At 46.1% G+C, this 56236-nt stretch overlaps 1 protein-coding gene and 1 long non-coding RNA gene across 3 annotated transcripts; one reads left to right on the forward strand and one right to left on the reverse strand.

Moving 5' to 3' along the window:
- The first annotated feature begins 6174 nt into the window (after positions 1 to 6174).
- On the forward strand, positions 6175 to 34040 carry RBM17 (RNA binding motif protein 17). 2 transcript variants are annotated; one of them, XM_030321326.1, is made up of 12 exons: positions 6177 to 6288; positions 13226 to 13363; positions 18511 to 18627; positions 21619 to 21785; positions 23656 to 23753; positions 26493 to 26549; positions 27738 to 27879; positions 30018 to 30169; positions 31260 to 31333; positions 32157 to 32255; positions 33321 to 33393; positions 33521 to 34040. In XM_030321326.1, exons 2-12 carry the CDS (start codon positions 13241 to 13243, stop codon positions 33622 to 33624), a joined length of 1206 nt encoding a protein of 401 aa, XP_030177186.1. In that variant the 5' UTR covers positions 6177 to 6288; positions 13226 to 13240; the 3' UTR covers positions 33625 to 34040. The 2 variants fall into 2 exon arrangements, with proteins under 2 accessions (XP_030177188.1, XP_030177186.1); XM_030321328.1 differs by lacking the exon at positions 26493 to 26549 and having other exon boundaries at positions 6175 to 6288.
- Positions 34041 to 42767: 8727 nt separating this feature from the next.
- LOC115519026 lies at positions 42768 to 48848 on the reverse strand. The gene is made up of 3 exons (XR_003970374.1): positions 48409 to 48848; positions 47927 to 48047; positions 42768 to 43167 (listed from the first exon to the last, which is right to left on the reverse strand). It is a non-coding gene; the product is annotated as an uncharacterized LOC115519026 (long non-coding RNA).
- Between the last annotated feature and the right edge of the window lie 7388 nt (positions 48849 to 56236).

Genomic DNA, 56236 nt, shown 5'->3' on the forward strand with positions numbered 1-56236 from the left:
AGCCCAGCTAGCCCATGCTTCCTACTTCTCCCTCACCCCCTCACAAGGCAGCATCCAGAAGTTTTCAGAGCCCCCGAGAAGTGTGGTTCTTCTTTTACACCCTGTTAATGACTACATGTGTGTGTATCTCCAAAGTCACATGTTGAAGCCCGAACCCCCAATGGGATGGTATCAGGAGGTGGGGTCTTTGGGAGGCAATTAGGTTTGAGATATATATATATATATATATATATATATATATATATATATATATCACCTTCTTTAAAAAATTTTTAATGTTTACTTATTTTTGAGAGAAAGAAACAGAGCATTAGCAGAGGAGGGGCAGAGAGAGATGGGGACACAGATTCTGAAGTAGGTGCCAGGCTCTGAACTGTCAGCACAGAGCCTGACGTGGGGCTCAAACTCATGAGCCATGAGATCACGACCTGAGCTGAAGTCAGATGCTCAACCTACTGAGCCACTGAGGCGCCCCTATATACCACATCTTCTTAATCCATTCATCAGTCGATGGACATTTGGAGTCTTTCCATAATTTGGCTATTGTTGATGGCACTGCTATAAACATTGGGGTCAATGTACCCCTTCGAATCAGCATTTTTGTATCCTTTGCATAAATACTTAGTAGTGCAATTTCTGGGTCTTAAGGTAGTTCTATTTTTAACTTTTTAAAAATTTTTTTTTAACGTTTATTTATTTTTGAGACAGAGAGACAGAGCATGAACAGGGGAGGGCAGAGAGAGAGGGAGACACGGAATCTGAAACAGGCTCCAGGCTCTGAGCTGTCAGCACAAAGCCTGACACGGGGCTCGAACTCACAGACCGTGAGATCATGACCTGAGCCGAAGTCGGATGCTTAACCGATCAAGCCACCCAGGCGCCCCTGTATTTTTAACTTTTTGAGGAACCTCCATACTGTTTTCCAGAGTAGCTACACCAGTTTGCATTCCCACCAACAGTGCCAAAGCGTTCCCCTTTTTCTGCATCCTCGCCAACATGAGTTGTTAATCTTAGCCATTCTGACTGGAATAAGGTGGTATCTCATTGTGGTTTTGATTTGTATTTCCCTGATGATGAGTGATGTTGAGCATTTTTTCATGTGTCTGTTAGCCATCTGAATGTATTCTTTGGAAAAGTGTCTATTCATGTCTTCTGCCCATGTCTTCACTGGATTATTTGTTTTTTGGGTGCTGAGTTTGGTAAGTTCTTTATAGATTTTGGATACTAACCTTTTATCCGATATGTTATTTGCAAATATCTTCTCCCATTCTGCTGGTTGCCTTTCATTTTTGTTGATTGTTTCCTTTGCTGTGGAGAAGTTTTTTATCCTGATGAAGTCCCAACAGTTTATATTTGCTTTTGTTTTCCTTGCCTCCAGAGATATGTCTAGTAAGACATTGCTGTGGCCAAGGTCAAAGAGGTTGCTGCCTGTTTTCTCCTCTAGGATTTTTATAGTTTCTTGTCTTACATTTAGGTCTTTCATCCATTTTGAATTTATTTTTGTGTATGGTGTAAGAAAGTGGTCCAGGTTCATTCTTCTGCATGTCGTTGTCCAGTTGTCCCAATACCATTTGCTGAAGGGACTGTCTTTTTTATATTGGATTGTCTTTCCTGCTTTGTCAAAGATTAGTTGGCCACACATTTATGCATCCATTTCTGGGTTCTCTCTTCTGTTCCATTGATCTATGTGTCTGTTTTTGTGCCAGGACCATACTGTCTTGATGATTACAGCTTTGTAATGCAGCTTAAAATCTGGAATTGTGACATCTCTTGCTTTGGTTTTAGGAATTATTATCCTTATATGAAGAGAAAGAAACCAAGGCTCGCTCTCTCCATCATACAGCAAGATGGCGGCCACCTACAAGCCAGGAAGTGGGCCTTCTCACCAAGAACCGAATCTGCCAGCATTTTGATTTTAGACTTCCAGCCTCCAGAATCATGACCAAAAAAAAATCAATGTCTGTTGTTTAAGCCACTACGTCTGTGATATTTTGTGATAGCAACCTGAGCTGACTAAGACACTCTCATTGCTTTTTTCTCAAACAATCTTTATGGGGAATATCTGATGAATGTAATTCTGCACCATGTCACCTGAGGATTAAGGTGCAGTAATGTAAGTAGAATGCCAGTTGTTTAAGTAAATAATAAGTCCTACACAAGGAGGATTCTGGATCACGTACATATTTAGTACTTGCCAAAAAATCGAAAGAGTTGGCTAACCATAGCAGCCAAGAGAACGATCTGTTTCCTTGTAGAAATCTACCTCTCTTGGGACCTCTCTTGGGTTATGTGGATCCTTGCTTGGAGCCAGTTTTGTAAGATGCAGAATGGGAAGATTTGCCTTCTTCTTTCCAGGCTCTGAGCTGCTGGTCACTCCCATTCTCTGCTAATGGTCTGGCTTGGTTTTCACTTTGAGCCCTCAAAGTTATTTCAATGATACCAAATGATTTCTACAGGCCTTGTTGCTTCTAACATAGTCTGCAAAATACCAGGTGCTACAGACCGCATGTTTGTGTCCTCCCCAAGTTCATACATTGAATCCTAATCCCCAGTGATGGTATTAGGAGGTGGAGTCTTTGGGATGTGGCTAGGCCTTGAAAGTTGGAGCCCCCGTGAATGGGATTGGTGGTCTTACAAGAGACCCCGGAGAACGCTCTTGCCTCTTCTGACATGGTGAAAGATTAATACGTGAGGCAGTGCGGTCAGCTGGAACCTGCATGGTCCTGTAGTTGCATTCAAGTAAATAACAGACTGGCAAGTAAGAAAAGAAGAAGAAGACAAGAAATGCAGGGAGAATGGCTAGCTGGCTGGTGGGCTGCATTAATAGGTGCACAGACCATCATGGGCCCTGCTTGGGGTTTCTTCTCAAAAATTCACCCAGGCCCTGGATCAATACATTTGTTCACGTCTATTTCGTCTGTTCACCACGTCTGTGAACCTCAGGGATGAGTGCTATCTCCTGCGGTCTGGTCTACTCACTTCCTGCCACAGACTGGATGGAGAGAAAGCCCCGGGTCCACCTTGTCTCTCTCCAATGAGATCTTAATCTCCTGCTGGGTTGAGCCATTGCCTGCATGTCTGGAAGAAAGTTCCTTCCACTGAGAATTCCGTCTCGCCGCTTCCCAATCACTGCACACCCTCCTGCCCATGTGAAGGGCATGTTCCTTAGAGTTGTGCGCATCCTCGGTTCATGCCGTGACCATTGCTTCTTCCTAGTTATGTTACCTGCCTGTAGCAAATTCTTCAATATGTCTAGTCCTTTTTTCCTGCCCCTTTTCCTTCTGCTAGGCTGAAATACTACCCGGTTGGCCACAGGCTCCTAGAAGCGACAGGGCCCTTTGAGAAGCCTTGGGATTCCACAGCTGTGTGCATACGTATGACCTTGAATCTAAGCCTGATTCCATTTGAGCCAGCAATCTGGAGTAGGAATGACTCTCTAGCTTTGGAAATCCTCACCTCTGAAATGGAGCTGACCCCCACAGACCTAGGTGCCCAAGCCAACCCTGGAAACAAACCCTCCAAAGCTTGGACTCTAATTCAGTGAGCACTCCAGCCCTGAGCGTGTTTATCTTCCTGCCAGAATGTTCCTCTTCTCGCCAAGGGCTGATCCCACAGCACTGGGCAGGGCCTCGCCCTAGGACTGAGGATTTCTGTCCTAATACCATATCATATTTTATTTAGGATTTTTACTTTAACAGTCCTAGCAAAAATGACCGTAGCTTTCTTTGGGCTGTGTTTGTTAGGTATTGCTACTGTGCTGGCTCATCGTGGTCTATTTAAATTTTATAACTTGTCGGGGCGCCTGGGTGGCGCAGTCGGTTAAGCGTCCGACTTCAGCCAGGTCACGATCTCGCGGTCCATGAGTTCGAGCCCCGCGTCAGGCTCTGGGCTGATGGCTCGGAGCCTGGAGCCTGTTTCCGATTCTGTGTCTCCCTCTCTCTCTGCCCCTCCCCCGTTCATGCTCTGTCTCTCTCTGTCCCAAAAATAAATAAACGTTGAAAAAAAAATTTAAATTTTATAACTTGTCTAAGGCCCATTTTAAGAAACCATATTGTCCTACAAATTAACTCCTTGATCCAGATTTTCTGACTTATTTGATAAAACCAAACAAAGTCTTCTCTTAATATAACTTTACTTTCCTCTGTCTGGAGCTAATTGCTTTTATTCCATATTTTGTACATTTGTACTTTCTTCTTTTTTTCTTGTTTAGCTAATGGCTTACCTATTTACTTTCAAACAATCAGCTCCTGGATTTAGTTTTTAATTCTATATTTTTCTGTTTTATATCCCGCGATTTTAGGCTCTTATCTTTATCCATTACATCCTTCTTCTCAAAGGTATATTTTGTTCTAGTTCTAATTACTTTCATGGGTGCTTAATTCATTTAGTGTATCCTAACTCTTTAATTAATATGATCATTTAAAATCATGAGTGTTCCTCTGCGTAATATTTAGCTAAATCCCATGGTTCTGATATGTCATTTTCACTTTCATACTTTTTCAGGCATTTTCTATTTCATTTTTGTTTTCCTTTTTGAGCCGAATGTTATCTAAGCATTTAACATTTTCAAGTAATAGGAATGTTTTATTTTCTGTTTTGTCATTAATTTCTGGTTTTATAGAATTGTGATCATATAATGTCATCCATGTGGTTCTACTTACTGGGGTATTTTAAGATTTTGCCTGTGGCCTGACAAATGGCCAATTGTGAGTGTTCTAAGGACACTTGAAAAGATGTAATCTCTGTTTCAGGATCAGGACACAGACTTTGATATATTAGATCTACCATATCATTTCTATTTTTAGATCTTCTCTGTCCTCTCTTACCTCTTGTGCCCTTAGTCTGGCAAGAACTGCATCAATTATTTCTAACTATTCATTCTTTTTATATCTCCTATAGTGTTTGCTATTCACAATGAGATTATGTTATTCAGTGTGCAGATACTCCTATTTTTTCATTGTGACTTGTAACTCTTATCATTTTAGAATGTTCTTCTTAATCTCATTTAATGCTTTTTGCCCTGAAATCAGTAAGTTTGTGATCCCCAATACCCTTATGTTCGCGTATTCCTGTTATATCTTTTCCATTCTTGTGTTTTCAAGCTTTCTGAATGACTATTTTATGCATTTTCTTATATGTAACATAAAGCTGTGTTATGGTTAGGGCTTGAATATGAAGTTGTGTTTCTTAGATAAGCACGTTGAGTACATTTAACTTTTATTCACATAAGATGTTCCGTCTCAGTTCTAGTATATTATTTTGTTGTGCTTTCTGTTTTGTAACTTTCCAGACAATTCACTCTGTGATTTTGTTTCTAGTTGTGTGCATATGTTTTAATCAGTTGAAAGGTTTGCATGTTTGTTACTGTGATTATAATTACAATGTTACTTGATGTCTTTAATCATCTATCTCTTTAGATTGTCTGTTGACTCCCTACGGTATTTCTTTCTTTTTTCCCTTTTCCTAATCACCAGATTTTAGTTGATCATATTTTTTTGTTACTATGTTCCTTTGTACGAAGATGCATATTTTCAATCTCTATAATTTACCAGCTCGAAATATTTTTCCCCATCATTATGGAGGTGGAAATCATTTTTACACCAAATCCCACTTTCCCTTTCCTCCCTTTTGTTATATCCTTTTAAAATTGTGAGGCTTTGCAGCATTTACGTTCTCTTGCGTAACCCTAAACTCCTTTATTTATTGTCTCCTTAGTCGGACACTTAATTCAATGTATTCGTTTTGGAACAGCCTTCGCATTCACCTCGCCTGTGGTGACCTATTTTCAGCTTTGTGCTTGGACATGGATGGTTTTGAATGAATGACAACGAAGGGCTTGGGGGAATTCTGCGCCTCTGTCCTATTGGAACGCAATTGACTCCCAAGGACAGATCTTTGCAGCCTCGGACCATTTCTGCTCCTCACCATCTGGGGGCACTGCCAGTCTCTCCCGAGAGTCTGAAATGTCTCAAAGTCGGGCTGCTGCGACTCCTCTCGGCGCTGGAGAAGGACGCCGGCGGAGGGGAGGTGCAGTGCGGTCCTCCCGCCGGAAGAGGGCGCCGCGGCGAGGCGGCCCTAGGCGCAGGCGCCGGCGTGCCCCTCTCCCGGCCGCACGCGCTCCTTGACCCCGCGCCGCCGCGCGCCCTGCGGACTCGGCGTAGGGGTTGGCGCCGGTTCGGGTCCGGCCGTCGCGGGCTTACGCCGAGTGCGCCCTGCCCGCCCTCTCCGCGGCGCCCCGGCCCCCGTGCGCCGCCGCGGCCCATGGGGAGAGTCGGCCGGGCAGGCCGGGTAAGTGGCGCCCGAGGCGGCGTCGGGGCGCGCGGCCTGGCGGGGAGCCGGGGCCGGAGCGCCTCCCCGGGCGGCGCCGCACGCGAGGCCGCGGCTGTAGGCCGCGCCGCGAGGGGACGAGAGGTCCCAGAGCGGCCCTCCGAGCGGCCGGCGTCCCGGCGGGCCCCCGGCCCCGGCGGCGGGCGACCCGCCGAGTTTGCCCTCGCGCCCGCCGCCGCTTTCCTTTATTTGCCTCGGGGCACCGGGCCCTCGAGCTCCTCCTGTCTTCCTGTTCTCCCCTTTCCCGTCCGTGCCCTTCCGTCCCTGGGACCCGCGGACGTTGTGGGTTTTTTCCGCGTTTTGAAAAAGTTGCTCGGTCCCTAGACCCTAGTGGCCAGGCTTGTGTCACCTGTGGCCCAGCACCCTTGGCCCCTCCAGGGCCTCGGGCAGCGGAGAGGAGGGAAGCCGCTTCCTTCCCCGGCCGCAGAACGGGCAGCTCCGGATGCTGACGCTTCTCAAAGGCCGCGGTGCACCTAGCCACCGATGGAAGACCTGGCTTCGGCATCCCCTCGGTCCTCGTGCTTGAGAAGCGGGATTTCAGCTCCAATGTGCGGTCACCAAGCGTTGTCTTTGAGCGTTTCTCCGTGCCCAGACCATGCGTCCTGAACAGCAGGTGCAAGATAGATGAGAGTCGGCCCCTCCTCGCAGGGAGTTTGGTCTCCAGGGGAACGAGCCTCAAAACCCAAGCCTGGGTTGATCCAGGGGACTGGAGTGGGGACGAGAGGGAACGAGGCTTATAACGGAGCCTTGGGGGTGTTGTGTTCGATGCGCAAGGTCGGGGAAAGGTTCCTGCAGAGGAAGTAAGTGTACCAGGTAGCACAGGTGAAGCCGCATAGTGCGTTCTGGAAATTGCAGGTAAGGTAGAGTTTGGAGGAGTGGGTAGTCAGGCGAGATGGAGAACGTTCTCTGAGAAGTCGGTAACGGAGAGGCGTGGAAGGTACTTCTTGTAGAGGCAAGCATATGGATCGAAAATAGAGTGTTCTGGATAAGGGCAAAGCTCTGCGTGTACTCGGATGAGGACTGTGTCTCCTGGCAACAGGTGGAGTTTGTAGAGTGCAGCTCAGTTTCCCCATTTCTAGGTCATAAAGACCACAGCTGTTTTGACTGTATTGGGGATATTTAGGGCATAGGGAGTAGTGAATTAGTAACTTAAGCAGAGGGTGTGTTTTAGAATTTTGCTAAGAAACGTGCTGCATACAGCGCGGCTTAGAGCAAGTGGGTTGTGAGGTGGACGAGAAAGAACGAGGCGTAATAGAAGTGTCATCGGCGAAAAGCCATGCTGGTTGTGGAGTTCTGTGATGACTAAGGGCCACCTCCATGGGAAATAAGAGTTTGGGGAGAACTGTCGCTGTGTTCCCAAATGTAACCGTATAAAGCGGGTTTCTTTTTACCTGGTTTAAAACTACCCTCAGGGAACAGATGATCCAGGGGCTAGTGATCCCTCAAGTCTTTTGTAATAGTAAACAGTGAAGGCTGTTGGGCCAGACACGCAAATTGTAGATGACGCTCGGGGACTCTGTTGCAGTCCACCCCAGCCTAAGACTGGATGTGACGGGGGGGGGGGGGGGGCTGAAAAAAGTGTTTTAATTCTTCAAAAAGGCTCTGTTAATTTTATACGAGGCAGATGCCTCTTAGTACTTATTTCCGGTCATTTTGGTGGACGTCAACGTGCCCGGCCCCTCCTCTGTTCCCCTCTTTTTCCTTCTGCCTGTATGTACTTCCTGTCTTGTTCAGGCTTCAGCTTTGCTGTGTGATAGCTGAGTATCTATCTAATGATTGAAAAGAAGAAAGCCTCTTGCCATGCTGCTGCTTTAGGGGCTCAGAACTCAGACCTTGCCTCGTGGTTAGTTGTGTGGTGGTGGTAGTGTTCCTCCCGTTGCGATGGCGACGATTTAAAATTCACCTTAGTTCTGTCCAGCACCACTTACTGTAAGACGTGGCCTTAAAAGGCAGGTCTGCAGATCTTGTCTCACCATGTGATTCAAGTAGGGGCACTGCCGTTTTCCACCCGTTCGCTTCATGCTTAAGACATTTAGAGGGTATTTGTGAAGTGCTTACAGCGTTCAAAGCGTGGTGCTCAGCTGGAGATACAAAGATGAAGACGAAAACAGACCTTCCGCCTTTAAGGGGCGTGTAAAAGAGGAAGAGACAGGAGTGTCAGCCAGGAGGCAGCGTAACATGTACAAGTTGCTCCGACGTGAGTGTGTTCGGGGAAACAAATTGGGGGTGGGTGGTTTTGTGTGGGGGTAGCTGTCACTAAAGGCTTCAGAGATGCACTGGAGAGAGGAGTTAGGTGGGCTGCTACTGAGCAGCCTCCTTCCACGTTCTTTCTGTACTAGTGGTACATGTAAAAAATACTTTGCCAGCTTGGGTAGGATTTTAAAAAGTCACCGTTCTTATGGCAGAACCACGTTTACCGTGTTTGTTCTCAAGGAAGAAAAACGGAGCGTGTAGGAAAGCGTGGCGATCAGAGTGTGGTGTTGCGGTAAAAAAGAGATAGCAGGTATTTTAAAGAAGTTCTAAAAGTGATGTGTTTGTGCCTGTATTTGACCCTGGCTTAAAGCGTACCCAGATGTTAGAAAGCACTAGTTTTTACTACGTGGCAGGAGGCTTCATACGGTAAATGTGTTCTGTCGTCCGAGGAACATCTCAGCCGTGTTAGGTTAAGTTCAGGTCCTGGCGGAGTCCAGTCAATGCCGGTTACCTCTTCAGTGATGGCAGTGGGAGGGTGAAGGAATCAGCTGTGGTATGTTACGGTAGGAGTGCTTACAACGGCTGAAATGATGTGCACACCTTTTAAGGAGTAAGTGCCGTAAACTTACGCAAATCGTGTTGCATAAAAGGAGGTGGTGAGGGATTGATGGGAATGGGGTTCAGGGTCCTGCCCGCCCCTGGGCTGGGGACATCACTTGGATGGGATGGGGGGACCTTCCGGGTCGAATGTGGTTTCTCGTCCAGATTCTGACTCTCGTTCTACGGGGTAAATTCGCTGGTGCTTGTAGTGTTACAGTAACGACAAGCGGGCCATACGTGTGTGGTGTGTGGATGGGTAATGAGTGTGTCGTTGCTGCGATGAATCCAGTTCTGTGAAGTTGAAGTTCCGTCCCAGTGAGAAAAGCAAAGGAGCTCTTCTGGGTGCGATCCGTACGCTGTGTGTTACAGAAAACTAGCAGGTGCTGCCAAGATGACGTCAGCTTCTCGTCTTTAAAGTGTGTTTGCGAAGGTTTTGAGAACAGATACGAGGAAGTTTAAATGTCATTTTTGAAGCTTACAGAGTGAGGCACATCAGATGGAGTGGTCCGCAGGCCATCTTCAGTTTGGAAAGGGATCAGAGGAAGCATGGTCCCACAGGACCTCATTAATTCAGCCCCGAAATCGTTGTTAAATACTGGATTCTTGGATGGAAGCACTCGGTTGGAAGAAGAGATCTTCTATACTGTTTGACTTTTTTTAACCCCCAAATTTGGGGAAATACTTCTGTTAGAGTTTACTCTTCCTGGTAGGGAGATGTCCTAGAGTTAATTAGACGGCAGCCTGGTACCTCATCCTCACTTTCCCAGGGCTGCTCCCTCCCGCCCTGTTACCTAGACTTCTGTTTGCTTTTAATTGTGGTGAGTGTACGTAACACAGAGCTTAGGGTTGTGACCGTTTTTAAGGGCGCAGTACCGTGTCGGTAGGTACACACGCGTACAACCGTCACGAGTGTCTGTCTCCAGAACCTTTTGCCTGCCTTTCGCTTCCTGGTGGAACCTGTGGCATTGTGCAGTTTCAGTGTTGATGCATGTGGCTAAGCAGACTTTCTTTAATTAGGAATATCTCAGCAAGTGTTTATTTGTTAAATTCCTACCCTGTGCCAGAAATTGGAGATGCAAAAATGGATAAGCTGATCTTTTCCCTTGTAGTTCAGTGGGCATCTGGTTAACCTGTTTCCATTGGCACAAATATATTCGTAAATACTATCTTTTTTCTAATCTTTATTTATTTTTGAGAGAGAGAGAGAGACAGAGTGCAAGCGGGGAGGGGCAGAGAGAGGGAGACACAGCATCCGAAGCAGCTCCAGGCTCTGAGCTGTCAGCACAGAGCCCGACGTGGGGCTCGAACTCACAAACCGCGAGATCATGGCCTGAGCCGAAGTCGGATGCTTAATCAACTGAGCCACCCAGGTCCCTCACGTAAATACTATTTTTGATGAGGTTGTTAAGTTTCTTAGGAGGAGTTACTGGGAGAAGTGGAGTTTGGGTTGCAAGCAAATTTTGTTGATCTTTGTTTACAATTTCCTAGAAAGCTTCATTGTGTCTGTTTGTTTCCCAGAATGTGTTAGTCTTCCCTTGCCTTTATGAGAATAAAGAAAGGTAAAACAAACGAACCCTGGTTTAACGAGGCTTCCGTCTGGTGTCTGGTTGAAGGAAGAGAGCCCAGACAGGTCAGCCAGGCGCCATGAAAGATGCCTGGTCGTTTGGAAGTAGTTTGAGAACCACGGGACTAAGCTGGACATGCGGCGTTGTTTCTCTTTGCTGTTGCTCTGAGTTTTTCGGATTAGCTGTAAAGTTTATGTATTTAGATAAGAACGATTGTTTTGAATACCACTAGGCTGTGAGGGAAGTGCACAAAAGCCTCTGATCTGGGTGCCTCAGTGTTCCTTCTGGGGCCGTCGTCGTTGGCCAGAGATTTCAGAAAGGGTGGCTTGGGTGCGGTTTGCAAACGGTACTCACTGTGCTGTCGGCCTGACTTCTGTTCAGCTGTGGGTCAGGCGGGAGCTCAGTCTGCGGCTAGTGCGGTGAGCGGGGCAGGCTGGGTCTGGGTTTTCACGGCGTTTCCCGACAGTGTGGATTGAAGTGGACGCCGGGGGCGGCGGGGTGGGTTCCTTACTTCTCCTTTATCGCCTCAGTGACTCAAGCTCAACGCGACAAGGGGTTGCCAAGTTCCTGAATTAAACGTTCACTTTGTCTGGCACTGCAGGCAGTGCGCATTCGTTTCCCTGTCGGATATGCTGTCTAGGAAACTCTTTGTTCGCACTATCAGCCGAGCTGGTGAGTTGTCACAGAAGCCTTACCCAGGAGAACGTGCTAGCATTCCTCCATTTTTGGGTGATTCATTAGAGCAAGTCAGGCACCGGTACCCTGGGCTCTGCTTTTATTCTCCCTGCTTCTGTACTACCTTGGGGGCCTTTCATTCAGAAATCAAACCTGAGAGCTTTTATGGGAGCTGAGGGCTCGAATATTAAGGACTAGAAGAGACTGAACAGCAGCATCAGTTGAGTGGGCACTGACTTCCAGGCTGAGAGCAGCTCCGCCCAGCCCCAGAGCAGCTCCTCTGGGGGGATCCTGTCGGTCCCCACCGCATGCAGAGTGGAACCGAGGACAGCCAGCAGCTTGCGGTGGCAGGGTCTTAGAGTCCCAGCCGTAGAAGCGAGGAGACGTAAGCGTAGACCAGAGAGGTTTTGCCCTGAGTCAGACATAACCGGGGGGAAAACTAAATATTTTCCTTCTCGTCTGTATTGCCTTCCCTTCCTGAGAGACAGACACAGGCGAAACAGGGATTTGTTTAACACGGTTTCTATGGCAAAATGCTGTCTGGACCTGGGAACTGACAGATTTTTGGAACGTGCCCATAAATCAGAAAATACCTGTGCTATTTATTTGCAGTTTGGGGATTTCAGTCAATTTTTTTTTCTCTTTCCCTTTGTGAGAAAGAGATTGATTTCTTATTTTGAGAAGTGGGCTGTGTTGTGGTTTCACCCAGAACGTTGAGGTTGTATTTAAATTTAAAGGTGGCCGTAGGGATTTAGTGGCAAGGGCTGTGTTCACGTGACTAGGTTTGGAGTGGGTCTTCTCACCTTGACCTTGGGCGGATTTATCTCCCAAAGTCCCAGGTCTGTACCAGGTTAGGCTTGAACAGCAGATAACTGCATTTAATACCACCCTGGCTTGGTAAGACTTAATATGTGTGAAATGCTGCTTGTTTTTGTTGTTATTTTGTATTCCTCCATTCTGCAAGGATATTATGTATTGACCATTTACATGTGGATTATTGATTTTCTCTTTGCGATCAGTGTTATTAGAGATTACAAATTTAAACTAACTCGACTCTTCAACATTCAGTCATAGTTTGTGAAAATACAGCTTCTGCGAGATCATTTCTGTTCTTTTTTTTTCCTTATTTCTAGGCATATGTTTAGATTTCTTCTCCATCAAAGGTAGCTAATAGTGCTAAATCAACCTGGTAATGCACTGTTGTAAAGTTTGTACTTTTTGTTGTTGAGACAAAGAATTTTTAAAAATCGGATACATATATAAATAAACGTTGAAAAAAAAAATTAAAAAAAGGGGCGCCTGGGTGGCGCAGTCGGTTGAGCGTCCGACTTCAGCCAGGTCACGATCTCGCGGTCCGGGAGTTCGAGCCCCGCGTCGGGCTCTGGGCTGATGGCTCAGAGCCTGGAGCCTGTTTCCGATTCTGTGTCTCCCTCTCTCTCTGCCCCTCCCCCGTTCATGCTCTGTCTCTCTCTGTCCCAAAAATAAATAAACGTTGAAAAAAAAAAATTAAAAAAAAAAAATCGGATACATATAGTTGACAATATGTAATTACTAATAATCACTAAGTACAATAGAACAGAATGATTTCACTCAAGAATTACTTGACCACATGATCTTGTAAGTGGGAAAATTAATTCTGCAAATTTATTTGTAAAATAATACGTGGCTATCCTTTTGCGTATCAGGACGCTGATTGGTGGTATCGGTCATCGTGGCTTCTTTTGCTCAGGGTTCCTGGACTAGACCATCTCCTCGAGTACCTTTTACTTCTAAACTTCTGTGATACTGAGTTATTTTAACATGAAAAGATGTGAGATCTTTACTGGAGTTTGCATTCTTTCAACCCCATACCCCTTGCCTTTCAGCATTAAACTGGAAAGATGTCCCTGTATGATGACCTGGGAGTAGAGACCAGTGATTCAAAAACAGAAGGCTGGTCCAAAAACTTCAAACTTCTGCAGTCCCAGCTTCAGGTGAAGAAGGCGGCCCTCACACAAGCCAAGGTGAGATAAGCCCCGTGTGAGCGCAGAAGTGTGCAAAGCAGGGGCTCCTTAGGATTGACACAATTTGGTTTTAGTTTGTTCTTCTACCTTCTTATCAGGTTTGTAGGGGGAGAGGCCCTGGGTGCAGAGAGAGAGGAGTTCAGAGTCATTGTGCTTCCCCGGACTCGCGGGAAATTGGAGTGAAGAAAAGCAGGAGCCTCCCTTTCCAGCAACGACACTGGTTTTTCAGACTTCCTGAGCAGGGGCCCGGGAGTCTGCATTTTTAGGTGGCTCTCCTGCTGTTTGTGGTAGGTGGTTTGGAAGCAGCACTTAGAGGACGAGGCTCTGCAGGAACTAATAATTTGTGTGCGTTAGTGAGGGCTCACGTTGATTTAGTTAAAATTTTTTTAATGTTTATTCATTTTTGAGAGACAGAGAGACAGAGCACAAGTGGGGGAGGGGCAGAGAGAGAGGGAGACACAGAATCCGAAGCAGGCTCCAGGCTTTGAGCTGTCGGCACTGAGCCCGACTCGGGGCTCGAACCCACGAACCGTGAGATCAAGACCTGAGCCGAAGTCAGACGCTCAACTGACTGAGCCACCCAGGCGCCCCTGAGGGCTCACATTGGTTCTGAATGTGTCAGGCATGTGTGGTCTTGGGGCACTTGGTTTTGTTCACATCGTGTGCATGTTGGGCACTGGCGACATCTTTGAAATTGAACACCACATAAGACATTAAGACCATACTTGTCCACTGAATGAATATTTGATCTAAAATGTTGTTTAGCAATTAGAATGGTATAATGGTTTGCTTATTGTTCTAAGGGGCCTTGCATTGTAGAGTGTATCACCCAGTGAAAGTTCTGTCCCCCAAATGGGCGAATATGGCCGTAATGCACAAAAAGTTTGCTCTTTTTATGTGCAGAGCACAGATGCACATAAAGTACAGAAACCCAGTATACCTGTGGGGTGAAAATTGTATGGGCAGGAAAAAATGTATTAAAAGGTGCCTTGAGGGGGAAGCAGTAATGACAGAAGAAGTTAAGAAAACCTGCCTTAGAGATCTATTGAAATACTTACCAATAAAATGTTTGAGTTTAAGGAATTTGCTTTAAAATAATCCATTATGGGGAAGGGGAGGTATGGACACACACGAAACAATTGCCCACGAGCTCATAGCCGTTGAAACTTGTCCTAGACATTTAGGGACTCGTTCCTGTTTGTTTTCTTTCATTTTGTGTTTGAAATTTTACATAATAAATGTTATTTTAAAGTTGGAATTATTTTTCTTTTACTGCCTATTCAATAGGTAGTTATATTGGAAGTGCTTACATTTGATTGCTCAGCATTGTAAAAAGGTGTTTAGGATTAGGATACCCACAGGTAAAGCAATATGGTCTGAAAATCTTAATTTGTTTTGTCAGTTCTATCGATCAGGGTTTTTGTCTTTTTCAGATTCATCATAACCAGATTAAAATTTTTATGCCAATATATTTTCTTTAATGTTTATTTAGTTTTGAGAGAGAGACAGAGCAAGAGTGGATGAGGGGCAGAAAGAGGGAGACAGAGAATCCGAAGCAGGCTCCAGGCTCTGAGCAGTCAGCACAGAGCCCAACGTGGGGCTTGAACTCATGAACCATGAGATCATGACCTGAGCCGAAGTCGCACGCTTAACTGAGTGAGCCACCCAGGTGCCCCTTTATACCAGTGTTTTTAGAGAGACAGAATTTTGTTTTTTAAAACAAGCTTTCATCCCACAAGAAAGGAAGATTAGCAAAACAAGTCTTGTTTTTCCTTTAAATTTTTTTAAATTGGTTAAGTTTTTAAATCTCTCTGAGTTTCATACGACTTTTGCTTTGCACATAAGATCTAGAAATAAGATTTTATTTTCCAGTGCTACAACTGTTTCACGCATTATTCTTGAGGGCCTCATAGTCCCTTTTGTACAATGGCTCTGGCTCTAAGGAGCGGTCTCATACTTCAAAACATAAATTCAATTAGACTTCAAATGGACATAATTAGCGGACAATCTTAGGCAGTGAGAGGTAACAAAATAGAAGAGCAGAAGTCAAAATATACAGATTAAAAACTGGGCTAATTCTTTAATTACCAGTGTAATAGTGTCAGCTTTGTGGATTACTTTTAGCCAAATTTTAAAAATCCTAGCTAATTTGTTTCTTCCTGCCCTGGGTAACTTCAGGGTCACTTTCTGTTTCCAGTCAGTGCATATTTATACACTACAGGTTAAAAATTGGCTTATATAAAATACTATTGAGAAAATAGATCCTTTAAAAAAATAAATATATAGGGGCGCCCGGGTGGCTCAGTCAGTTCAGCGACCGACTTCAGCTCAGGTCATGATCTCACAGTTCATGAGTTTGAGCCCCACATCGGGCTCTGTGCCATCAGCTCGAAGCCTGGATTCTGTGTCTCCCTGTCTCTCGGCCCCTCCCCTGCTCATGCTCTGTCTCTCTCTGTCTCAAAAATAAATTAAAAAAAAAACAAACATTAAAAAGGGGGGTGGGGGGGCGCTTGGGTGGCTCAGTCGGTTGGGTGTCCGATTTCAGCTCAGGTCGTGATCTCATGGTTTGTGAGTTCAAGCCCCACATCGGGCTCTGTGCTGACAGCTCGGAGCCTGGAGCCTGCTTCAGAGTCTGTGTCTCCCTCTCTCTGCCCTTCCCCCACTCACATTCTGTCTCTCTCTCAAAAATAAATAAAAAACATTTAAAAAATTAAAAAATAAATATATTAGGAAATTTATTCATCACATACTGATTTTTCTGTACCCTTACTTTACTCACATTAAAAGTAAAGAGTGAGATGAAGTCTAGACTCTTGGAAATCCTCTTGTCTGCCTCAGTCTGTTTAATTTCTGCTTATCAGGTTTTTACTTCTCCAATACAGTAATTTCAGGTACTAGGAAATCTGAGATTTCAGGAAGATTTTCAAAAGAGAGGTCAAAATAAACGGTAGCCTGTGGAATCGTTTCTGCTAACTTTCTAGTATCTTTTGAGATTGCTGTGTACAGTTAGTAGTATGTTGCTCTTGAAGGAAAGTGAAGATACCACTTCACTCACTTCTCTTAGGTTTAATTCACTAATTAATTCCTCAGCACTAGGTTGGCCTAACCAAATCTTTAAGGGTGTTACCTACAACTGAAAGATGGGGCTGGGGTTTCATCTGTGTCTCCACAGATGAAATAAATCCACTTGAAAACCACACATTGAATGGAAACAATAATGGAAAGAGAGGATTCTGGTCATCTCCCCCGTTGCCCTTTGAACTTTGGTATTCACGTAGTGCATTGTGTATTTAATGATTCGATCAGATTTGTTTGCTTAAGATGATAAGCACCGTTAAATTCAAGAGAGATGGTGGTTTCTTTTGAGCCTTTTGTGGTAATAACACTGAAAACATAGAACACTTTTCAGTTGCCAAGGGGGCATTAAACCTTTGTGACCACAGGACCAGATGGTCACCGCCATGGCCATGTGATGTTATCACCACTGACAGCCTGCAGGGCGGGTGCCAGGGAGGCACATCCCCTCACCTGTGAAGTGTTCCGCTGTCAGGAGCTACAGGGCAGAGAGAAGTGTGGAGCACCAGGAAGCTCTCAGACGCGTCCAGAATGTGCAGCATTTGACCAGAGTGTCGGGAAAAAGAGGAGGAGACGAAGACACTGCTGCTTGTGATGATGACGACAGCAGGGAACGGAGTCTGTTCTAAATTGAGAGATTAAAAATTTATTCTGAACCAGGTCTGATCCTGATTCAGGATAAAATCAGCTCTTTATTTATTAGAGAGCGAGCGAGCGAGCAGGGGAGAGGGACAGAGGAGGAGGGCGAGAGAGCATGTGAGTGGGGGAGAGAGAATCTCAAGCAGGCTCCATGCTCAGCTGAGAGCCCTACTCGGGGCTCGATACCACAACCTTGGGATCATGACCTGAATTGAAATCAAGACTCGGATGCTTGGATGCTTGGGGCGCCTGGGTGGTTCAGTTGGTTAAGTTGTCCGACTTTGGCTCAGGTCATGATCTCCCTGTTTGTTAGTTTGAGCCCCACTTCAGGCTCTCTCCTGTCGGCATGGAGCCTGCTTCAGATCCTCTGTGCCCCTCTCCCGCTCCCTCTCTCTCTCAAAAATAAATAAACGTTAAAAAAAATGAGTTCGATGCTCAATTGACTAAGCCACCCACGCACTCCTAAAATCACCTATTTAAAAGTTATTTTAGGGGACAGCTTGGAAAATCTGGATGTGAATTGGATAGGCAATGATACGGGGGATTGTTGATTTTTTTCGGTGTGGTGTTAGTACTGTGCTCGTGTAAGAGAATGTCCATAATTTTAGGAGATTAAGGGGAAATGTCGCGGAGCTCCAACTTCCTTTCAGATGGTTGAGCACAAAAGACAGGTGTACAGTAAAGAAAATAAGGTAACATAGTAACAGTGGTTGATGATACATGAGTGAGTATTGTTCTCTTTTAAAAATTTTTTTTCTGTCCGGGCGCCTGCGTGACTCGGTTGAGCAAGACTCAGTTGGTTGAGCGTCCGACTTCGGCTCAGCTCATGATCTCATGGCCTGTGGGATCAAGCTCCGCATTGGGCTCTGTGCTGACAGCTCAGAGCCTGGTGCCTGCCTCGGATTCTGTGTCTCCCTCTCTCTCTTCTCCTCTCCTGCTTGTGTTCTGTCTACTGAAAATAAATAAACATTAAAAAAATTTTTAATTTTTTTCTATGGGTTTATAATAAAAGAGGCAGGATTTAGGTTCTACTGGGAGGGAAAAGCCCCTAATCCACAGTTCCTTTTGCTCAGGCTATAAAAGCATACCTTTTCCTTGTGAGAGAGTCACACGAGGCATGAGTGTGATATGCTGTTACACATTTGCCCTCCTGTGGTCAGTGGAGCTTTTTGCATCTATTAATTCACGTGCAGATTTAGATAAGAGACCAAGTTTACCGTAAACCTTTTATGAAAATGGAATTTGTGTTTTTTGAAAAAAAGACTGCAGAAAGTATATGGTAATAGTGATAATTGAATTAAAAGGCTGTTGTTTTAAGATCGTTTTTCTCCTATCTGAAAGGTTTGTTCCAGAGACCGAAAAGCTTTGTTATAAATAGTATGAATTTTCATTTGAAGCTTCCGTGCGCTTCTTTTGTTTTTCGATGATTTTAGAGCCAGAGAACAAAACAGAGTACTGTCCTCGCCCCGGTGATCGACCTAAAGCGTGGTGGCTCTTCAGACGACCGGCAGATCGTGGACACCCCCCCGCACGTGGCGGCTGGCCTGAAGGTGAGCCGCCCCCCTGACCCCTGCTGTCCGCATCCTCAGAGCCCAGGCTCCTCTGGGGGTCCTTACAGGCTCGCCCGCGTCGTTTTCAACTGAACTGTGAACATGATCTGAAATAAAGATAGTACATTATAGAAGAACCAGAAACCGGAGGTAGGCAGGAAAAAAACCAAGTGACTTCAGTCCTAGCCTCCAGAAGTTAAAAACTTTATGTTTTAGAATAGCTTTCCATTCTCTGCCTCCTGACGTGCTTTTCTCATGTTATATATTGTGACTGTCTATCTGTGTTAGAAAGCGTAGGAGTACATGATCATTTCTGTGGCTTCCCCGTGTTTCCTCAGATGGGCGTCCTGTAGTTTATTTAGCTTATGTAATGCTGGATGCGTGCGTTGTTTCTAACTTCTGCTGTCATGAGGAATGTTAGTGCTTATTGTCTTACTGTGGATTAAAATAGAGAAAAGGACTAAATGTACCACCCTTTGATTATCACAGTGATTTCATATAATCTTAGAAACAAAAAAAAAACCAGATATGGTCACCTCTGTAAATGGGTTAGTGAGGATGAGGAAGATCTGAAAAAGGATCATTCAGAGTCATAGTTCAAATTGTACAAAACGAAAGGTAAACGAATTCAGCGTAAACTATAGTCAAAATTCCACCCACTCTTGGGGAGCCTGGGTGGCTCAGTCAGTTGAGTATCTGTCTCTTGATTTCAGCTCAGGTCATGATCTCATGGTCACAGGATTGAGCCCCATGTTGGGCTCCATGCTAAGCGTGGAGCCTGCTCAGGACTCTGTCTCCCTCTCTTTCTGCTCCTCCCCTGTTTGCTTGCTCTCTCTCTTGCTTGCTGTCTCTCGCTCGCTCGCTCTCAATAAATAAACTTAAAAAGAAATTACAATTGCTCTTTAACATTTATCCTACAGATGGCAGTCCAGTAGTATGACTGCAGTAGTTTAAACAGCACCATGCACACAAATTGTTTGAGGAAGAATGACCAAAAGAGGTTAATAAACAGAATACGTGATTATTGCTATTTCGTAGCAAGGCTCCTGCCCACCTCCCACACCCACACCTGTTAGAACCCAAATCAAGCTGACACAGTCCCAACTGCCCATCCCCTCTCTTAGTTTCAGTCAAAACTGTCTTGGGTTGGTATCTCCCCTAATTTGCTTTTGTTCTGAGATTTCTTGGCCAGAAGAACTGATGTTGGTCCTGCGGGCTGATAGTCTGTCAAGGAGGAAAAGTATCCCCCATGGAGGTGTTTCTGGAGATTCTTAGTCATTTAACATTTTTTGCTCACAAATTATCCACCTAATTTTTCCTCGCTACATCTAATAAAGTCGTTCATTATCTTCTGTTACTGTGTATTGAGTCTGCAGCGTCACCTACAGTATGTGAGTGTTTTAGTTTTTCCCACCCTCACCAGCATTAAGGTATTAACATTTTAATTTTTAAAAATGGAACAGACTGCTTTATTCTTACAGCGTTTAGAGAATGATGGCTCCTTGTTCAACTTAGCAGGATTTATACAGGAAAAGTTTGCTTTCAGATTTTGAAACGACGAAGAATTAACCTTGTTGTTGACAATTTGTTCTGTCCAAAACTTTGTGGTTATAATGTTCTATAAGTTGAGTAGCTGATTGTTGGTTTCTCTCAGGTCTCAATAATAACTGAGACGAAGTCTTGTGCACATGCCTTTGTGTTTTTAAACTGTCTTTTATATGAATACAAGTCATAACTACCCTTTGTGAACCTTGCCTTAAATAGATTTGTGTAAACTTTCCAGTGATCAGGCCTGGGAGCTGATTATACCTGTTTTTTCTGACTTCTTATATCCAATGGATCATAATGTTTCCTGATTCTTAGTTGTAGGGAAGCACTGAAATGTTTGTTTTATGATGCAGAACATCAGACTGAATGGTGTAATACAGGATTGTCAGATTCAGATCCATTGATAGTGAACACACAGTCTCTGTATCACATCAATTTTGTGTTCGGATACAAAATATGTTTCACAAACAAGCGTCCTGCCTTTGCTAGTGTGGGGCAGTGTACTTCCTGAAGGAGGTGCGGAGTGGGCCTCAGAGACACCTGTGCTTGCTCGGGGTCTCTGGAGACCAGTGAAGGCACCTGATTGTTACAGATACTAAGGAAGAGTTAAGCTCAGACAGCTAACAGGACAGTGCGGTGCTTAGGGAGGCTAGAGCACTCAGAACATCAGGACCGCCAGCCTCTGGTGAAGCCCTGTTTGTCCTCACGTGTCTCCAGGTCAGCTGTGTGCTGGCCGCCTTTTGTTTCTCGGATTTCTTTAAGGCTGCCTCTTTTCTCTCAAAGGGTAGCCCCAGTTTCTAAACGTACAGAAGAGAAATGCAAAGTGTTAACCATCAGACCCTGGTCTTAGCGGACCTTAAAAGAACTAATGATGTGGTGGGTCGTGCCATCCACCTGTGCCAGACCCGGTTCCTGGCGCGCTGCCTACCTGGGAAGGGTTGCATATTCCAGGGGGTTTCAGAAAGTCCAAGAGGATGCTTTCTGCCTTTTTTGTGAAGTCTCAGTATAGCATGTTTCCATGGTACAGAATCTAAAGTTTATTAATTGACCACAAGAATGATTGTTATCCACGGATCGTTTTTTTCAGGTTTTCGTAGAGACGTTTTAAAACAGGAGTATTCATTGTGTATTACAGTCAAATCTATTGCTTGAAATTGTAGGCGGCGCAGCTTGTCTAGGAATTCCAGGAAAACACCATAGGTCGTTCTGGAGTTGGTAGTAAACTGAGAGGTGAGCCTCTTCTCTGCTGCTACACAGCTAGGCCTGCGGCTGCACCAACTCACTAACCCTCCTTGGGCACCTGTTTCCTCGTCACTAAAACCAACGAGGCAGATGGGTGGTCGGCAAAGCCCCTCTGGTGCTCATGTTTTTTGACCTTAACTCTACGTGTGAAATTCTAAGACAAGAGGATGATGCATAGTTTGGCATTTTTACCTTCCTCAGGATCCTGTTCCCAGTGGATTTTCTGCAGGAGAAGTTTTGATTCCTTTAGCTGATGAATATGATCCTATGTTTCCTAATGATTACGAGAAAGTGGTAAAGCGCCAAAGAGAAGAACGGCAGAGACAGCGGGAGCTGGAAAGACAAAAAGAAATAGAAGAGAGAGAAAAGTAAGGCTTTGTTTGGATTCGAGGATATTTTACATTTGAAACATTCATTGGGATTCGAATGAATGAACCCTAGTGCTAGTTTTCATGGTTGGTCTGAGCAGTCATCAGAAGGAATCCATTTGTTTGTCAGAATTTGTCCAGGCATACGGTGGCAGATGCAGTGTTTTTTGTTTTTTTTTTTTTTTTTTTTTTTTTTTTTACAGATTAGAGGTTTTTGTGGCAGCTCTGTGTCGAGCGAGTCCATCACACCATTTTTCTCGCAGCATCTGCTCTCATGTCTCTGTGTTCTTGGTAATTCTCCCAGGCTTTCAGGCTTCTTCATTATTATATCTGTGATCAGTGACTATGACTCACTGGAAGCTCAGAGGATGGTTAGCATTTTTTAGCAATAAGGTATTTTTAATTAAGATATGTACATTTTCTTTTTAGGCATAATGCTGTTGTATGCTTACTAGCCACAATGTAGCGTGAACGTAACTTTTTCTATGCACTGGGAAACCAAAAACATCTTTTGGTTCCCTTTGTTGCAATATTTGCTTTATTGCGGTGGTCTGGAACCAAACCCACAGTATCTGCGAGGTATGCCTGTAGTTGTTGTGAACAAACGCTAGAAAAAATTTCCTGTCTAGATGCAGAAAACTTGAAGTCTACATTTTGTGTGAGTTAGAAAAGTAACTTAAAAGCCTGATGTTGAATAATAGAGTTTTTTTCCTGTGCTAAGACGGTTCTAGGATCTTAACCATTTAAAATACTTGAAATGTTTGGGGCATGTGACTGGGCTTGGTAAGTAGATTCTGCGACTCTTGATCTCGGGGTCATGAGTTCAAGCCCCACCTTTGGTAGTAGAGCTTGCTTTAAAAAATAAAATACTTAAAATGTTACTCTTAATTTTAACTAATTTTGAGCCAGATGGAATTATGACATCTTTTATTTATATTTTGTAAAGGTATGGGTAAAAGATTTATTTGTGTTTCTTTTTTTTTTTAAATGTTTATATTTGAGAGAGAGAGAGCGCGCACGCACGTGTGTGCACGCAAGTAGGGGAGAGGCAGAGAGAGGGAGACACAGAATCCAAAGCAGGCTCCAGGCTCTGAGCTGTCAGCACAGACGACAACGTGGGGCTCGAACTCATGAACTGTGAGATCGTGACCTGAGCTGAAGTTGGATGCTTCACCGACTGAGCCACCCAGGCACCCCTCTTTGTATTTCTTGTTTTGAAAATACTCAATGTTGATTGTTCAATAGTCATATATGATTAATATACTTTTTCTCAGTATTTATTGAATCATTTCATGAAGTGAAAGTATGTTCTAGAGAATCCAAATTCTTAAAGTATTATCTATGTTGATAATGCTTTAAAAGTGAAAGAGGTAAACATCAAGGAAACTTTTTCCTTCCTGCTTATTGTATTCGTGTGCCTGTTAAATTTGTTCAATTTATCTTTTGATTTTTCTCACTTCACTTTTGCTACTTTAGTCTTGAAGCAGTTATTTGTACATGTGCTCCCCTCCCCCAAACTAATAGTTCAGTGGGGAAGAGAGGATTTGAATATTTTCTAGACAACAGCAAGTCAAGGTGACATCCTTGGGCTCCATATCTCTAAACTGGTTTGTCTGGGGGCGCCTGGGTGGCTCAGATCCTTTCTTGACTTCAGCTCAGGTCGTGTTCTCACAGTTCATGAGATGGGGCCCCACACTGGGCTTTGTGCTGACAGCGTGGAGGCTGCTTGGGATTCTCTCTCCCTCTCTTCCTGCCCCTACCCCGCTTGTGCATGCACATGCGCCCTCTCAAAATAGACAAGTATATTTTTAAAAACTGAAAAATACATTGGTTTATCTGTGATGAATATTTGGTTCCTTTGTTGTCACAGGAGGCGTAAGGACAGACATGAAGCTAGTGGGTTTTCGAGGCGACCAGATCCAGATTCTGATGAAGACGAAGATTATGAGCGAGAGAGGAGGAAAAGAAGTGAGTCATGAAATGTTCCGTTTCAAACTTGGTGAAATTCTGTTTGCTTTTCGTGTTCAGTTTGATAGTTGAATTGACGTTGATTTGGGTAAGTTTCTCTCTGGAATCCGAGCACCCGTGTTTGCATAACAGTTTTAACCTGCATCCTGTTTTCACATATGTTCTCCTGTGAGCTTCTCGGTTGCCTCCCGACATTTGTTGATGGGGTGCTTGGGCCACACCTCCAGTATACACACGGCGTCCTCACCTGTAGCACGTCTGCGAAGCACCAGACAGAGTCCAGGCGCTGGTTTCCAGAACGTTTGCAACTAACATGCATGAATTTGAGGAAGTCCCGTAGCTTCCCTGGACATGGGTTTCTTTCAGTGTCATATGGAGAGCAGGGAGACGAGAATTCGAACCAGGTACTTTGTGAGGCCCCTTCCGTGGCTGAGGTTTCACAAGCAGATTTGCACTTGTGTTACCGCTGCATTCTGAGTGATCGCTCGATGAGTAGTGTTCATTCTTGAGAGAATAGGGTGCTTTGTCATGTTGTGATTGCTGGCATTTCCTTGGTTTGGTTGATTAGTTTGGTTGACAAGTTGAGATTTTTTTTTTTTAAGCGAGAAATTTAAATCTTCTACTTGTCTGCCAGACACTAGGTACTCTTGTAAGCACTTTTCATAGGTTATCTGCTTTACATCACGCAGCTCGATTATCCCCATTTTAAAGGTGAGGAATCTGAGGCACGGAGGGAATGAGTCCTTATATAACAGGTCCACTGTTCACCATATCCAAGATCTTCATTTGCCCGAAACCTCCATTATGATATGGTCATCTTTAACATGAGACCTGAGAATACTGTTATCACAAAGCCGCAGTATTTTTCCCGGTGCATGAACTCAGTTTTATGACCAGAAGTTTGGCAAGCGTGGTCTTCCCCAGTGTACAGCTGAGGTTACTTTAGGGTTTAATTCAAACTTTAAAACACTAATGGAGTTGGAAAGGAACAAGTCTGTAATAATTTAGAATTCTTAATCTTTCAATGCAGATATGAATTAAATGTATTTATAGGATGCTTACTAGGCAACAACGAAAATCCAAGTTCATAGAGAGCAGATGGGTGGTTGGGGGGGGAGCGAAATGGATGAAAGGGTCAAAAGATACGGACTTCCAGTTATAAAGAAGTCCTGGGGCTGCCATGCGCCACATAGCTGCAGTTAGTAAAGTTATATTGCATATTTTAGAGTTGCTGAGAGAGTAGATCTGAAGTCCTCCTTACGAGAAAGCACGTGTAACTGTGTGATGGATGTGAAGTAGACTCACTGTGGTGGTCACTTCACAGAGCGCCCAGGTGCCGAGGCAGTCCCATGATGTCCCGTGTCAGTTACACCTCAGTTTAAAACAAGTAACTGCGTGCCCAACACTGTCAGGCACTGCGTTGTTTTTCTAGTGGGGGTAGAGTTAACATCTGTGTATGCCCTATACGTCAGGAGTTGTGGTAAACATTCCGTATCCATGACCTGACTCAGTAACGAATATTTGGTTTTCGTTAAACTTGTTTAGAATCAGCGTATAGGTTGAATATTTATCGGTCTCATCTTTCCAGCTTACACGTTGGCTGCCCGTCAGATAAGGAGCTGTACTTCTGTGTTAAGGACACTATTTTTTGAACATTAACAAGAGCTATACAATCTAGTATTAGGAAAATGCTGGCGTCATATCCACTCTTCACACTGCTGTTAACAGATTGACGTTCATGTTTTAACCAGATTAGTAACAGATTTCCAGTAATCACCCTGAATTTTTCATACTGAACTCACAGCTGGTTTTTTCAGAATCCCTCAGTAATCACTTAGGTCTTGGTGATGAGATTAAAAAAAAAAAAAAAAAAAGATAATGGGTGTTTCAGAAGAAACGACAAAGTTTTATTCAGGTTCGTGTTTCTCCAGGAGTATTTTGTGTAGCCCAGACATGTTAATTGTGATGCATGTACAGTAGCCATAGAGGAATTTCTTTTGTGAAACATTACATGCTGGTGCAACGTGTTTTGTAATCAGTTTTTAATTCTCGTTTTACTGTTTTGATCATTTCATTGGCAATTAAATTATAACACATCTATTAGGGCTTATAGCGAATGAAAATTCCTTATGTCTTCCGTTCGTGTTCTCTCTCTGGTTGCTGGAGAGCATATGGAGTCTGTTTTTGGTTCGTCGTGTCCGTCATTGTCCGGGACACAGGAGCGGGAATGGCCAAGTGCCCACATTTCCAAGTAGGTGTCTGGCCCCAGTGGTTGGCACCCTGGAGGGCACGGGGCCGCGTTGTGGGGGAGTGTCGGCGCCACGGGAGCTGGGTGTTCTGTCTCTGCCCATTAACTCCTCTGACCCTTTTCTCATCTGCCAAGTGGAAGCAGTGATTCCTCCTTCCGCGGTTGGTTGAACCTAAATGAGGTAACGTGTGAAAATGCCTCGTGGCACCAGACTCTCGGTAGAGCTGTGTTTCTGTTTTGTAAGTAACTGCTAGTTCTCTGGGCCGTGTCCTTCACCTTAAAATTCATTTGTTAACTGCATTTTAGGGTTCTCGATTGCCTGCTGTGAAAAAGATGATTTTGTCTGTCTGGGTTTCGCCCAGGTGATTTTTTTGGTCCTAGATGTCCTTCTTCCCTCCCCTGTAGAAGGAGCGCAGGACAGCGCGTGGCATGTCGCAAGCCGGGCGTCTGCGGTGCTCCCCTCGTTTAACCAGTGGGTTCGTGTCTTGCAGGTATGGGCGGAGCGGCCATTGCACCACCCACTTCTCTTGTAGAGAAGGACAAAGAGTGTACGTATCCGTTTCTTGCCCTCTTATTCCGATCCTGGCCTCGGGCCCCATCGGGGGAGTCTTAGCTTGAGTCGGCCGGGTATTCGGAGTGTCAGGGGAAGTGGCCTGAAAACCCGTCCTCTGGCTCCTCCGCCCGCCCTTCTGCTCCTGCCTCGGGCTTTCATGCCGGGCCAAGGCTTGCGTTCTGTGCAGCGAGATGCTTTGCTCTCCTTTTAAGTAATTTGTTATGTTTTCTCTTCACGTTTCATAGTTGGGGTTAGGTTAAAATACATGTAGCTCAGTCTATAGTTTCCATACTCTGTGGTCTAGAGGCCAGTAAATTCGTGACCTTCCACAAGATGGCAGTGCCTTCCTTAATTAGATTTTTCTGCAATTATTTTCTGTTTCCTTACACATGTTATGCATATTTACTTAGATTGCCAAAACATGCCCACTCACTATTTTTGCTCCTGGTGCTCTGTTCTAGAATATTTGGGTTGGAATTGGACTTTGATACGGCATCTAGATCACGTTCCTCCCCACTGGGTTGGACCGGACCTAAACCATCCCAAGAAAAATATAGTCATCCTAGTGCTTTTTAATACACTATGTTATTTTTTTAAAGAAGAGAATTCAGAAAATATTGTTGAACATCTTTTATGTGAAAATACCTGACAGACCATAAGCCCTACTTGAAACTAGTCTCCGGGAGTGGGGCCCAAGCATCTAGATCTTTTCAAAGCTTCCTTGTTGGTTCTTACGTGTAACTAGGATCAAGAAATCACTGGTCTGATGTATAGGCTCAAGTCGCAAAGACATTTATTATTTGCTAGGTTAACGAGGTAGTAATACTGATTAGAGCCTTAAGACAGGTACACAAAATGCTATGGGAATTAGAGAAAGCTCAAGTGGGTCTACCTGGAACACACAGAAAATCTTAAAGTTTCAGACACAAATTGTCATTTAAGAGCACGTTAAAGGCTGAATAATGTTTCAGTAGGATGTAAAAAAGACATTTGAGGAGGTAGAAACAAAAGGAGCAAAGCTGGAATCTAGAAAATAGTTTCCTGCCTCTGATTTTGAAGAGTCATGTAGCGACTAGAGAGTGATTTGGCTTTTCTTACTTCTTATAGGTAACTGATCTATGTAAGTGCACTTCAGAATTTTTTGGTGTCATTTTGGTAAACCTGCTTTATTTTTATTCAATAGTACCCCGAGATTTCCCTTACGAAGAGGACTCAAGACCTCGCTCCCAGTCTTCCAAAGCTGCTATCCCTCCCCCGGTATACGAGGAACAAGACAGACCCAGATCTCCGACTGGACCTGGCAATTCCTTCCTTGCCAACATGGGGTAACGGTTCCAAGTGCTCTTGTCCCAGCAGGTGTGGGAAGGACAAGACTCAGGGTGAAGTGCGTCCACGCTTTCAGTAGGTGCAGCTCTTGGTGGAAGACGAGGGCTCTCGGGTGTTTGGGGAAGACGTCACATAGCGTCCTTCTTCAGAGTCCGTGCTGGAGTCCTGCGGAGGGCGTCCCAGCACGACACCGTTGGGTCTCACACCACACACGAATCCCTTTCATGTGGGTTTTGGATGATTGCCATACTGGACGCCATGTTCTCTAGGTGGGGACACTTCTGATAGTTATTTGCATTGGTTTTCAGAACATTTGCAAACGGAATAGCTCCTGTGCGTTAGAGTTGACTTCTGCTGTGTCCACAGGGTGAATTGCAATTTTTTCTTGATAAAACGACCATTTGCTTGAAGGTTGTGGTTCTATACTTTTGGCTTAAAGCATTTATTCTAACTATAATTAGAAATTTGTCTACTGACATATAAAATTCAGTTTTAAGGTTGACTTTCAGGAGGGCGTGGATTTTTTTTTTTTTTTAATGTTTATTTCTGAGAGAGAGACTGAGCGGGGGAGGGGCAGAGAGAGAGGGAGACACAGAATCCGTAGCAGGCTCCAGGGTCCCAGCTGTCAGCACAGAGCCCGACGTAGGAGTCAAACCCACGAACTGTGAGATCATGACCTGAGTCGAAGTCGGAGGCTTAACTGACTAAGCCACCCAGGTGCCCCTGGATTTGTTTTTTAACCCACCCTGGGCTTGGCAGGCATGTTGTTCGCCCGGTGTCTCCTGTGAGGAACGGTCACGTGAGGCAGCCCTCCACTAAGGCCTTGTCGTGTGTTTTGGAAGGGACGGCAGCTGTGACGGTGGTCATCACCCCCGTATGACCTCACCTGCGCGCGTGCGCTTTGATTCTGAGCCTGTGGAGAGGTGACTGGCAGGTGGCGGAGAGGCCGCGGTTCATGCCCCGTGTGAGACTTTTCAGTTTCTGACTGAGGGATCCATCTCCTTGACTGGTGCTATGTTCTGTGGTCTAATCGATGGCTATGAAATTGGAGACAGATACAGTTTACAGTGCAGCTCTTTGGTCACGGGGGTCTCCTCTCCGGGGCTCAGCACAGGGCAGTGTAGATGGTTCATGTCTCCACTCGTGTGGGAGGCTCTGTCGGGCTGCCCCAGAGCGTGTGCTGGAGGGGGACACGCGTGAAACTGGGATTTATTCTGCTAGTGAGAGAAGTGGACTTTTCGCTGAATTCCCCCTTGAGCGCGGATGAGGTGTTCACCTTGTGCCCGGGGGAGGGAGAGCGTGGCACGGCTCGGCAGCCTTCCTCCCTCCGGCTCCGAGCAGCTCACTCAGATGGGATTTGTGGGGGGCGATGTAGGTGCGCCCTTACTTGGCACACGGTGTCGTGATGCAAGCCCCGAATAGCAGAGGGCGCTGGGGGGACCTCCTCGAGACCCCCCGAGGTACCTCCAAGTGCAGTGTGAAAGCAGAGTACTAGAGAGAGCGAGCTCCGGCCCGGGACTCGAGAACTGTAGGTTCCAGTTTGACTTCACCATTAACACCGACGGGAGAATTTCTGGACTCAGTGTCTTGCTTTGCTCCTCATCAGCCTTAAGCTGGTCGGCCAGTATGAGCCTCAGAGTCTTTATGTTCTCATCTGCTGAGTGGATGATCTCTAAGAGGTCTTTCGTTTATGGACTCTCATTGGAAACTCCGTTGTACTATTTAGAAAAATGTGGTCATCGTCGTCGTGGGAAATTTATCCTTGTTTTTTGACAGGCACACTTTTAACTAAACCATGGCCGTAAACTGTGTAGCAATGCAGAGTCTGAAGCACATGAGACATGTAGTGTTTTCTAATAGGGATGCTGGGAGAATATCGCAGGAAACGGGTGTTTCCCTTACCTCATAGATAATCTCAGGATGTCCAGGATTTCAGCACTAGTTTTTCCGTGTCTTTCAGCCTGAACATCTCACAGCTTCCACTGAATGGCCTGTCGGTAGTTACAGGTGGCCACGTCGAAGCCATGTGGAATGTACACTTTTCTCTTTTTAGGAGGCGACAGCTGTGATATAAAATCGGTTTGTGCTATAGCAGGTGACTCAGTCCAAGAGATCCTTGTCTTTTCCTTCCTCCCAGTGGCACGGTAGCACATAAAATCATGCAGAAGTACGGCTTCCGGGAAGGCCAGGGTCTCGGCAAGCACGAGCAAGGGCTGAGCACCGCACTGTCGGTGGAGAAGACCAGCAAGCGAGGAGGCAAGATCATTGTGGGCGACGCCACAGAGAAAGGTGGGTCTCCTCCACGAGAGGGGCCTCCAGGGTGGGAGCGGCGGGCGTGTGGTCCTGTGTGACAGGGCTGGTCCTCGCCGGAAAGGAGACTTTCTGATTGTGCTGCATCCCAGTTTGGTGTTGTGTAGACGGAGACCCTGGGGGCTCATCTTTATTTGTTCAGAACAAAACTAGCGGTAGGAAGGTCCGTGGGAGAAAAGGTGAGAGAGATTCTGGCAGAAAATAAACTATACTCGAAGAAATGGTTTCATGCCTATTTCTAGCAGGCGAAGACCTTGTTAAATTGGTTAAAATCATAGTTAGGTTTTTAGAGCATGAAAGACTGAGTCATACACAGTATGTCAATGATCATATCGGTGATTTCCATCCTGAAAGAGTTCTCTCTTTTTTTCTTTTTCCTGCTCTTTCATTGTAAGTGCGATTTCTAATTTTCTTACAGATTGATTGCTCTGTGAGATCTAATGTCATTTCAGTCTGTTGGTAGATGATGTCTAGTCGGTGTCTTATCTTCATTTGATTATTACAGTCTGTTCTGTGCTGAGGGCACATTGGAATGAGGCAAACATCTTTGCATTTTAAGCAGAATCGAGTTCATTTTGAGTATCTTAGTTTAGCTCCCTTTCCTAAAGAAAGAGGATGCCTTTTCCGGCAGCCAGTCGGCCTAACGGGCCCGTGCCCAACCCCGCAGTCGCCCTGACCGGTGGGGTGTGTGGCACTCGTCAGCCGGCTGACAGACTGCTTGTTCCATCGGGCCGCTGACCTTTGGCCACACTGCCCTGGCCAGTCCTCTCACCTGTGAGGGCTGTGGTCCGAGTGCTCTGTGCAGCTGCCTGAACTGAGGAGGTGAGCTAACAAAAGTTGCAGGTAAATAAGGAAGCCAAAAACTTGGAGGAATTGCAGTAAAAGCTTAGACCAAAGCGAAACAGAGATTCTCATCACAGATAAGGCTGCATTTTTGCTCAGACACTGATTGCATAAATGCTCCTAGATGACTCCGAGGACATGAATAGCGAGAAGTACTCTTGAAATTAGTCATCGTAACTCGGACTCAGTGCTTTAACACGCTTACATCTTAAATGTTTTGCTACAGACGCATCCAAGAAGTCGGATTCCAATCCATTAACTGAAATACTTAAGTGTCCTACCAAAGTGGTCCTCCTACGGGTAAGAAGCAGCATTGAAGAAACCTGTTTTCCTACCTTGATTTTTGTGTGTCATCCACCCTGATCTATCTTTGCACACCTTCAACCCTACTGATAGAGTGCAAAAAATAATTTTTTTGCAAATGATCCTTCTGGATAGACTCCATCTAAAACTGAGGTTTTAAATTCCTTTTTCATGATTATTTATTTATTTATTGCTAGATACAGTGTTTAAGACTGCAGTGAGCAATTGCTCTAAAATATTTGAAATTGTTAGAAGTTCAGCTTAATGTATGTATTCTGCTTGTATAGGTGCTCTTGTGACTGAAGCTTAATGTGTGTGGGAGTATGTGTTTCCATTTCGTATTTCTCAAAAGCTGTATTTATTTCTCCTGTTATTCTTACAACATGAATGTATTCATGTACTTATGCTCATTATTCACACCTGAAAAACTTCTTTTTGCCTCATTGGTGGGTAAGCCATGTTTAACTTGGGCATCTGTCCAAGTAGAGCACTCTTTTTCAACTTAACAGTCAAAGTAGGACATAAGCTCCAAGAACTATTTTTCAGTTAAATGAGTAAACAGAGTAAGAGTGTACATCTGTACTCTGTTAAGTGCCATGAGCTCGTAATTTGCTTTCATTCAATGTGTTTAAAAAAACCATAAATACATGTTTTTATTTTTGTAAGAAGTACCAACTTTGGGTACTACAAGGGTGAACATTTTCATTGTGTCATTTGGGGTTGAGAACATTTGCCATCATGAAAGAAACTTACTTGTTCATCTCATTTATATATTTGTAAATTATACTTGATGCCTGAATTTATTTGTTTTTGTTTATAGAACATGGTTGGTGCGGGAGAGGTAGATGAAGACTTGGAAGCTGAAACCAAGGAAGAGTGTGAAAAATATGGCAAAGTTGGGAAATGTGTGATATTTGAAGTAAGAGGGTTTTTTGATGTTTATAACGCAGGTTATAACTGATAGATCATCAAATATTTTCTGCCTCTAAATAGAGATCAGATGTGCAGTGAGAAACATACCGTGTTGTTACTCCCGAAGGTGACAGATGTTGGTTAGGTGCACTTCTTTTACTTGGTTATAACCATTTTAACCATAAAGATAAGAAGGGCTTCAAATTTTATTTGGTGAAGAAATAAAATGTTTCATTTTATGATTGAGGTTTAGTTTGGTGATTATAGATTGCTGTATGCTCCATAGTTCAGTTAGTTGGACATGCCTTTGGTTTCATTCATTTGGCAAGTGTGTATTTAGTGCCTCCCACATACATTTGGGAGACAGGAAACCTGTTCCCCACTCAGTGATATGTTCAGTTGAAGAAACAACAAAACAAGCCCGTGTAAAAATCGAGAACATTCAGTTGCTGGACTCTGGAGTAGTCACTGTGAACACAGGAGTCAAGAAAGGGATTCGATCACAAAACATAAGAGCAAGCTTTATGAACGACATCAGTGTGGGCTGAGCTTGAGAAGGTTCCAGCGTGGACCGGCTGGTTGGCGGTGCTGGGAATTAACGGGGGGGGGGGGGGGGGGGGTGCTGCTTCCCCGGGTGGAGCGGGGCCATGTTATGCGGGGCTCGGAGAGTCCGACAGGAATTTAGCCGACGTGAAAGGCACTTAGAGTAGGGATCTGTTCGTCTGTTTCTGCTCTCACTGCTGGGTCGCGTTGGGTCTTCTGGGTCGCGTTGTGTTTGTTGACTGCTTGATGATTTGTGTAGGCGTCAGCCGGCATAGGACCTCTTCAGGGTCAACAACTGCCCGGCTTAGTTAGCTGTGTGTTTTCTGCACTTGCCAAGGTGCCTCTCATAAGGAGACATTGGATGGATTTTGGTGATGAACAAATCATACTTATTTCCTTGGTACTTGACTTCTCCATTTAAGATGGTAATTGCAACACTTACTCTGACAAAGATCAGTTAAGGAAGAAAACTTATATACAACTGTATCTCTTGATAACTTTACTTATCATACTTTCATTTCTTTTCCAGATTCCTGGTGCCCCTGATGATGAAGCAGTACGAATATTTTTAGAATTTGAGAGGGTTGAATCAGCAATTAAAGGTAAGTTGTATAGCCCGCTGTAAAGAAGAAAAACGAATTTGTGATCTTAATCCTTCAAATGAAAACATGTTCTTGTGGTGTCTCAGGATACCTGTATTAACGGACTGTCTTTCTGTTTGTCTTTTAGCTGTTGTTGATCTGAATGGGAGGTATTTTGGTGGACGGGTGGTAAAAGCATGTTTCTACAATTTGGATAAGTTCAGGGTCTTGGATTTGGCGGAACAAGTTTGATTTTAAGAACTACAGCACGAGTTATCTTCGATGGCCCTTACATGAGCTGCCGGCTGAGCGGAGAAGAAACGGGCGACAGACAGCCAGCCTGTGTGGCTGCTGGGTACAGAGACTCTTGGAAGGACTTCTGAGATATATGTTGATTGATCCCTTTTTTATTTTGTGGTTTTTTAAATATAGTATAAAAATCCTTTAAAAAAAAAACACAATCTGTGTGCCTCTCTGGTTGTTTCTCTTTTTACCACTTCTAAGGTGATTACATTTTTTTGCTAGGATTTCATGATAATTCTCAAGTGCTTCAGTGAGACAGCATTTCTTGCACTAAAAATATCTAGAACGTTTTGGGATATGGGGTTGTATTGTTACCCTTTTCTTTCTTTTTTGATTCATTTTAATAAAACCTGCAAGTTCCTAAACTGTAGCTTCATAAATTCTATAATAAAGTGTCATCTTGGCAGTCTGCCAAAGGTGGAAACGTTTGCTTTCTCTAACAGAGAAGTTCTTACTGACTCCAGTCATGGAGAACTCTGTGACGGGAGCCAAGGTGGAAGCATTGCCAGGCTGCCGTGACCGTTGGACAAACCGTTTCCGGTGAAGTCATACTGTGGGATCTGCGGCGAGTGTGGGGGTAGGTGGGCGCAGAAACCGTGGATCCAGCAGTGGTCTTCAGAGACTCTTGTCTAGTCTCCGTGCAGGTCAGACTCGACATGTTGATTCCAGAATTCACAGGTGCACTGTAAATGTGTGTCCAGTTATATTTTGGAAACGGTGGCTCCTTAGGGGCCACGTTTCTACTGGCAAAATTCGCAATAGTATTAGTTCTCACGTAATTTTTATATTTATAAAATGCAGCCTCATAGGCCACTTAAACTGTACTGCCAATGGATGGAGTTCTAGAATTGTGAAAAGTTGTGCCATCGGAGTGTGGTGGTATTAAGTGGGTTAAAGATGTAGCGGGACCACAAAAAAGAAAGCAGCTAATGATACTTGGCACTGAGGTTCATTGCCAGAGCAGGAAGTGTTTCCAGAATATACTGTGCCTGTGTTCTGTTCCTTGCTTGCCCAAATACTGCATGTGACCTTTCTGCAGCGGCAGTTGGCGGGGGCGTGTACCTGTGCTGTCTCCAGGTGATTACCACGTGGAAGTGTGTTGTGACCCTTCTTGGGGGAAGAAAGCACTCAACAGTTCCTTGCATCCATGGTTTGGAGACATAAGGAATATTCTAACCCTTTTTAAAAAAGGATTTTCTCATGTTTTTATTTAACATAAATAAAAAAATAACATCTTCTCTTTTGTGGTATCATTTTACTGAGTAAAACTGAATTGAGACTTGGTTTCTGTGATAAAAGCATACGTATTCTATAAAGTTGGGTCAAAGAATATAAAGGAATTATATAATTGAATATTTTGTAGAAATAAAAATCAACAGCAGCCCTGAGACTTGAACCTGTGGACCTGAACACCTGGACCGGATACTAACTATGGGCCTATAGGTACCTAAATGTGCTTGTAATGGGTTATATGCCAATAAACCCGCCATAAGTTGAAGATCCGTTTAATACACCGAATTTACATAGCCTAGCCAGGCCTACTAAACGTGCCCACGACACTCCCGTCAGCCTCCAGGCGGGCAAAATGATCTCGCACAAAGCCTATCTGATAACAAGGTGTTGACTGTCTCCTGCCATGCACTGAGGACTGACCTGAAATTGATGGGCACAATGGTTGTCGGTGGATCTGTCTGCCCTCGTGAACACTGGCTGCCTGGGGGCGGTGGCTCACTGCCCAGCATCCCAGAGGGCGTCTGACCGCACGTCACTAACCTGGGACAAGACCCACGTTCACATTCAAAATTCCAAGTACAATTTCAGCTGAATGTGTATCACTTTTGCACTATTATAAAGTCAAAAAAATTTTAAGTTGAGACTGTCGGTATTTATTATGACAGCTAAATTTGTATAATCTCTGATGTTCTTAAAGTAGAAGTTCCAGAATGCCTCTAATACCTGCACTATTGTTCTGCTTTATAACAGAATGGTTTGTTTGCATCGAGGTGGCTTTTTCCAATGTTCTCATGATCAACGATGCGAGAAATGCAGGTGCCTTACACTACTTTGATTTTTTTTTAATTTTTTTTTTTTTCAATGTTTATTTATTTTTGGGACAGAGAGAGACAGAGCATGAACGGGGGAGGGGCAGAGAGAGAGGGAGACACAGAATCGGAAACAGGCTCCAGGCTCAGAGCCTGACGCGGGGCTCGAACTCCCGGACCGTGAGATCGTGACCTGGCTGAAGTTGGACGCTTAACCGACTGCGCCACCCAGGCGCCCCACACTACTTTGATTTTTATTAGCACGGGCACATCTTAGTAAGTACTTCTCTCCGATTATTACTTGTTAAATTATCCATGACTGCATTAATCGTTTAGTACGTTATTGGAAATGAATTTCTGATCTAATTCTGCAAGATAGGGCTTGAGAAATTTAAATTAATGTCCAATATTAACTTCAGCGTAAAAATGTTGACATAAATTATATCCGTGAAGCCACAGTGTAACTAGGAGGGTTCAGTGTAATAGACGCTTGTCACTCCTGGCCCACCCACCTCCCTCCCTAAGGTGAAGACGCTTGCTTTCCTGGCCTGTCTTGCAGCTAAGGCAGGGGCCCAGCCCTGGTCTTCCCATGACCGGTGCCAACTCGGAGGCCATGCTCGCACTGGCGAGGGCAGGCACGGTGCTGGCCAGCCTGTGGGTCAGCGGGGGCAGAGACGTCATGTTGTAGTGGCGTGTGTTGTGGGGCCAGTTGTGTGGCAGGCAAGCTTCGGAGCAGTGTTGAGGTGTGGTCTGTCAGTGCTCTGCTCTGTTTGAACCTCCCAAGTGTGACTAGGGCCAGTCTGGAGATTCTCGTTTGCTGCCCGGTTGTGTTTTTGTGTGAATTCCTTTTCTTAAGCCGTTCGCAACTAAGAACACCTGACCGATAAGTCGGTATCTGGAATTGCAAATGACAGATCTTAAAAGATGGACAAGATGGGACAGGATTGAGGAGGGCTCACTATGCTCAGTTAGTTGGTGAAAAATTGGTGAACCTAGTTATTTGGTGGCAAAACATTTTGCCCGACTGTTACTGTGCTTTGGCCTAGAGGCCAGACTGGTCTTAAGGGAAGTGAGAGGGAAACCACAGAGTGTTCCCATGTCCTGGTCATTTTTTAGACAGCTGTGGCTTTGGTGCCAGACTGCGTGGGTTCAAACCCTGGTACTGCTTAACTGCTGTGTGACCAGGTGCCTTGGCTGAAAATGGAAATGATCACCGTACCTACTTCAGATTGTTAGGAAGATGAAGTAAATCATACGTGGGAAAAACAGATCCCGGGAGTGTTGAGTACATGCAGGCTGCAAAGTCCTGCAGAAGAACGAGAAAGCCTGACCGAGGGGCTCCGCTTTGAAAGGCGAGCTCAGGAGAGGACCCGGCCCCGCTAAGGGAAGCCGCCTGTGCTGCGGCCTGCGTCTCGGTTGATGGGGAGTCTGAGTCCGAGCCCGCTGGTGTGAGGGACCCGCCATCGCTGAAGCTCAGCCAAGGGCCCCCACAGCCTTAGCCGGAATTCAGATCGGAGATTGTAGACTCCACCAGTGGAGTTACCGGGCGGCTTTCCCACTGGAAAGGATGGTTTTGAACTGCCCGAGACCACAGCCTTACTTCTTCAGTACGGGGGAGGCGACTGGCCGGAACCCTGGACACCAGCTGCCACGAGACAGTGCTCAGCTGAAAGACCCTTTAGGTGAGGCCGTCGTGTTCACTCGGCCTTGGCACGCTCAGCCGTCCTGGTCCTGTCCTGCCTCTGTACGCCCAGTCCCATGCTCAGGGCAGGGGACCCGGCCTTTCAGCTGTAGACGTGTGCCAAGTAGGGACACCTTTCACCCCCAAGATTCTGGGCTGGAATCAATAACTGGAAGATACCTGGACTCGTCTCTAGGTCAAGGGTGAACCTAGGGGAAGAACAATGGATGTTCTGGGGGGAGCCGGGGAGGTCAGCCGGCAGACACGGCATGTGCCAACATCGATTCCCGAACTCCTTGCTTTCTTCTGTGTCTCTTCAGAGGCTGGAAGAATGAATTAAATTCTTATGTGGAGCTAGGGACGGCCATGGGACCTTTCTGGCCAGTGAGCTGCAAATGGGGATGTCGTGCACATTTAGGTAGTTTCGGAAATGCCTTCTGCTAGCCATTTAGTCCAGGTGATGAGCCCACACGCCAGGCCAGGGAGCGAGGAAAGGCCCGGTCACATCAGTGATAGGCAGCTTTCCAGCTTTTCTGCACGGGAAGAACGGAGCTGCCGTATGGTTTTCTCTTCTGCTTGAAGGTGAAGTCATCTCTTGCCGGTACATTCTGTTCCCACAATGAGTGTGATTTGTTTAAAAGCTGGGGCGGGGGGAGGGGGCGGTGTGGATTTTTTGGCAGGTCATTAAAATCACCTACCAGTGTAAAGCCTTGCAGACTTCTCAGTTTGCTTTTCCTAGAAGCAAGCCCCACCTAAACCGAAGGAGAATTTAGTTCTTCGTTTTCTTTCAGCAAGCATTCTGTCCATCGCCGTGTGCAGCTATCGTACTTAGCCCTGGGAATGAAGAACTGAGTAAGGCAGCGGTCCTTGCTTTCACAGAGCTCGTAGTTTATTTCAGGGAGAGACGCACACACACAAAAGCGAACACAGGGCAAGGTGAACCGTGCCGAGATCAGATCTGTCACTCGACTGAATTCTTCGGGGCTCGTGACGTTGTTCTCTCTAGTCCCAGCATCTAGCACGTATCTGGTAAACAATAAATTGGCAGTAAATTTGCTGACTCTGAAGTCACAGATCACAGATGACTGAGCAGGTGTGTTAGGAGTGGTAACGTCTGATTTGTGCTGTTGGTCTTGAAGGAAGAGTAGGGATTTGCCAGCTGGAAACGAAGTTCAGAGGAGGGCTTCCCAGATGGAGCTGCAAGGGAGGGACAAGGAGGTCGTGGCACCGCCCCCGCCTGCCTGTCATGGCTGCCTTGCAGCCTTCTGCCCCTTGGGCTGGTAATGATTTGATCCCCAGCTCTATTAGCTAGTCCTCTCCCTTTTTTGTTTGTTTTTCAACAGACTTCTTACTTTAGATTTACAGAATTATTGTGACTGTAGTACAGAGTTCCCTTTACACTCCTAATCTCTCCTATTACCTATCTTAACATTAGTATGGGACATTGTCACAATTAACGAACCCATATTGACAGGTCGTTATTATATTCTTCATAGGATATACGTTATTATATGTTACTAATATATTACATAGTTTATTCAGATTTCTTTAGTTTCCAGGGCGTCTGGGTGGCTCAGTCGGTTGAGCATCTGACTTCTGCTCAGGTCATGATCTCATGGTCTGTGAGTTCGAGCCCCGCGTCGGCTCCGTGCTGACAGCTCGGAGCCTGGAACCTGCTTCGGATTCTGTGTCTCCCTCTCTCTCTGCCCCTCCCCTGCTCACGCTCTGTCTCTCTCTCTCTCTCTCTCAAAAATAAATAAACATTTGAAAAAAAAATAGATTTCTTTAGTTTCCGCCTACAATCCTTTTTCTGTGTTAGGGTCCCATTCAGGATCCTACTCTTATCCTCTTAGGCTTCCCTTGGCTGTGGTAGTTACTCAGACTTTCCTTGTTTTTGATGACTGTGACAATTGACCACCGGTCAAGTATTTTGTAAAACTGTCATCGGTTGAGGTTTGTCTGATGTTTTTCTCTGGTGAGACTGGGGTCATTGGGGGTGGTGAGGAAGACCACAGAGCGTTAATGCCTTTTGCATTGCGTATCAAGGTACATACTATGAACACGACTTACCACTACTGATGTGTATCTCAGTCACCTTGACCGGGTTACTGTCAGGTTTCCCACCCGAAACTACTCTTTGCTCCCTCGCCCGCACCCTACTCTGGAAGTCAGGAAGCCACCCCACGACCCGCTCTTAAGGAATGGGAGGCGTGTTCCACTTCCTTAGGGTGGAGTAGCTACATAAATATTTGGAATTCTGCGTGGAAGTTTGGCTGCTTTTCCACCATCTGTACACTTATTTTACCATTTATGTCAATATGAACTTACAGATATTTATTTTGTACTTGGGGTTTTAAGCCAGTATTCATTTTTTGACTCAAATTCTTCCAGCTTTGGCTGTTGGAAGCTTTCTCAGTGGTCACCTGTATCCCTTTGGCCTTTGATATCCCCATCACTGCGGGGTGTTTTATTGTGTGTTTATAACACTTCCTTTACTTTCTGGGACGGCAAGGTGCCCCAGCTTCAGCTCGCCCATTTTCTGCCTGAGTCCTAGAACTGGCCCCTTCTCCAGGGAGCTCTGGTTCCTTTTACTGGAGGATGGTATTAGGAACCAAGATCTGGGCATAGGTGTGCTCATGGCTGTTGGGGTGTCATTGCTTCTAGGCCCCCTCAGCTAACAGAGCAAGGAAATATATGTTATGGAATTACCCGTGTACATGTAGCCATCTGTGTGTACATTAAGGTACACATGAATTTATACTGATGCCTCCCAACTCTGATCCCTTGCCCCATGGATCATTCTAGCCTCCTCCCCTTGCTTATGGGTAATCTCCTCCTCCCAACAGTGAGAAGCATGACTGCTGCCTTCTGCCATCCACTTAAACTTAATTGTTTCAATTCCAGTATACATTTATAGAACTTACAGAATTTTTAATGCAAAGCCTCGTTGGGAAACGACTTTTATCAACTAGAGTACCATGCTTATGTACAGTTTATCTCACTTTCAGTCTTAAAGACTTCACTCGTTTCCGGTTACTTGGGTCAACACTTTATCCCCCCACCCTAACCTTCAGTATGGTGGTTTTTAGGTTTGTAACATGTTTAGATTTATCTGTCACAATACGCATTTCGCCCTGGGATCTCCCAGTCTTCCAAGCGAGTTTTTAAAAATTTTATATACATTAAGATATACTTGGGCTCTAAAGTTTTAACAGGTTTTGACAACTGCTTTACAGTCTTAAGTTCACCATTACTGTGTCATACAAAATGATTTCATTGTCCTAAAAAACATCCCTGTGCTGCACCTATTTTTTTTTTTAATGCTTATTTATTTTGAAAGAGGGCACGAGTGGGGGGATGGGGGGACAGAGCAGCAGAGAGAGAATCCCAAGCACAGTGGGCACTGTCAGCACAGAGCCCGACTCAGGGCTTAAACTGACAAACTGAGATGATGACCTGAGCCGAAATCAAGAGTCTGAGCCACCCAGGCACCCCTGCACCTGCTCAAATCTCTCTCCTTTCCCATGCCTGGCAACTACAGTCTTTACTGTCTTTTATTGCCTTTCCAGAATGTCACAGAATTCGAGTCGTACAGTGTATATGTAGCCTTTTCGGACTGGCGTCCTTCCCTTCACGTTGTGCGTTTGAGATTCAAGCATTGATTCCTCTCTTTTTGTGGCTTAATAACTCGGTTTTCGTCGGTGACTTAAGGTCTGGATGTTTATCCATTCCCCTACTGCAGGACATCTTGGTCACTTCCAGGTTTTGGCATTTGTGAATCCGGTGCTGTAGACGTTTGTGTGCAGGTTCTTTGTGGACATAAGTGTGGATGTTAGTTGGGTAACTATCTAGGAGTGTGATTGCTGGATCGTGTGGTAAGACCGTATGCCTAAGACTCTTCCGTATTTTCAAACTCTCCCTGGACTGGCTACTCTTCTGATGCAGAGCAACATTCTCAAATTTCTCCCTTCTTTAGGGGAAAAGAGTTAAACCCTTGAATTTTAACGCACTCTCCTCCCCAGTGCCCTGCCTCTTTCACGTTCCGGCTTCCCAAAGAATCGCCAGCCCTCTGTGGCCACCTGCTGACTTCTGACACTTAAGGAGCAGGGATTGTAATGGACTACAGATCACACCTCTGCTGCCACCAGCCCTCCGTTAAAGATCCCTGTGAGCCGCCTCTAATGGGAGTCTATTCGGTTCTCTTTCTTGACCTTTTATGGCATTTGACACTGTTAACCACTCCCTTCTTGAGGGCTGTGACCGCTCTTCCTGTGGGTGTTTGCTTATCGCTCACCCTTCACCCCTGTCCCTGGGAGATTTTATCTGCTCTCCTGGCCTTTGGTTTCTGCTGTGACTAACACACGTCTTTATCTCAGCCAGTCATTACAAAACTTCAGACCTGCATCCAGCTGCCTATTAGACATCCCCCTCCCGCCTCAGACATGTTCGAGCGTCACTCACTTTCCCCCTTCCAAACCGCCTGCCGAGCTCTCTAATTTGGTGGGGGGAGAACATCACCTAAGTCAGAAACCTAGGAATCTTGATTGCTCCTTCTCCCTTAGAGCCCGAACCCGTCTGTAATTGAGACCTGGGGAGTCTGTTTCTTTTCCATCTTTCGTGTTAACCCGGGGGGAGGGCCTTGATTTCAGAGCCTCATATCTCTTGCCTGGAGTAGATGGTGGTCTCCTTGATCTGACCTTGACTCTTCTAATCTGCCAGAGTAATGCCTTTGCCGTTCAGGTTTACTTCCCGTATCCAAGAGTATTTTGGTCTAGCCAAGCTTCGGCTCTGTAAACTGGTAAACTGGGGAGTTCTCCCCAACCCTCGTGCTCGTTGTCACCCCAGCACACCTTCAGCGGGTAGTCCCGCAGGTAGAAAGGTTGGCAAGATTTTTTTGGCTCACGTTCTTGCCTGTGCCTGGAGAATTGACCCTTTGCCTGTATTCCTCCAACAATTAGCTGGCACCTAGGGAACTGCTGCTCACGCAGGGCTTACTGTCAGCACGAGCCTTACAGCAGAAAACAACAGCCTCTGCTCCACATCTCCCCTGCAGTAACTGCTTCTATCTGTTTTAGCTGGGTCGCTTCTGGTCTCTGCCTCCTTATTCCTAAATACGTCCTCGTGAGGCTACTTCCACCAGCCGCCCTCCGCTGCTGCCATTGTCGGCCTTTCTCGTCCTAAGCACGTGTCTAAGAATAGAACTCAGTCTCCACCTTCTTAATTTCACTTTTCCACCCACTGCACCTTAAGGAGTAAATCCAGAAAAAGATGACACTGACTCAGGGAAACAGGAGACATGGCACAGGAGAGAGGGAGTCTTGGTCCAGGAGGCGCGCAGAAGGCCCGGAGACTCCGGGATGTGGGAGGTGGGAAGATGAGGGCGCTCAGAAGGACGTCTCCAGGGGGAAGTGGACTGTGTTGACTCAGTTCCAGGGGAAACTGGGCTCCACCAATTCCAGGAAAAGTTGTATAATAACGCTAATCATGGTGTACCGCTGGCTCAGCCGAGAGCGATGTACAAGATATTGTAACAACACAAATACTCGTTTCTGATTAGTTTATTAATGTTGCTTTCTGACTCACTTGAAAGGACAAATGGGGAACGGGTGGGAAGGGGTGTTCAAAAGCTAACTCTTCTGTTTTCTAGGAAGTCAAAGGGCTTGTTAAAATCTCTTGTCTCTCCTATGTTGGATTCTTTGTCTTCGTTTTCTGGATTTTCTCTCTTTCTCTGGTAGAGCTTATCCTCTGTGGTTCCCTGAGAAGACAGACCTAGGAGATAACGTTTTTTTGAGGCCTTGAATCTGAAAATATCTTTTTTATTTTTTATTTTTTTTTTTTTTAACGTTTATTTATTTTTGAGACAGAGAGAGACAGAGCATGAACAGGGGAGGGTCAGAGAGAGGGAGACACAGAATCTGAAACAGGCTCCAGGCTCTGAGCTGTCAGCACAGAGCCCGACGCGGGGCTCGAACTCACGGACCATGAGATCATGACCTGAGCCGAAGTCGGCCGCCCAATCGACTGAGCCACCCAGGCGCCCCAGAATCTGAAAATATCTTGATTCTGTCATTGTACTTGATAATTTGACTAAATACAGAATTCCTGCATAAAACCCATTTTCCCTCAAAAATGTGCAGGTATCACTCACTACATTGTCCTCTTTCTTCAGTGCAATTGAGAAAATGAATGTCATCCTTTATGAGCTGGGTCTCTTCTCTCTGGAGGGTTTTGTGAATGTGTCTTCATTCATTACGCTGGGCGTTTGGGATGGACTTGTTCAATCTGGAAATTCATGTCCTTTGAATTCCTATTCTGGAAATTTTTCACCTAATATTTGATAACTTCCTCCCCTTCCATCATGACATCTTCCTTCATTGTATCTCTTCTGCAGCTTTTATTAGTCAGCTTGTTCCACAATTTGTCTTTCTGTCTTTTCTCACTTATTTGCTGACCTCTCCTCTAAGGCAGTAAGATACAGAAGTGGTTGAGGCCTGGGCCAGAACCTTAAGAGTTTGGGTGTATCTGAATTATGGAGCTGCATGTGTTGTTTATTTTTTAAAGCCGTACATCACAAAGCTATTTACAACTTTTGAAGAGGAATGAATTTAATAATGGCATTTTATATAAGTGCACATATACCGACAATGTGGGACAGTTAGCAGTTTTCTTCTAGAAGTATATTCCTCTTAGTACTCGGTTGTTACGATACAGATTTTATTTGGGGCGCCTGGGTGGCTCAGTCAGTGAAGCGTCCGACTTCAGCTCAGGTCATGATCTCACACTGTGTGAGTTCCAGCCCCGCATTGGGCTCTGTGCTGACAGCTTAGAGCCTGGAGCCTGCTTTGGATTCTGTGTCTCCCTCTCTCCCTCTGCCCCTCCCTGCTCATGCTCTGTCTCTGTCTCAAAAATAAATAAAAACATTAAAAAAAATTTTTAAATAGAGATTTTATTTGCTAAATCAAGAGAAACACATAGACCTTATTCTGCGAAATGTGATTTAGTAAGTTTCCTTTTTCACTTACCTGCTAGACATTCACAAAATAGATTTCAGTTTTTAAAGATAACCTAAAACTGTTTTTTAAAAAGTGTGAGAAAGGGAAAGATTAGGGAAATATTTTGCATGTAAAATGTCATGGGTTCATACAACTGTGATAACAGAGAAAGTGTCATTACATGATTGTCCCTTTAAAAGTTCTATGGTTTGCAGATTATTTTTAAATGTACCAGTGGCTTTTAAATTTGGAAACAGCTGGGTCTTTTTCTTTAGCAACCACCCTTTTTCCCTCCTCTGCACTATCAGGCGATATTAAAAATACCTCTTATTAAAGCCCTTGTATTATCTTCCTCCTGTGGTGCTTTTCTCCCATTGCTCAAGTGTCCCATCTACGCAGTGAACATACGAGGTTTTCAAGTTTCTGGTAAGTGAAGCCACTGTCCCCGTGGATGGGTTTATGACAGAGCCTGTGGGCGGATCTGTGGCTTGCTGAAGCCAGAGCCTACGTGAGGGAAGGAAATAGGTCAACGGGAATGGGGTTGCTAAGAGAATTTTATTACGGATTTGTCTTCGAAGAACAGAAGGAACAAACAGAACCAAAGTCTGATAATTTGGCAAACAGTCTTCGACTAGCAAAGACACTTTGCAGTTACTTGGAACACTGTTCTTAGGGCTGAGGTCGAGAACTAAGAAAATCACGTGGACACTATCATTTGGAAGCAAACAGGCGAGTATGGATATGGGCACTTCGTGAGGGGCCAGCTGTACTGAGTCATTCTGACCTGAATTTTGCATAATTCTTCCCAAAATTTGGGTTGAGAAGCAAGTTCCTAGTCTCAGTTTTTATTTTAATTTTTCAAAATAATGTATACACGTAATTATAAAATGCACTAAGTGCTCAGAGGCTCAACCAATTAGAACAGCCCTATGCCACATCAGTCTTGTTACCCAAAGGAAAATGCATTCAACTCTTATAACTGACATTTTATGGCATTTATCTATCTCAAACTCATTTGCTCATAAGCTATTTCTTGATTTATCATTTGTAGACATTTTTCTAGTGATTTCCTATTATGAGAGAGGAGGATTTAGCTTTTTTAACCCAACTCATTGGCTTTAAGAGCTGTCTTAAAGCTCATTTCTCCCTCCAGCTCTTGTTAAATACTTACGTTAAAATTCTGTGTTAAAGCAACAGTCACTGCAAACTAATTAGTGCATAAATATGATTCAAGCACTATCCAGGTGGTATATTATGGTTATTTTTTAATATGACCTTTGTGTTTTCTGGAGTTAATAATAACTGCCTAGTTTTAAAAAATTGTTTAGTGGATGTACCTATTTTAAGATTTTTCTCATTTCTCCATTGGTGTTTATCTGCCATTTAATACTTTTCCCCCCGGGTCAGGCGTATCAGTCTGTCAGATTCGTATTTTTCCTGGAGGCTTCTCCCCCAGAGTTCTCTGGCCTTTGCCCCAATTTGGACTGGTCCCTTCCTAGGCCTGCTGGACATTGCCATCTCGAGACTTCCCTTGGCTGTGTCTCATGTCGGGCCCTAATTTTTAGAGTCTTCTATCTTCTACATTCTTGCTTTAACAGAATACATCCCTGCCAGGCATTAATGTAATTGAAAATTGAGAGATGAGTGGAGCCACAGACAGTATCGGAAAGGGAGAAAGTTGACCCGTACGTTCTCATCAGCTCATTGTTGCTGCGACAGGGAGGCAGTGATAGATCAGGCTGTCAGCAGAGGCTGCGTGTACCCTTGAGGTTGGCACCGGCCTTTACATCACGAGGAGAAGCAGAGGGCAAGGATCCTGCCTAGTTAGCTTGACACGGCAATTATCCGACTACAACTCTGGCTATTGTCTTCTTTTCCGAGTTAATGCGGTTACAGAGCTGAAATCTGGGAGTAGATGTTCTCCTTCCCGTAGCTATTTAGGCACGTTGAAAATACACCCCCAACCTCCCTCCCACCCCCGGGAGCATTCTGAGACTGTTTCTGGGATGGCCCAAAGGTTCCTTGCACAGAACGGTTGGGTCAGGGGGTGGACAGACAGGGGAGAAGGGTGCAGGGGGAATATAGAAAAAGGCGGAAGGAGAACTTCTGTATTAGAAAGTAAGCTCAGAGCAACCTGGTTGACCAGTCAGCTTTCCTACTCTGCCTCATCTGGCATTTTTGTATCAAGTTGTGGGGAAAAGCGGTCACAGAGAGCACTGCTGAGGCTCAGTGGGAGGTGTGGAAAGGAAGGTTCTGGACAGAGAGTGGAGCTGGTCATAAAACTGCCTTCATTTCCTATAAATCAGTGGGAATCCTCAACCATTTGCCAGCAAAATTCGCAGTTCCTCAGTGGCCAGTGACATTAGAGCCAAATGGAAAAGCAGTGTGTTCTGCATGGTTAGGCCTCGCTGGCAAAGACAACAAAATCGAACAGTAGCTGTGTCCGATTCCTGGGGCTGCCATAGCAAATACCGCAACCGGGTGGCTTCAAACAACTTCTTTCTTTCTCAGTCCTGGAAGCTACAATTCTGAAATCAAGGTGTCAGTAGGGTGGTGCTCTCTCCGGAGGCCCTAAGGGAGGATCCTTCCTTGCCTCTTCCGAGCTTCTGGTGGTTGCTGGCCACCCCTGGCATTTTCTGACTTAGAGACTTAATTCCAAATGTCATCACATAGCATGCCGTCTCCAGTCATATGGGACTTAAGACTCACCTTACTCTCGTATGACCTCATCTTGACTAATGGCATCTGCAAAGACACTTTCCAAATAGGGTCACGTTCTGAGGTGCCAGGACATAAATTTTGGGGGTGGGGGGGTGGGGTGGGCACTGTTCAACACGGTACAGTAGCTTAAATAACAGCATGCTTTGCATCCAGGGACCCCCGAGGCTGATGGCTCTGTCATCCTCAGCTTGTGCCCTCCTCTTCGTGGTCTGCGAAGGCCACTTAAGTTCCATCCATCGTGTCTGCCTTCCACCTGCGAGAAGGGGGTGGGGGACAAGAGGGGTCCACGAGGCACGTGCCCGCGGCCCTGCACACCGCGGTGCAGTACTTTGACTTCCACGGCGGCGGACGGAACTCTGACAAAGGCCCAGCAGCTGCAGACGAGGCTGGGCCGTAGCCCTCTCTTCCGACTGCCCCGCGTCCCGCTGACACTGGCACGTTCTCTCTCCAAGGACAAGAGGGTGAATGGAGGGGAGGCGGGCAGCCAGGCCGGCTTGGCTTCCCCTCAACGTGTACAGGGAATGGCCTCTTAAAGGAATCTCCAGAAGTTACCGTGCTTGTTCAGTGGCTCTCACAATGTCTTGATAGTATGTTCCCTTAAAAAGTGACCTATGTATGTGGGACTCAGAGACGGGTGAAGAACTCCTTACCCGACTTTTTTTTTTTTTAATGGAATGCAGAGCTGCTGCATTACTTTAGAAGTTCAAGGGAAATTTTGATGCTTCGTGTCTACCCTTTTGCGAGGCGAAAACAGTCCCGGCCCCCCATATCCTGCCCAAGATCCCCCCCAGTCCGCAGCGGTCAGCCCCCCTTACCTTCCTGCACCCAGGCCACAGAGTCTTCTTGTGTCTTCCAAGCGTGTCATCCAAATGCAGTCCCTTTCCTGCCCTTCCTGTGCAGGTTCGCGAAGCCTCCAAAGGTACGGAAGCAGGGTTTCTGCAACGACCCAAGTCTGGACGTTATCGGAGAAAACAAAAGGGGAGACCTTTTCTGGGGAAGACACGGCATTTGCTAACAATAAAACCTCTGGCCCCTAGGAGGTCTTCAAGAGGCCGGGAGGATTTTCTCACCTCCCACCCACCACGCATCCTCTTCCCTCGACTCCTGGTCTCCAAACCGCTTGGCATATTTGCCCGCTTGTTGGATGTGATCCGGCTGAGGTGAGCACCCCCCCCCCCCCGCCATCGACCGAGACCGCGTTCTTCTCCAGGTTCTCGCCATGCTCCCGTCTTCCCCTGGGCCTCAGTAGTGCGAGCAGTTGTCAGCGCCCCCCACCCCATTAAAGATTCATGCGCACCTTGTCAGGGGGACTTCCGGGAAGGAAGGGCAGGGTTTCTCAGCTCAAGTCCGGGACTTGGGGGCAGACAGGTGCCTGGAGACGCAGCAAGAGGGGAGTAGGGTGCCCGCCAGTGTCCCCTCCCTCTGCCCGAGCTTACTTGTGTTCATCTCTCTGTTTCATATATTCCTTGTCTTGGACCGAGCACATTCTGAATGGCAAGGCACGGGCTTTGCTTGAGAGCTTCAAACCAAAGCCACCCTTTTTCTTGAGGAAATGAAAGCGAATCATTTTCTCACATCCTCTGCAGACTTCATGATGGACAGTCGCTGACAAAACTCATCAGGCATCCGCCTCGGCAGTAAGGGCGGTGTATGATTTCCACACTTGGTGACGTCTCACCAACTGTTAGTATTTTTTTTTAGTGTTCACTTGTTTTGAGCGAGAGCAGGGGAGGGGCAGAGAGAGAGGGAGAGAGAATCCCAAGCAGGCTCCACGCTGTCAGGGCAGAGCCTGACGAGGGGCTTATCCGAAACCATGAGATCACAACCTGAGCCTAAATCAAGAGTCAGATGCTTAACTGACTGAACCACCCAGGCACCCCCCACCAACCGTAGTATTTTTGTAACAATAACCACACAGGAATAAAGGCCATGCTTTCCCTCCAAGCGATCAGATAGATGCATATTTTCTGACATAAATAAACTTTTCTCCTACATGTGCTCTTAGGTTTCCCAGCAGGTCACCCACACAAGCCCACATTCTGAATACCAAGTCCCCACCTACTTTGGGGCAAACCCAGAAGTTGTTTCCAAAGACTGAAGACATTGCCACCTGGGTGGTGCCATCAGACCCCCTGTGCTGTTTGATGGCCCTGAGTGAGCTTTCCTGGGTTGAAATATTTCCTCTTCCCGGGATGTAAAGGGGAAGAAGCAGCTGAAGTAAGACGTTGAACTTCTTTGTGAATAAGTCGTTTTGGAAATAGTAGGTGAGGAGGGAATGGGGTACAGCTTGCTTTTTTCGGTGTTAGAAAATGCCCTCTGTTTATCTGCACAGAATAACCGTTTAAGCCCAACTGTAATTTGCCTACTAGAGCAGGTTGGAAAAAATATTCAGGGAAATTATATATTTTTATACCAGTTACCTGTTGATGAGGTATTTATTAAATTAAAAGTACTTATTAAAATTGTGTTAGGTCATATGATTAATAGTGTACCAGATGCCTTAAAATCATGTTGAAAATACGGGTATAAATATGGTTCTAAGATATGTAAACAATAGTGCTAGCAAACAGATGAAGGTATAATTCGCCGGAAAAACACATTGTGAGCTTTAGAGGAAAGATTATTTCCCCCGTTTGCTGGCTTTTAGAGCCGTATTAAAACAAAAACTTCCAAAGCGTGAACCCCTTCCGGAAGCCACTGAGCACCCCCAACCACCCAAACCCTCAGACGTTCACCTGGCTCATGCAGTCTTCCTCGACTCCTCTTCTCGGCCAGGGGTGGGTGAGACCTGTGGTTCCAAGCCCCCATCAGTTTCCAGTTGTCAGTCCAGCCAGCCAGAGAGGGGCCCTAAGCACCCTCCGACAGATGACCGAGTTGAGACGCCTGACACCCCTACTAGACAGCATGTCGTGAATTTCGGATTAATCTTGGAAATCTGAAACCGTTCATTTTAGTAAAACGTTTTAAAAGTCCTTAGTCCAAGACTGGTGCTTGTCTAGAACATTTGCTGTCAGTTTTAAGGACTGGGGTGTAAACAGAGAGAACGCATCTCCCATGGAGAACCCGTCACCCAACCATCACTGGGTCATGCTGAGCAAGACCGAAAGGCCTTCATATCCCCCCCTGTCCACACAGGAGCTCCGTGGGAACCGGCACCCCCTACCCCTTCCTTTCGTACCCTTGCTGCTTCCCAGCACCCAAGTTCTAATTCTGCCTAATGAGATGGCCGCAGAAATATCTGGGTCTTTGAGGGCAAGCTTTTGCTTCACTGGTAAAAGGGAAGGATGTAATGGTGCTCCTTTCCCGCACCCCACCACACCGGTCAACCTTGAATCACGTGGTCCTGATGTCCAGAGACCCCCTGCCGCTTCTGGTAAACCCCCCTGAGCTCTGCCTTGGGGAAGCCCCGTGGCCTGAGCTGCTCCTGTGACCCTGATCCACTCGCTTCCCGAGTAACACTCCCTCCCTTGGGAGCCCTCGGTTCCAGCGGGGGTGGGGGAGGCGAGACGGGGTGGGGGGCCCCTGGCACCCCACCCCCATCACCGGAACCCCCGTGGTGGAGGCCATTCGGCCATGACGCGGCCAGATGACCAGTGGAAGGAAGAGATGAGAGCCAGGCGGGGTCCTGCGGCTCCCCCTCAGGAGGCCACCCGCCCCTAGGGCTTGGGGGTCCCGCCTTTCGTTCTGAGTGATGTCAGCACGCTTCCAGATGACACGCTTTGGCCTAAGCTCCATTGAGTGTGACGTCTGTGCTTTCGAACCAAGCGTTCTGGTGACCCCCACAGCTACTGGTGAAGCTCCCTCACTCCACGGGACTGTGCTTTCCACTCCTGCCTGCGACCGTCCATATGCTGTCCTCCTCTGTAGTCGCTAAGTGCCCTGGGCCTGAGGACGCTCTGCACCCCAGACCAGGACACCATTAGAAACTCATTCCCTAATTCTGGAAGCAGCAAAGGCCTTCTGAGAGCCGAAAAGCTCTTCTCAGGTCCCATCTAGAAACTCCCCAGCAGCAGATGTACAATTTAGCTTTCTTTTTAGTTGTAAACATGTTATTGCAAAAATAACCCACAGTTCAGAAGGTCTGGAAAATCTTTATTATGTTGGATATTTTTTGCTGTCCCAATCAGGGTCTTTCTGGTCGATAAGTAACCTTAGTGCCTTGGGACAGGAGCCCTGACTTGCTGATATGACATAACTGTTTCTTCAGGGTCCTTTTCTTTTAACTGGGGGAAAGTTTCTATTTAAGCAGAGGAATATGAAGCAAATTAAACCCAAACTTTTGATATTTTGGGGTTAAGTTTAGGTGACCAGTATCTCTTGGGCATCTTGAGAACTTGTAATTTTAAGAGGATGTGGCAAATTGGAGTATCCAATGGACAGGCCTTGTGATCCCAGTTTAAAAAAAGATTTTTTTTTTTTTTTTTGAGAGAGAGAGAGCACGAGCGAGCACACGTGTGAGCCAAGGAGGGACAGAGAGACAATCTTAAGCAGGTTCCACACTCAGCACAGAGCCCAACTCGGGGCTCAATCTCACGACTCTGAGGTTATGACCTGAGCTTTAAGCTAAAAGGTGCGATGCAATTTTATTAAGATTGTCAGCAGTATGGGAACATTTAATAAAAGAACTAAAGATTCACCATATTTAGTTGGTTATTTGGCAAGGCTTGTGAGCAAACCAAACTGTTCTGAAGTATAAAGTATTTCATAAATGCAGTTTTTAATTGATAAGGCAGTTTAAATAGCTGGGTTTCTACATGGGACCGGTCATCAAATTCCCCTGAACAATGACTGTTAAGTTGTACTATATTTTATATGATAAGGTTATAAGTAGAATAATGCAGCTTTGAGTTAAGTCTAAGAACTTAAGGAAAACCTAAAGTGCAGTAAAAATATATGTTCCTCCAACATTAGAAATTCTGCGTTTTCGGGGCGCCTGGATGGCTCAGTCAGTTAATCTTCTGACTTAGGCCCTGGTCACGATCTCGCAGTTTGTGGGTTCGAGCCCTGCACCCACTTCTTTGCTGTCAGCGTAGAGCCCACTTTGGATCCTCTGTCTCCCTCTGTCTCTGCCCCTCCCCTGCTTGCAGTGTCTCTCTCTCTCTCTCTGTCTCTCTCTCTGTCTCTCTCTCTCTCTCTCAAAAATAAACATTAAAAAAAAAAAAAAAGAAATCCTGCTTCTCTTTTAAGCAGTCATTCGGTCCTCACATCGGGCCAACAACTAACATTCTCTGCATTTTACAGATGGGGACACAGAGGCAGAGGAGGGAAGAAATGGCCCGGGGCGTGGAAGGGAGGGCCAGTTCTGGAGCTGGTCACACGTCTTCCACCACGTAGCCTCCACGATGCCGTCCAGTTTGCCTCCAAGTTGTTCTGATCACGGGTTAAGTGAGAGCCCACTTCGAAGACTTGCTTTTTCTCCGGAAGTGACAATGTGACTCATTTGAATCACAAAGACTCTTCATTTTCCTCTTCAGAAGGGCAGCGTCATCTTCTAGGACCATAATGGGAGTGGAAAGCCGCCGCTTGGCCAGAGCAGTCGTGCCTGACTTCTGGGAAAGAGGCAGTCTAGCTTCTCAGCCGTAAATAGGTTATTAAGACTAAAAACACTGAGGTCGGATGGGCCTGGGTTCCCAGCTCAGCCAAGCCCTCTGAGGACTGTGATGCCCCGCCCAGAGGACAACGACTGAGACTGAGACTGACCGGAGAGAACACAGCTCCCTGGAGAGAGGGTGTGGCACGGTGAGGACAGTGGCATCTGTCGAGAGGCCCAGCTGGAGGTCTCTGCTCCGTCTTTGTGGCCAGGCGCCCAGGGCAGGCCACTTCCCTTAGCCGCAGCTTTGTCAGTAGCGAGTGGGGGTGAATGCTCGCCCCTGCTTGAAGCAGGAGTTTGTCAGAGTGCTGAGAAAAAAGGACACGCTCGTTGCGACAACGACAAAAAGCCTGGTCATCTGCTGGCACAGGAGCGAGCTTCACAAGAGCAGCTTGGTGACATTCTGGAGTCCTTTAGGGCTCTGATGTTTCCAGTGATTCCATCCTCAATGCAAGCCCGGCCCTGGGCTCGGTGGGCTTCAAAGGCCCAACTTAAACCCCGTTCGCTGCAGCCACTCTTCCCTTGTGAGAAAGGGACAACTGTCCCCGACTGGCAGGGAACCGGGCAGCCCCAGGGCGTGCACTCCCAGCTGCTGGTGCCTCCGGAGCTGCTGCTGAGGACTAAACACAATGCTCCTCTCCTTCCATCCGGGACAGCGAGGATGTGGATAGCGTCTGTCCCCTAGAGACTGAGTCGTGATTTCTGAAACACAATGCTCCTCTCCTTCCATCCGGGACAGCGAGGATGTGGATAGCGTCTGTCCCCTAGAGACTGAGTCGTGATTTCTGAAACACAATGCTCCTCTCCTTCCATCCGGGACAGCGAGGATGTGGATAGCGTCTGTCCCCTAGAGACTGCATCCTGATTTCTGAAACACAATGCTCCTCTCCTTCCATCCGGGACAGGGAGGATGTGGATAGCGTCTGTCCCCTAGAGACTGCATCCTGATTTCTGAAACACAATGCTCCTCTCCTTCCATCCGGGACAGCGAGGATGTGGATAGCGTCTGTCCCCTAGAGACTGCATCCTGATTTCTGAAACACAATGCTCCTCTCCTTCCATCCGGGACAGCGAGGATGTGGATAGCGTCTGTCCCCTAGAGACTGCATCCTGATTTCTGAAACACAATGCTCCTCTCCTTCCATCCGGGACAGCGAGGATGTGGATAGCGTCTGTCCCCTAGAGACTGAGTCGTGATTTCTGAAACACAATGCTCCTCTCCTTCCATCCGGGACAGCGAGGATGTGGATAGCGTCTGTCCCCTAGAGACTGAGTCGTGATTTCTGAAACACAATGCTCCTCTCCTTCCATCCGGGACAGCGAGGATGTGGATAGCGTCTGTCCCCTAGAGACTGAGTCGTGATTTCTGAAACACAATGCTCCTCTCCTTCCATCCGGGACAGCGAGGATGTGGATAGCGTCTGTCCCCTAGAGACTGAGTCGTGATTTCTGAAACACAATGCTCCTCTCCTTCCATCCGGGACAGCGAGGATGTGGATAGCGTCTGTCCCCTAGAGACTGAATCCTGATTTCTGAAACACAATGCTCCTCTCCTTCCATCCGGGACAGCGAGGATGTGGATAGCGTCTGTCCCCTAGAGACTGAGTCGTGATTTCTGAAACACAATGCTCCTCTCCTTCCATCCGGGACAGCGAGGATGTGGATAGCGTCTGTCCCCTAGAGACTGCATCCTGATTTCTGAAACACAATGCTCCTCTCCTTCCATCCGGGACAGCGAGGATGTGGATAGCGTCTGTCCCCTAGAGACTGAATCCTGATTTCTGAAACACAATGCTCCTCTCCTTCCATCCGGGACAGCGAGGATGTGGATAGCGTCTGTCCCCTAGAGACTGCATCCTGATTTCTGAAACACAATGCTCCTCTCCTTCCATCCGGGACAGCGAGGATGTGGATAGCGTCTGTCCCCTAGAGACTGAATCCTGATTTCTGAAACACAATGCTCCTCTACTTCCATCCGGGACAGCGAGGATGTGGATAGCGTCTGTCCCCTAGAGACTGAATCCTGATTTCTGAAACACAATGCTCCTCTCCTTCCATCCGGGACAGCGAGGATGTGGATAGCGTCTGTCCCCTAGAGACTGAATCCTGATTTCTGAAACACAATGCTCCTCTCCTTCCATCCGGGACAGCGAGGATGTGGATAGCGTCTGTCCCCTAGAGACTGAATCCTGATTTCTGAAACACAATGCTCCTCTCCTTCCATCCGGGACAGCGAGGATGTGGATAGCGTCTGTCCCCTAGAGACTGAATCCTGATTTCTGAAACACAATGCTCCTCTCCTTCCATCCGGGACAGCGAGGATGTGGATAGCGTCTGTCCCCTAGAGACTGAGTCGTGATTTCTGAAACACAATGCTCCTCTCCTTCCATCCGGGACAGCGAGGATGTGGATAGCGTCTGTCCCCTAGAGACTGAGTCGTGATTTCTGAAACACAATGCTCCTCTCCTTCCATCCGGGACAGCGAGGATGTGGATAGCGTCTGTCCCCTAGAGACTGAATCCTGATTTCTGAAACACAATGCTCCTCTCCTTCCATCCGGGACAGCGAGGATGTGGATAGCGTCTGTCCCCTAGAGACTGAGTCCTGATTTCTGAAACACAATGCTCCTCTCCTTCCATCCGGGACAGCGAGGATGTGGATAGCGTCTGTCCCCTAGAGACTGCATCCTGATTTCTGAAACACAATGCTCCTCTCCTTCCATCCGGGACAGCGAGGATGTGGATAGCGTCTGTCCCCTAGAGACTGAATCCTGATTTCTGAAACACAATGCTCCTCTCCTTCCATCCGGGACAGCGAGGATGTGGATAGCGTCTGTCCCCTAGAGACTGCATCCTGATTTCTGAAACACAATGCTCCTCTCCTTCCATCCGGGACAGCGAGGATGTGGATAGCGTCTGTCCCCTAGAGACTGAGTCGTGATTTCTGAAACACAATGCTCCTCTCCTTCCATCCGGGACAGCGAGGATGTGGATAGCGTCTGTCCCCTAGAGACTGAGTCGTGATTTCTGAAACACAATGCTCCTCTCCTTCCATCCGGGACAGCGAGGATGTGGATAGCGTCTGTCCCCTAGAGACTGCACCCTGATTTCTGAAACACAATGCTCCTCTCCTTCCATCCGGGACAGCGAGGATGTGGATAGCGTCTGTCCCCTAGAGACTGAGTCCTGATTTCTGAAACACAATGCTCCTCTCCTTCCATCCGGGACAGCGAGGATGTGGATAGCGTCTGTCCCCCAGAGACTGAGTCGTGATTTCTGAAACACAATGCTCCTCTCCTTCCATCCGGGACAGCGAGGATGTGGATAGCGTCTGTCCCCTAGAGACTGCATCCTGATTTCTGAAACACAATGCTCCTCTCCTTCCATCCGGGACAGCGAGGATGTGGATAGCGTCTGTCCCCTAGAGACTGAGTCGTGATTTCTGAAACACAATGCTCCTCTCCTTCCATCCGGGACAGCGAGGATGTGGATAGCGTCTGTCCCCTAGAGACTGAGTCGTGATTTCTGAAACACAA

This window comes from Lynx canadensis, chromosome B4, assembly GCF_007474595.2.
Source record: "Lynx canadensis isolate LIC74 chromosome B4, mLynCan4.pri.v2, whole genome shotgun sequence".
NCBI lineage: Eukaryota > Metazoa > Chordata > Mammalia > Carnivora > Felidae > Lynx > Lynx canadensis.

What these genes read in the sequence shown, in the direction of transcription:
- RBM17 (XM_030321326.1), top strand. Translation starts at nt 13,241, where the DNA reads ATGTCCCTGTATGATGACCTGGGAGTAGAGACCAGTGATTCAAAAACA. An exon ending in GAAATAGAAGAGAGAGAAAA is followed by an intron (nt 21,786 to 23,655) that starts GTAAGGCTTTGT and finishes TTGTTGTCACAG; the next exon opens with GAGGCGTAAGGACAGACATG. An exon ending in GGAAATGTGTGATATTTGAA is followed by an intron (nt 32,256 to 33,320) that starts GTAAGAGGGTTT and finishes TTTCTTTTCCAG; the next exon opens with ATTCCTGGTGCCCCTGATGA.